At 40.6% G+C, this 69,887-nt stretch overlaps 11 protein-coding genes across 11 annotated transcripts; 8 read left to right on the top strand and 3 right to left on the bottom strand.

Annotated features, from left to right (window-relative positions):
- The first annotated feature begins 30,697 nt into the window (after window positions 1-30,697).
- K441DRAFT_707262 (uncharacterized protein) lies at window positions 30,698-33,016 on the top strand. Its single transcript, XM_067653714.1, has 2 exons — window positions 30,698-32,123; window positions 32,174-33,016. The coding sequence occupies exons 1-2, from the start codon at window positions 31,103-31,105 to the stop codon at window positions 32,650-32,652; spliced, it is 1,500 nt and encodes a 499-aa protein (XP_067500687.1). The 5' UTR covers window positions 30,698-31,102; the 3' UTR covers window positions 32,653-33,016.
- Window positions 33,017-34,079: 1,063 nt separating this feature from the next.
- On the top strand, window positions 34,080-36,956 carry K441DRAFT_641690 (NADH-quinone oxidoreductase; the record flags this gene model as incomplete). Its single annotated transcript, XM_067646662.1, has 5 exons — window positions 34,080-34,197; window positions 34,250-34,273; window positions 34,333-34,715; window positions 34,765-36,353; window positions 36,425-36,956. 5 exons carry the CDS (start codon window positions 34,080-34,082, stop codon window positions 36,549-36,551), a joined length of 2,241 nt encoding a protein of 746 aa, XP_067500686.1. The 3' UTR covers window positions 36,552-36,956.
- Window positions 36,869-38,742, bottom strand: K441DRAFT_698516 (TPT-domain-containing protein; the record flags this gene model as incomplete). The annotated part of the gene is made up of 2 exons (XM_067653071.1): window positions 36,869-38,326; window positions 38,383-38,742. 2 exons carry the CDS (start codon window positions 38,740-38,742, stop codon window positions 37,040-37,042), a joined length of 1,647 nt encoding a protein of 548 aa, XP_067500685.1. The 3' UTR covers window positions 36,869-37,039.
- A 374-nt stretch (window positions 38,743-39,116) lies between these two features.
- K441DRAFT_664811 (uncharacterized protein) lies at window positions 39,117-42,332 on the top strand. The gene is made up of 7 exons (XM_067649409.1): window positions 39,117-39,310; window positions 39,367-40,007; window positions 40,095-40,539; window positions 40,616-40,741; window positions 40,831-40,914; window positions 40,987-41,606; window positions 41,653-42,332. Exons 1-7 carry the CDS (start codon window positions 39,217-39,219, stop codon window positions 42,238-42,240), a joined length of 2,598 nt encoding a protein of 865 aa, XP_067500684.1. The 5' UTR covers window positions 39,117-39,216; the 3' UTR covers window positions 42,241-42,332.
- Window positions 42,333-42,864: 532 nt separating this feature from the next.
- Window positions 42,865-45,712, top strand: K441DRAFT_641686 (ARM repeat-containing protein; the record flags this gene model as incomplete). Its single annotated transcript, XM_067646660.1, has 8 exons — window positions 42,865-42,978; window positions 43,070-43,168; window positions 43,225-43,714; window positions 43,826-44,343; window positions 44,398-45,024; window positions 45,082-45,361; window positions 45,418-45,508; window positions 45,559-45,712. Coding segments are annotated over 8 exons (2,373 nt in total), but the record flags the coding sequence as incomplete, so codon positions are not given.
- Window positions 45,713-47,019: 1,307 nt separating this feature from the next.
- Window positions 47,020-50,416, top strand: K441DRAFT_664808 (root hair defective 3 GTP-binding protein). Its single transcript, XM_067649408.1, has 5 exons — window positions 47,020-47,248; window positions 47,326-47,775; window positions 47,822-49,126; window positions 49,182-49,621; window positions 49,691-50,416. The coding sequence occupies exons 1-5, from the start codon at window positions 47,082-47,084 to the stop codon at window positions 49,996-49,998; spliced, it is 2,670 nt and encodes an 889-aa protein (XP_067500682.1). The 5' UTR covers window positions 47,020-47,081; the 3' UTR covers window positions 49,999-50,416.
- A 54-nt stretch (window positions 50,417-50,470) lies between these two features.
- On the bottom strand, window positions 50,471-50,847 carry K441DRAFT_664807 (uncharacterized protein). Its single transcript, XM_067649407.1, has 2 exons — window positions 50,796-50,847; window positions 50,471-50,730 (listed from the first exon to the last, which is right to left on the bottom strand). Exons 1-2 carry the CDS (start codon window positions 50,833-50,835, stop codon window positions 50,603-50,605), a joined length of 168 nt encoding a protein of 55 aa, XP_067500681.1. The 5' UTR covers window positions 50,836-50,847; the 3' UTR covers window positions 50,471-50,602.
- Window positions 50,848-56,203: 5,356 nt separating this feature from the next.
- K441DRAFT_575310 (uncharacterized protein) lies at window positions 56,204-57,008 on the top strand (the record flags this gene model as incomplete). The annotated part of the gene is made up of 3 exons (XM_067644157.1): window positions 56,204-56,581; window positions 56,630-56,679; window positions 56,735-57,008. 3 exons carry the CDS (start codon window positions 56,204-56,206, stop codon window positions 57,006-57,008), a joined length of 702 nt encoding a protein of 233 aa, XP_067500680.1.
- A 1,842-nt stretch (window positions 57,009-58,850) lies between these two features.
- Window positions 58,851-59,537, top strand: K441DRAFT_730229 (uncharacterized protein). Its single transcript, XM_067654214.1, has one exon. It carries the CDS (start codon window positions 58,944-58,946, stop codon window positions 59,322-59,324), a length of 381 nt encoding a protein of 126 aa, XP_067500679.1. The 5' UTR covers window positions 58,851-58,943; the 3' UTR covers window positions 59,325-59,537.
- Window positions 59,538-59,603: 66 nt separating this feature from the next.
- Window positions 59,604-61,271, bottom strand: K441DRAFT_664803 (ras-related protein rab-like protein-11B). Its single transcript, XM_067649406.1, has 5 exons — window positions 61,109-61,271; window positions 61,037-61,049; window positions 60,590-60,979; window positions 60,438-60,518; window positions 59,604-60,135 (listed from the first exon to the last, which is right to left on the bottom strand). Exons 1-5 carry the CDS (start codon window positions 61,127-61,129, stop codon window positions 60,002-60,004), a joined length of 639 nt encoding a protein of 212 aa, XP_067500678.1. The 5' UTR covers window positions 61,130-61,271; the 3' UTR covers window positions 59,604-60,001.
- A 373-nt stretch (window positions 61,272-61,644) lies between these two features.
- On the top strand, window positions 61,645-65,393 carry K441DRAFT_679687 (uncharacterized protein; the record flags this gene model as incomplete). The annotated part of the gene is made up of 5 exons (XM_067651295.1): window positions 61,645-61,826; window positions 61,906-63,986; window positions 64,025-64,569; window positions 64,621-64,973; window positions 65,039-65,393. The coding sequence occupies 5 exons, from the start codon at window positions 61,645-61,647 to the stop codon at window positions 65,391-65,393; spliced, it is 3,516 nt and encodes a 1,171-aa protein (XP_067500677.1).
- Between the last annotated feature and the right edge of the window lie 4,494 nt (window positions 65,394-69,887).

Here is a 69,887-nt window from a genome sequence, read left to right as displayed (position 1 = left end):
AATATTAGTAGCCAAATATTTTATTAAGTACGTCTTTAAGCTACACGGACTTCCTAATTTAATAATATCTAACTATAGAAGCTAGTTCGTTTTAGACTTCTAGTAAGCTCTATATAAATAATTAAGTATTTAAATATAACTCTTAACCGTATTTTATCTAAAGATAGATAATTAAACTAAAATTGCGAACGTAATTATAGCATAATACCTATAAATATACTACTCCTACCTATAAGACGACTAGGAAAAATAGCTGCCTTTAGCTAAGTTTACTATAAATAATATAATAAACGTATTAATAGGCGTAACGCCGTTTTACGTAACCTATAAACAAAACCCTTAACTTAGATTTAAACTATAACCCGAAATTAATATAATAGGACCCACAATTAAACGGATTTAGTTAATTAACGCGTATAACTTCGCTAATTAAATAAAGTAGTTAATAGAACTATTATAAAGTAAATTAATATACACTTAAATAGTATAGAAATGGCATATAAATAAAGGATAAGCTCCTATATAGGACTTTAAAGAAGGTAATATAGTTTACCTAAATATACAAAACCTAAAGACTTAACGACCCTTAAAGAAACTTAATTAGAAGTTTACGGGCCTATACTAAGTTTTAAAAAAACTAAGCCTATACGCCTATAAGCTTAGACTACTAACTAAAATAAAAATACACCTAACGTTTTACGTAAGCTTACTATAACCTTTAAAAGGTAAACCTTTAACTTATAAAGTGCCGCCGCTACCCCCTATAATTATTAACAACGGTAACGGTTCTTACTTTATTAACTTAATTAATAATATATAATGGAAAACATAATCTAAACAATTTAAACTTCTTATTAAGTGGAAAGGATATAAAATATAAACCTAAAAAACCTATAACTAGATTAAGGCTAACGCGCCGTCCTTAGTAAAAGAATTTTATAAAGACTATTCTTCGCGGCCTACTCTAGCTAAATAGACATAATATAAAGGTAAACAATTGCCGCTTAATATAAATATATAAAAAACGATAATAAGAACTTAAAATATATTATAACGTTTATAATACGGTTATATAATATATAAGATATTAAGGAACTTTAACTAGCGGTTAAAGTTATCTAATTAGTTAAATTTGCCTTGCTAAGACCTACTATAAAGATATTAGTTTGGCTTACCGCCTTAACTAAGCTAATAGCAATTTTTTATACTGGGTATAGAAAATCCTAATTGGCCTACTTAATAATTAGAACTAGTAAAACCCTATACCGCCACTTAACGCAAAAATATAATACGTAATAAGTTATAAGTCTTAACTAAAATTAAATTATTTAGACCTTCGGCTAAAAGTGGGGGTACTATAACGGGACTAGCCTAGTTATAGTAGGAATGTCTTAGTAAAATACTTAACAGATAAATTCTAACGCTTTAACTAAATTCTGCTAAATTCTACTAGCTTAATTAACTTCTGCTAAATTCTGCTAGATTAATTAAATTCTACTAAAGTCCGTTAAAGACCGCGTGTATATATACGCACGCATTAACCACTAAGCCCCTAACTATTTAATTATACAATTCTCTTATTATTCCCCTTCTCTTCTTTACGTAACGTCTTGTTCTTAGCGAGAGCTATATACCCTTAGATTTAGATAGAATTTATATTATTCCTTTAAATCTTCCCTAAAGCCTCTTCGCGCCCTTACAGACTAAAGGTAAAGATTTAGTAACGGTTTTAGATATACCACAGATAAGATAATAGGGAAGACCCCATAAATTGAAACTATAAGGTTAAGTATAGGCATTAAAAATGGAAACGTTTTGCTATTATAATAGGGATCCTAAAACTCTATAAGGGGAAGACTATAGAATTTATAGGAGAACTACTAGGGATACTATCTAAAGAAGACGCTGTTTAAGAATAAGTAGTAGCAATATAAGAAAAGGTCTTAGGGATTTAGAGGGACCCCCTAAAGATAAAAGGAGAGTATTTAGTCTAGCACTAGAGATATATAGTAGAGTTAATAGTATAAAGAGGAGCAAAAGGACAGCCTATAAAGAATCGAAATTTTTAAAAAATTATAAAGCACCTATAGGAATACTACCCGTTTATTATATATGGGGATTATAATAGTATACTACCTTTATATAAATTATCACCAAAGCTTAGAATAAAGGTATCTTTAAAGTATAAAGTTAATTCCTAATAATAGGGTATCCTAGAGGCACCCAAGAAGCACTATATAAAGCTATTCTATAAGAAGAAGGAAAGAGCTAAATAATAACTTAAATACTAGCAGCAGTAACGGGAGCCTCCTCTTCTATCTTAACGTTATTATCGATGGTATTATCGGCTTCTCTATCCCTAGAAGCATTAGCACTTCCACTAACATTCTTCTTAGAACGATAGGTATTAGAAGGACTAGCATAGGCGGGAGACTAGTAAGGAGAACATTTATCTAAACATTTATTACTATTCTTAGTATCTTTGGGCTCTAAATTAGTATTTAAGTAGGGATCTAAAAGCTATTAGCTAATAGAATTAGTATAGTTCCTAAATATATTACTAGAGAAACTTACCTAGCTAAAAAGGCCCGCGTAAGAGTGTAAATGTTATTATTTATAAGGGTAAGCTGCTTATATATACGCTCTTAGACACTATATATCTAAGATTATTACGTCTCTATAGTAATAGAAACCCTTATTAAATTAAAGAGCCTATAAGTAAGGGTAGATACCTTTTATCCCTATCTATCGCTATTTAAATATAGGCGGAAATCCTAGATAGCGCGATAAAGCTTATAAGTCTTACGCGTATAGATAGCGGGGATCTAATATAATTAGTAAAATTTAGAATAGGATAAAATAGAAAATACTAGAATATAGGTCTTTTTCCTACTACGGCAATAAGAATACTTAGATTTGTTTTTACTAGAGTAAGGCATTTTATAGGCGTAGGATAGGTCTAGCGTAAACGCGTAAACGTAATAACGGTAGCACTTTAGAGAGATTACCGTAGGAGTAATAGAGGTGGTTTAGGGTGGCACTAAAATAACACCGCCGCCGGTTTAGGGACGCGTAGTATAACCTTAAGCTATTATAAGAGAATACTATAAGGAGTTAGTATTATTAATAGAGATAAAATAGGGATCCTATTACTTATAAATATATTATAAAAAGAGAATAAAGTAGTTATAAAAGAATAGCTAGAGATATAGAAGCTAAAAGCAGAGATATAGAGGAAATAGTCTGCTAAAAGATAAGATAAATAGTGTTATTTGTTACGGACACTTTAAATACAATGTTATAACTACTTAGGGAAGAGTCAGAAGAAGCTAGTTGGTTAATTTAGGCACGGTCTAGGATGGAACCGGTAGAACTATATAACGAGGAATAGTAGCTAAGGTTATATAATGTAATCTATATAATCTATATAATCTATAGGATCTATAATAAAGCAGATAGAGCACACGTATATTATATATAAGAAGGATTTTATAGGAGTACGGCTGTGTATTTAAGGACCCTTAGTCCCTACCTAGACAGTTCCTTCCTTATAGTAATTCTTAGGATATAATTAAAGTTAATCTATTAGGCAACTACTCCACTAATTGTTATTACGTTGTTAACTTTAATTTGCATTACCTATACACCTAGCCTAATAACAAGCCCATTATAGTTCTTGCTATAAGGTTCCGTTACACAATTACTATCTAGTTATAGTATTAAATACAGAAAGTTAAATAATATACCACTAAAAGCAGCCACCATAACGCCATTAACGGTAGTAACTACTTTAAGGTCAGGTGACACTAGTATGGCAGATACTAACTTATAGCAACCTGTAACGGTCGGATAGCTATAAGAAATAGTTAACTAGTTAACAGCTAACAATGCAGCAATAAAAAAAAGGGTTAATAGGATAGGAGCGGTAAGGATTAAGCTACTATTGATTAAAAGGTATTTAGGAGAAAGATTAAAGCTTTAAGGATTCCTTATGTAAATACACTTTAAAGTTATATAGGAAGGGGTAAAGCTACTAATACCTATAGATCGAATAGCCTATACGGGACTATTCCTATTAGGAAGAGCACTTAAGTAGTTTAAGCCTTACCTTACGGAAATATAGGTAAATGGAATAACAACCACTAATTAGGAGGTGTGGTTTATAGAGCGATTTATATAAATGTTTAGAGACCTAAAGGCAGTAACTATAGCGGAAAGAAAACTATAAGACATTATGCAATAAACCTTAGTAATTAAGTATATAATATAGTTCTAGACGCTAGTAATATAAGTAGAGTAGAATAATAAGGCGCTTATAGTATAGTATAAGTAAGGACTTAAGGCTAAAGTCTAGGACGTAATTATCCTAATAAAAGATACGGACACCCTATAGGATTTAATAGATTAGGTAATTAAGATTAATAATTAGATCTATTAGAGGGAACAGGCTAAGAAGAGCTATAATAGAGTTCTATAGTTGTATAAGACGCAAAGTACGTAATAACTAAAGCTAAATTAGAAACTATAGTATGGCGTAGAGCTAATAAACCTAAGCGGTACTAAAGGAGCCTATAAGAAATAGAGTAAAAAACTATAGAAACCTAGAGGTTAAGGATTTAGTAATTATAGGACTAAGGAATAGAGGCTAAACTAGGGATCTTAGTAGTAGAAGACGTTTAGGCGGACTCTATAGTAAAGTTAATAGTTTAAAGACGGAGCTTATATAAATTATAGAAAATAAGGTTATTTTATAAGGGATTATAAAAATGGTTAGAGTTACTATATAATAAAGGGAACTAGATTAGTAGCGGAAGATATATATATAGAGGGATAATAGTACGCTGCGAGGAACAAAAGAATATTTAATTAGAAGTTTCGCGTTTTGTTATAATAACGTATACTAGATTTATAAAGACGCTAAGTACGGCGTAAGCTATTAGCTATAGGAGCTAAAATCTATAAAGTATAGAGGAATTAATAAACTAGTTTATAGATCGGATATTAAGGATAATAAATTTAATAAAGGCGAAACATTTTATAACGATAAGGCAACAAAGGCGGCTTACTAGAAGCATATAGACCTTAGAGATATTATATAAGAAGTAGAGAATAATTCCACTATAAAATAGGGAACATTAGTAGGTATTAAGACCCCACTAAACATAATATCTATTGCTTTATAAGACGTAAGAGAAGTAGGACAGTAAACTACTTCGGCACTTAATAAAGGCAAAAGGCTAAAGGCTTAAGATTCTTACGATAAGATAAGAGACGACCAAGATTTTTAAGACAAAATAAGGTAGACCTAAGGACCTATAATGGACAGCAACCGATGGAGTAGGGTAGTAGCTTAGTTTAAGAATATATAAATAAGCTTGGGATAGAGTTTCCCATAGGTATAAGACTCTTAAAGTGAGATAAGTAAGATTTAAGACTCTTAAGATAAGATAAGAACACTAAATAAGCCTAGTTAGACTAAGGTAGGAGTAAAGCTTAAGTTAAAAGCGAGCTTAGGATTAAGAATCCTATGGAACCAAGACTTTAAGACATAAATAAGGACTATTAACGAGATTAAAGAATCTACGGTATAAATAGCAACTAGACTAGGAGGCAGATATATAGACCTAAAAGACTTATTAGGGGAATATAGTGTTTAGCCTAAAGATCGGAAGGCTAATACGAAGATTAAGAAGTAAGAAGACTTTAAGGATCCACTTATAAGACGCGAAAGAAAAGAAACTATAGAAGAATTTAGAGTAAGAATTACCATATAGTAAGAACAGAAACTAAATAAGAGATCTAGTATATTGGGACGTACTAAGGATAGAGCACCTATATAAAAAATCACTAATATGTGAGGGGATCTTGTAGACAGGGGGCTATAAGGACACGATTGGAACAAGATAGATTGGTGAGAGAGACGAATCCTTGAGGAGGTAAGGCCTCTGGGATCGTGGAGACTATATACTACGGGCACGTGCCTCCGGCACGTGACCGGCGACCATCCGAGGGGCGTCCGGGGGTTGTCCTGAGGGCAACCCGAGGTGTCCGCAATAATATCCCTTACAAATAGGCCTAGAATAGGCATACTAAAAGCTAAGTGGCTTACTAAATTAGAAAATAAAGAGGATTTAGGGATTCTAACTAGGTTCAAAGAACGATATATAAAAAGCTATTATAACGTAGTAATAAAAAGATACTTCCTTACGGACGAGCCGTATACACTCTAGTAGCTGTACTAAAAGTGGTATAGGCAAAGGCACAGTGATAAGTGGGAAGATTTCTATATATAGTTAGACGAAAAAGTTATCTAAAACCACCCAATTATAGAAAAGGCGATAAGTTATATTAAAGGAGCCTTAATTATAACGTTAAAAGATCTAGAGGAATAATTAAAGGACTAGAGGAGCGAGAGATGTATCTTAGTACCTACAAATAAAGTTATAACGTTTAGATTAATATAATAAAGGTTTAAACTTAAGGATAAAGACGAGCTAAAAGTTAACCTAAAGCACTAAGCGTATTATATATTAGTATAGATCGTATATATAGATAATATATATAGTATGCACCAAGTACTAAAGGATAAGTATTAGAAATACCCTATAAGAATATATTAGCTAGTAGAAGAACAGAAGTATTAAAACGCTAAGTATATATATAGCTAGCATCTAATAGAAGTTTAGGAGTTAGAAGACTTAATACTTTAGCTAGAAAAATTCCTTATAGAATAATACCTAAATAGATAATAGTAGTGGGAATGCCTAGAGAATATATATCTATAGTATATTAAAGATAAAAAGCAAACTAAGTATTAGCTAAAGTTAGACTAAGTATAAATAGGATTAAGTAGCTAATAGTTAGGAAAAGTAGAGGCCTACGGAACCTAAGGAAGCTAGTAGTAGAGCCTTAGACCCTTAAAGGAATTTAAGGATAATACTTAAATTTATAAGTTAAATGGTAAGATTAATAGTTTAAGGCATTAATAGATAGTAGAGCAATAAGGAACCATATCTCGCTAACAGCAGTTAAAAAAATAGGTTTACTATATAGGAAAAAGGAGCACCCTTACCTATTAGTTACAATTTTAGGAGATCTAATAAACTATAGAGGAGGGATTATTAATCTTAAAATAGGACCTATTTAGCTAACTATTAAAGGGAAATAAATTAAGATGTCTTTTAATATATTACTATTAGGGAATAATAAGGCAGTACTAGAAATGCCTTAGTTATAGGAATATAATTTAAAGATTAATTAGGTTATAGGTTAAGTTAATATTAAGAATACTTAATAACGCAAAATATAATAACAAGCTAAGTTAGTATAGTACTAGGTTAAAGCAATATACAAAAAGGCTAAGTAAGGCTTAAGTTATATACTAAAGAGATACTATAAGTATAGTAAGAAACTATAGTTACTAGAAAGTAAAAAGCTGTTAGAGTATATAGTATAGGACTATAAGATAAAATTAAAACTAGAAATAAGTTTAAAAATTTTTCTAATCTATAAGCTTACTAAAGAAGAAGGTAGAGCATTAAAGGAGTTTATTTAAGAAATTTTATAAAAGGGATATATTAGACTATTATAGTTATTAGCAGGTTATCTAGTACTATTTATACTAAAAAAGAATAGTAAACTAAGGCTATATATTAACTATAAATAGTTAAACAGCATTACTAGAAAGGATAGGTATCTTTTACCCTTAATTAGTAAAATTTAAGACAGGATAGGTAACGCGCAAATCTTTATAAAGATAGATCTAAGATAGGNNTACTATTAGATTAGGATTAAGGAAGGCGATAAATAAAAGGCAGCCTTTAGGTTAAAGGAAGGACTATATAAACTATTAGTTATATAATTNNGNCTTATAAACGCNCTAGNAANNTTNNANAAGCGNATTAANAATATATTAGNAGAANACTTANATNAATTTNTTATNGTATATCTTAATAATATTATTATCTACTTAATAACTAAGAAAGAATATAGGGAATACATTAAATGGGTTTTAAAGAGACTATAGGAAGAATAGATACTAGTAGCAATTAAGAAATATAAGTTCTTTACTAGAAAGACCGATTTTATTAAATTTATTATTAAACTAGGCCAACTTAGTATAGATCTAAAGAAGATTAAGGCTATAGTAAATTAGTAAGAACTAGAGAATATTATATAGTTAAGATCGTTTTTAGGGTTTTATAATTACTATAGGAGGTTTATAGTACAATAGTTAAAGGATATTAAACCATTTACGTAACTAATAAAGAAAGAAGAACTATAGACGTAGGGAGAGAAGTAATAAAAACTATTTAAAAAAGTTAAAGAGTTGTTTACCTAAGAGCCAGTTCTTAAGATCTATTAACTAAGGCTAAAGATAGCTGTAGAAATAGACGTATTAGACTATATATTAGGAGCATACTTTATATAGAAATATTAAGATAAATAGTATCTAGTGGCATATTATAGTTAAAAGATAACACTACTAGAGTTAAACTATAACATCTATAATAAGGAGTTATTAGGTATAGTTATAGTATTAAAAGAATAAAGAGTATTCTTATAAGGCATAGAGAAACTATTTATAGTTAAGATAGATTATAATAATTCATTGCTTAACGTCCGATTTGGATCCCTATTAGGCCCACGCAGACTACTCCTTATATACATATAGGGAGAAAACTCCATTTAAGAAAACCCTGTAATCCATCTCCCCGCCTTTTAGGACTCGCCTATAAGGCGCCTACGAGTTACCTATAGTGCTCCTACTACCTTACTTTTTAACCTTTTTAGGAACCACTGCTGCCGTAATAAGCCTACGGACGCGCTAGTATCGCAAACTTTACTCTACTACTGTAGAGTTATCAGGGGGCGCCCATTACTCGCCCCCCCCCCACCCTCTATTACTATTTCCCTTACAACCCAGAACTGGTTTAGTATATTTTAGCTAATAAGCCACTAGGTAACCGCCTTAAGGCCTTTTTATATTAAGAGCAGTGTATTATAGTTCTCTATGCTAGCTACTAAAAGTATTACTTCTTAGTTAGTACGTAAGGGGCATAANAGTATTACNTNTNTTAGTNTCTNTCTTNGCNAGCTATATTTATATCTTAGGCTACCTACTAGGACACCTACCTAGTAGAGCTAGTCTTTTAGTCCTATTATTCCTATTCTTAAGAGTATTACTATTATATTTTCTGCCTTTATTAGGCCTTCTTAGAGNCCTANAGTATTTACCCCCTATAGCGTTAACCATGCTACGGCTTAGGTTCTTCTTACCTTAGTTAACCTCTATACCTTTAACTCCTATATACCTCTTTAGCGTTAGTTTAACCAGTATTATATTACAGTAGATAGTTTCCTAGCGTTCTTTTATGCTCTACTTTAGCTCCTTTCTCTCTCTTACTATTATCTTTACTGGCCTCTTACGCGTCTCCCTTTCTCCTTTATGTGGGCCTGGGCCCTAAAGCAGTACTATTCTTCTTCTGCTTTCTTCACCTGTTTCTCCAATATATCTTCCCTACTTTAGGGTTATTAGTTTGTTCTCCTATAGGGCGCCCTAGGGTCCCTCCATAGTTTATTTAGGCATATCTTAATATACTTTATAACATTAGAGTTACGTTTATTTTAGGCCCTTTATATTACAGCGGCTTTAATATATAGTTGTAGGGGGGGAATATTAGCTTCCTTTTTAAGCAGTGCTGTAGCCGTTCGCTTATATCCGCCTAGAATACTCCAGAGGCAGGCTATTTAGACCTTTTAGAGTGGTTTAAGGAACGACTTAGGGGGGCCTTTCTTAGATTCTCCAATGGCCCAAATACTGGACCTATACGTTATAGTTGGCCGGACAACTGCTATATATAGTAGGCGTGACCTCTAGAAGCATGGGCCCCATATAGAATTAACGATCCTAGATAATGTGATGTACTATACTTAGCCCTTACGGGCCGCTTGCGCCGCATATACGCTCTACCAGAGCTTACTGTCTACCCATACTCCTAATACCCTTAGGCCCTAAACTGGTTGACCCCTAAAGCCTTAGATGCGGATTATGTGCTAAAGATCTGCAGATTAGTTGCGTTTTCTTGTAAAATAGATTAGCTGGTATTTCTCTAGTGAGAATTAGACTCTAAGATAGATTATAAGAACCTAATAGGATTCCTAATAATAAAGGAACTTAACTAAAAATAGGTTAGATGGGCAGAGATACTTATAGAATACTATTTTAAGATTTAATATACTAAGGGTATAGATAACATATAAGTAGATACTCTAAGTTGGAAAGCTAAACTATAAAGCGACGAAAAGCCATTAGGGGCTTTACTGCAAAAAGATATAGACGGATTAATTAGGTATAATTATCTAAAAATTATAATAACTTAGGAAGAACTAGATAAGGTCTATAAAATACTAAAGAGCTTTTAGGTATAAAGAATTCTAAAAGCATAGTTAGAAGAGCTATAAGTGGATATATATAAAGGTTGGGAAGCGATATACTTCCTAAAAAGTATAGCAGAGCACTTTATAGAGGATTTCTATAAGGGAATAACTTAAGGATATAATGGAGCTAGAGGCTTAGTGTTAAGACTTTAAGAGGAGTATATTATTAATGGAATTTAGGGCTTAGCGTAAAAAATTATAAAGAAATATCTAGATTATTAAAGGAATAAACTAATAAGGTATAAGCTATATAAAGGGCTATAACCTATTAAAACACTAGAGAGACTATAGGAGGTTATATTATAGGACTTTATTATTAAGTTACTAAAATTAAGAGACCCTATTACCGGATAAGATTATAATATAATTTTAGTAATAGTAGATAAGCTTATAAAGTGGGGATACTTTATAGCATATATAGAAGAAATCTTAGTAGAGAATGTTGCTAGAATCTATATTAAGGAAGTATTTATAAGATATAGAGCACTAAGTAAAATTATATTGGATAGAGATCTAAGATTTATAGTAGTATTTTAGGAGGTATTCTTAGTAGAGTAAGGAGTTAGAGTAGTAACTTCTACTATATATTACCCGCAGACAGACAGTTAAATAAAAAGATTAAATTAGATACTAGAATAGTATCTAAGGTACTATATTAATTATATACAGAATAATTAGGTATTATTACTACTAGTTATACAGTTTGCATATAATATAATACCTTAAGAAGGAATAGGCACATCGCTATTTAAGGCAAATTATAAGAATATTGTTATTACCATAATAAGTAAAAAAGATAAGTAGTACAGCTAAAGAAAGAATAAAGACGTTAATAAATCTTTATATAGACCTTATAGAATTAGTAAAGAAAGTATAAGAGAGAATAAAAAAGTACTATAATGCTAAGAGATTTAAGGGACTGGATCTTAAGGAGGGAGATAAAATATAGCTACTGTAACGGAACCTTGTAGCAAGAACTACAATAGGCTTATTAATGGGCTAGGTGTATAGGTAATGCAAGTTAAAGTTAATAAGTAATAATAACTAGTAGAGTGGTTACCTAATAGATTAACTCTAATTATATTCTAAGAATTACTATAAGGAAGGAACTATTTAGGTAGGGACTAAAGGTCCTTAAATACACAACCGTACTCTTATAAAATCCTTCTTATATATAATATACGTATACTCTATCTACTCTATTATAGATTACGCAGATTATATAGATTATACAAATCACCCCATATAACCTCAGTTACTATTCCTCGTTATATAGCTCTATCGGCTCTATCCTAGACTGTACCTAAATTAACTAACTAGCTTCTTCCGACTCCTCTTTAAGTAGTTATAATATTGTACTTAAAGCGTCCATAACACCATCTCCCTCCTCTTTATCTTCGTCCTTAAAGATTTAAAATATCTCTAAGTTATTTATTAGAGGTGTAATATCCATCTAATTAATTTAGTTAATATTATTGCTTATTATACCTAAAGCAATTTCTCTTTCTTTAATCGTCTGTTATACTCGCACTATCGCTATAATATTATCTCTTAGTGAGATTATACTGTCTCTGTGTTCTTGTTATTTAAGAAAGGGGTTAGTTTATATTGCGTTGGTAAATCTATCTTTGCGATAACTATCCTCTTGCTTAAAGTGCACTAAAGTAAATATTTGTTTATCCTATAACGTTTACTCTATCTCTAATGCTAAATATACGCGGCCTATTACTCTTAATAGTCGTCTAGTTCCCTAATTAATTTATCTTAGGGTTTTATATTTAATTTATTACTATACAGCTAGATAATAAACTATCTATTGCTTTGGCGGAACTATATTACTCTTATAATACTAAATAGGAGGCTGCCAACGCTTAGCAATGAGCCCTTAAGTCTTGTCTAGCTGCGTCCGCTTAATTAATCCGTCTTAAAAAGGTGCGTAAGAAGGTTTATTCTAAGGAGTAGAAACTTATAAAATAGGGTCTATAGGAACTTAGTAATAAAAGAACGGATTTTTCTCTAATAGAGAAGGAAATAGATCTAAGTAGTTCGGTAACTGCCCTTCTTAGGTCTCCCTTAGGTGACTTATTCTTTAGTAATCCTTTTTTATTAATACTACCTAACCTAATCTCTTCTAATACTCCTATACCTTTCCTATAGCGTTCTTTAAATTCTCTAGTAGTTCCTAAGTAGTCTTATTATAGCCTATCTACTTAACCTTATACTATGTTTTATTATTAATGTCCTTATAACTAACAATCTTTAAAACTTACTATTTATCCTCTTCCTATTCTCTATACGTGTCTACTTTATAAACTAGTAGCTTAACATTCCTGTATACTAGCTCTAGCATTATAATATACTATACAGGGTAGATCTTTATTTTAGCTAGTAGGTTTAACTTAAACGTAACTAATAAAATCCTTTATGTAATTTTAAAAGGTCCTAGTCTAATATAGTCTAACTTCTTACTTAGTTGTTAACTCTTAAAATTTTTATATAGTAGCTATACTTTATCTCCCTCCTTTAGACCTAGTCCCTTAGATCTCTTAACGTTATAGTACTTTTTTATTCTCTCTTATACTTTCTTTACTAATTCTATAAGGTTTATATAAAGATTTATTAACGTCTTTATTCTTTCTTTAGCTATACTACTTATTTTCTTTGCTTATTACAGTAATAATAATATTCTTAGCTTATATCTATAATTTGCCTTAAATAGTAATATACCTATCCCTTCTTAAGGTATTATATTATATGTAAACTATATAACTAGTAATAGCAATACCCAATTATTCTATATATAGTTAACGTAATATCTTAAATACTGCTCTAGTGTTTAATTTAGTCTTTCTATTTGGCCATCTCTCTATAGATAATATACGGTAAAAGTTACTGCTCTAACTCCTTGCTTCGCTAAGAATACCTCCCAAAATGCTGTTATAAATCTTAGATCTCTATCCAATATAATCTTACTTAGTGCTCTATATCTTATAAACACTTCTTTAATATAGATTCTAGCGATATCTTTTACTAATATTTCTTCTATACACGCTATAAAGTATCCCCACTTTATAAGCTTGTCTACTATTACTAAGATTATATTATAATCTTATCNNGTAATAGGATCTCTTAANTTTANNAACTTNATAATAAAGTCCTATAATATAACCTCCTATAGTCTCTCTAGTATTTTAATAGGTTATAGCCCTCTATATAGCTTATACCTTATTANTTTATTCCTTTAGTAATCTAAATACTCTTTAGTAACCCTTCTAGCTATCCTTTAGATTCTGTTAATAATATACTCCTCCTAGAGTCTTAATACTAAGCCCGTGGCCCTATTATGTCCCTAAGTTAATCCCTTATAGAATTCCTCTATAAACTACTCTGCTATACTTTTTAGGATATACTTTGCTTCTTAATTTTTATATATATCCGTCTATAGATCTTCTAGCTATATTTCTAGAATTCTTTACGCCTAAAAGCTTTCTAGTATCCTATAGACTCTTTCTAGTTCCTTAATTTCTTAAGTTACTGCAATTTTTAGATAATTGTACCTAATTAATTTATCTATATCCTTTTATAGTAAAGCCCCTAATAGCTTTTCATTATTTTATAGTTTAGCCTTTTAACTTAGAGCATCCGCTTTTATATTGTCTATACCCTTAGTATACTAAATCTTAAAATGGTATTCTATAAGTATCTCTACCCATCTAACCTGTCTTTAGTTAAGTTTCTTTATTATTAGAAATCCTATTAGGTTTTTATAATCTGTCTTAACTATAAATAGTTTTTTTATACCTTATAAGAATACTCTCTATTTCTTTAGTGCTATAACTATACCTAACAACTCCTTGTTATAAATGTTATAGTTTAACTCTAGTGGTGTTATCTTCCGACTATAATATACTACTAGGTGCCATCTATCTTAATATTTCTGTATAAAGTATATCCCTAGTATATAGTCTACTAACTTCTTACTTAGTTGTTAACTCTTAAAATTTTTATATAGTAGCTATACTTTATCTCCCTCCTTTAGACCTAGTCCCTTAGATCTCTTAACGTTATAGTACTTTTTTATTCTCTCTTATACTTTCTTTACTAATTCTATAAGGTTTATATAAAGATTTATTAACGTCTTTATTCTTTCTTTAGCTATACTACTTATTTTCTTTGCTTATTACAGTAATAATAATATTCTTAGCTTATATCTATAATTTGCCTTAAATAGTAATATACCTATCCCTTCTTAAGGTATTATATTATATGTAAACTATATAACTAGTAATAGCAATACCCAATTATTCTATATATAGTTAACGTAATATCTTAAATACTGCTCTAGTGTTTAATTTAGTCTTTCTATTTGGCCATCTCTCTATAGATAATATACGGTAAAAGTTACTGCTCTAACTCCTTGCTTCGCTAAGAATACCTCCCAAAATGCTGTTATAAATCTTAGATCTCTATCCAATATAATCTTACTTAGTGCTCTATATCTTATAAACACTTCTTTAATATAGATTCTAGCGATATCTTTTACTAATATTTCTTCTATACACGCTATAAAGTATCCCCACTTTATAAGCTTGTCTACTATTACTAAGATTATATTATAATCTTATCNNGTAATAGGATCTCTTAANTTTANNAACTTNATAATAAAGTCCTATAATATAACCTCCTATAGTCTCTCTAGTATTTTAATAGGTTATAGCCCTCTATATAGCTTATACCTTATTAATTTATTCCTTTAGTAATCTAAATACTCTTTAGTAACCCTTCTAGCTATCCTTTAGATTCTGTTAATAATATACTCCTCCTAGAGTCTTAATACTAAGCCCGTGGCCCTATTATGTCCCTAAGTTAATCCCTTATAGAATTCCTCTATAAACTACTCTGCTATACTTTTTAGGATATACTTTGCTTCTTAATTTTTATATATATCCGTCTATAGATCTTCTAGCTATATTTCTAGAATTCTTTACGCCTAAAAGCTTTCTAGTATCCTATAGACTCTTTCTAGTTCCTTAATTTCTTAAGTTACTGCAATTTTTAGATAATTGTACCTAATTAATTTATCTATATCCTTTTATAGTAAAGCCCCTAATAGCTTTTCATTATTTTATAGTTTAGCCTTTTAACTTAGAGCATCCGCTTTTATATTGTCTATACCCTTAGTATACTAAATCTTAAAATGGTATTCTATAAGTATCTCTACCCATCTAACCTGTCTTTAGTTAAGTTTCTTTATTATTAGAAATCCTATTAGGTTTTTATAATCTGTCTTAACTATAAATAGTTTTTTTATACCTTATAAGAATACTCTCTATTTCTTTAGTGCTATAACTATACCTAACAACTCCTTGTTATAAATGTTATAGTTTAACTCTAGTGGTGTTATCTTCCGACTATAATATACTACTAGGTGCCATCTATCTTAATATTTCTGTATAAAGTATATCCCTAGTATATAGTCTAATATATCTATTTTTATAACTATCTCTAGTCCTAGTTAATAGATCTTAAAAACTGGCTCCTAGGTAAATAACTCTTTATCTTTTTTAAAGAGTTCTCGCTATTCTTCCCCCTATGCCTATAATTCTTCTTTTTTTATTAATTATATAAATAGTTTAATATCCTTTAACTATTACGCTATAAACCTTCTATAGTAATTNNAAAACCNTANNAANNANNTTAACTNNNTNANNTTCTCTAGTTCNTACNAATTNACTATAGCCTTAATCTTCTTTAGATCTATACTAAGTTAGCCTAGTTTAATAATAAATTTAATGAAATCTATCTTCCTAGTAAAGAACTTATATTTCTTAATTACTACTAGTATCTACTCTTTTTATAGTCTCTTTAAAACCCATTTAATATGTTCCCTATATTCTTCCTTAGTTATTAAGTAGATAATAATATTATTAAGGTATACTATAATAAATTTATCTAAGTGTTCTCCTAATATATTGTTAATACGCTTCTAGAATATCGCTAGTATATTTATAAGCCCAAATTGCATAACTAATAGTTTATATAATCCTTCCTTTAACCTAAAGGCTGCCTTTTATTCGTCGCCTTCCTTAATTCTAATCTAATAGTACGCCTATCTCAGATCTATCTTTATAAAGATTTATATATTACCTATCCTATCTTAAATCTCGCTAATTAAGGGTAAAGGATACCTATCCTTTCTAATAATGCTGTTTAACTGTCTATAGTTGATATATAGCCTTAGTTTACTATTCTTTTTTAGTATAAACAGTACTGGATATCCTGCTAATAACTGCAATAGTCNNATGTATCCCTTTTATAAATTTTCTTAAATAAACTCTTTTAATGCTTTACCTTCTTCTTCGGTAAGCTTATAGATTAGAAAAAACTTTAGACTTATTCCTAGTTCTAATTTTATCTTATAGTCCTATACTATATACTCTAATAGCTTTTTACTTTCTAGTGACTATAGTTTCTTGCCATACTTATAGTATCTTTTTAGTATATAACTTAAGCCTCACTTAGTCTCTTTATATATCGCTCTAACTTAGTACTATACTAACTTAGCTTATTATTGCATCTTACGGCGTTAAGTATCCCTAATATTAACCTAACCTATAATCCAATTAATCTTTAAATTGTATTCCTGTAACTAAGGCATTCCTAATACTGCCTTATCCCTTCCTAATAGTAGGATATCAAAAGACATCTTAATTTGTCTTCCTTTAATGGTTATCTAAATAGGTCCTATTTTAAGGTTAATAATCCCTCCTCCGTAGGCTATTAGATCTCCTAAAATCGTAACTAATAGGTACGGTTGCTCCTTCTATCTATAAGGTAGCCCTATTCTCTTAACTACTGCTAGTAAGATATAGTTTTGCATTACTCTACTATCTATTAGCGCTTTAAACTACTAATCTTACTATTTAACTTATAAATTTAGGTGCCGTCCTTAAATTCCTTTAAGGGTCTAAGGCTCTACTACTAGCTCCCTCTAGTTCTATAGGCCTCTACTTTTCCTAACTATTAGCTGCTTAATCCTATCGCACTTAGCTTACTCTTTAGCCAATATCTAGTTCGCTTTTTATCTTTAATATACTATAGACACGTATTCTCTAGGTATTCCTACCACTATTATCTATCTAGGTATTCTTCCGTAAGGAATCTTCCTGGTTAAAGTATTAAATTTCCTTCCTCTTAGACTTCTACTGGATGCTAGCTATGTATATACTTGGTATTCCTATACTATTATTTACTTATTATCTAGTACATCCTTATAGGGTATTTCTAATTCTTTTCCTTCGGATTCTTATATATTTCGCATATATCGTCTATATATACAATTTATAATAGCGTGTAGTATACTAAGTGCTTTAAGTTAACTCTTGGCTCGTCTTTGTCCTTAAGTTTAAACCTTTATTATACTAATCTAAACGTTATAACTTTATTCGCAGGTACTAAGATACGCCTCTCGCTTCTCTAGTCCTCTAATTATTCCTTTAGATCCTTTAATGTTATAATTAAGGCTCCTTTAATATAACTTATGGCCTTTTCCGTAATTAGGTAGTCCTAAATAACTTTTTTATCCAACTATATATAGAAATCTTCCCACTTATTGTTATATCGCTGCCTATACTACTTTTAGTATAGCTATTAGAGTGTATACGGCTTATCTATAAGAAAGTATCTTCTTATTACTGTATTGTAATAGCCTTTTATATATTGTTCTTTGAACCTAGTTAGAATTCCTAAATCCTCTTTGTTTTCCAGTTCGGTAAGCCACTTAGCTTTAAGTATACCTACTCTTAGCCTATTAGTAATCCTTTGTACTAGTACTCTATCCCTTATACGTCCCAATATGCTAGATCTCTTATCTAGTTTCTATTCTTGCCATACAATAATTCTTTGCCTGAATTCTTCCATAGTTTCTTTTAGTTTGCGTCTTATAGATTAATCTTTAAAGTCTTCTTACTTCTTGATTTTGGTATCAACTTTTTAATCCTTAGGTCGAATACTGTGTCCTCCTAGTAAGTCTTCTAGGTCTATATACCTATCTCCTAGTCTAGTCGCTGTTTGCGCTATAGATTCCCTAATCTATAAAGAAGCCTCTTACCTCTTATTTATGGGTGCCCTAATTTATACTCCGAATTCTTAGCCCCTTAGATTCCTTAATCCCGAGCTTACTTCTAACTTAAGCTTAGCTCCAGCCTTAGTTTAACTAGGCTTGCTTAGTATTCTTATCTTATCTTAAGAATCTTATGCCCTTAGGAAACTTCGTTCTAAGCTTATTTATATATCACTAAACTAAGCCGTTGCTCTGCTCTATCGGTTATTATCTATTGTAGGTCCTTAAGCTTGCCTTATCTCGTTTTAAGAATCTTAGTTATCTCGTATCTCATTATAAGAATCTTAAGCCTTTAGCCTTTTGCCTTTATCAAGTGCCAAAGTGGCTCGCTGTCCTACTTCTTTTGCGTTTCGCAAAGCAATAGACATTGTATCTAGTGGGGTCTTAATCCCTACTAACGTTCCCTATTCTATAGTAGAATCGTCCTCTACTTCTAGTATAACATCTCTAATAGCTACGTATTCCTAGTAAACCGCCTTTATTGCCTTATTGTTACGGAATGCTTCGCCTTTATTAAATTTATTGTCTTTAATATCCGATCTGCGAGCTAGTTTGTTAGTTCCTTAATATTTTAATAAACTTAGCTCCTATAGCCAATAGCTTACGCCATACTTAGCGTTCTTATAAATTCAGTATACGTTATTATAACAAAACGTAAAACTTCTAATTAAACATTCCTTTGTTCCTCGCAGTATATTATTATCCCTCTATATATATATGTCGTCTACTAGTCTTATCCCTTTTACTATATAGTAACTCTGCCCACTTTTACAGTCTCTAACGTAATGACCCTATTTTCCGCAATTTATATAAGCTCTTTCTTTAAACCATTTCTTTTATTATAGAGTCCGCCTAAACGTCTTCTGCTACTAAGATCCCTAGTTTAGCCTCTGCTCCTTAAACCTCTAATTACTTAATCCTTATCCTCTGGGTTTCTATAGTTGTTTACTTTATCTCTTATAGGCTTCTTTTATACCACTTAGGTTTATTAGCTCTGCGCTATACTATAGTTTTTAACTTAGCTTTAGTCGTTACGTACTTTACGCCTTATATTGTAGTGGGGTAAAATGGCTTACGCCTAGTACCTTGGCATTTTCCTGTATATATCAGGCCTTCGGCTTCCCTCCTTCTTACACACCACGACCTACCGGAATACATTCTTTCCTTTCTTCTTACTGACTGCTTTCCTACTGATTGATTACGACTGACGACCGACCGACCGACCGACCGACCGACCGACAGACAGACAGCACTGTGACTTTCCTATCTGAGAGTGGTCGTACCCTCCCACAATATAACTATAAAACTCTATCCTAGCCTCTCTTAGCCTGTTCCCTTTAGTAGATCCAATTATTAATCTTAATTACTTAATCTATTAGTTCCCTTAGGGTATCCGCATCTTTTATTAGGATAATCACGTTCTAGACTTTAGCCTTAAGTCCTTACTTATACTATGCTATAAGCGCCCTATTATTCCACTCTACTTATATTGCTAACGTCTGGAACTGCGTTATATACTTAATTGCTAAGGTTTATTATATAAGGTCTTGGAGTTTTCTTTCCACTATAGTTACTGCCTCTAGGTCTCCGAATATCTATATAAGTCGCTCTATAAATCCGTTCTAGCCTAAGAATATAAACTATACCTCTTAGTTTATAGTCGTTATTCCATTTACCTAGATTTCCGTAAGGTAAGGCTTAAACCACTTAAGTGCTCTTCCTATTAAGAATAATCCCGTATACGCTATTTGATCCATAGGTATTACTAGCTTTACTCCCTCTTACATAACCTTAAAGTGCATTTACGTAAGGAATCCTTTAAGCTTTAACTTTTCTCCTAAGAATCTTTTAATTGATAGTAACTTAACCTTTACTACGCCTATCCTATTAATCCTATTTTCCAACGTCATGTTATTTTCTGTTAACTAGTTAACTATCTTTTATAGCTGCCTAACCGTTACAGGTTGTTATAAGTTAGTGTCTACTATATTAGTGTCATTACCTGACCTTAAAGTAGTTGCCGCCGTCAATAGCGTTGTGGTGGCTGCTTTTGGTGGCATATTGTTTAACTTTCTGTACTTAATACTGTAACTAGGTAGTAATTGTGTAACGGAACCTTATAGCAAGAACTACGATAGGCTCGTTAATAGGCTAGGTGTATAGGTGATGTAAGTTAAAGTTAATAAGTAATAATAACTGGTAGAGTGGTTGCCTAATAGATTAACTTTAATTGTATTCTAAGAATTACTACAAGGAAGGAACTATCTAGGTAGGGACTGAGGGTCCTTAAATACACAACCATACTCCTATAAAATCCTTCTTATACGTAATATACGTGTGCTCTATCTGCTCTGTTACAGATTACGCAGATCGTATAGATTATACAGATCACCCTACGTGACCTCAGTTACTATTCCTCGTCACATAGCTCTATCGGCTCTATCCTAGACCGTGCCTAAATTAACTAACTAGCTTCTTCCGACTCCTCTCCAAGTAGTCGCAACATCGTACTTAAAGCGTCCGTAATAGCTACTATATAAAAATTTTAAGAGTTAACAACTAAGTAAGAAATTAGACTATATTAAACTAGAACCTTTTAAAATTATATAAAGAATTCCACCGGTTACGTTTAAGTTAAACCTACTAGCTAAAATAAAAATCTATCCTATATAGTATATTGCGATACTAAAGCCAGTATATAGGAATGTTAAGCTACTAGTTTACAAAGCAGACACGTATAAAGGATAAGAAGAAGACAAATAGTAAGTTTTAAAGATTGTTAGTTATAAGGACATTAACAATAAAATATAGTACGAGGTTAAGTAAATAGGCTATACTAAAACTACCTAGAAACTACTAGAGAATCTAAAAAACGCTATAGGAAAGGTACAGGAGTATTAAAAGAAATTAGGTTAAGTAGTATTAATAAAAAAGAATTACTAAAGAATGAGTCGCCTAAGGGGGACCTAAGAAGAGTAGTGTTACGGCACTAGCAGAACTTAATAGAACCTTACACCGGCAAATTGCCACAGATTGCCGCATATTACGGTCACGTGACGCGAAGATCTTATAAAACATCGAACGGCGCTTCTTTTCTTCTCCTTTTCTTTCCTTAGCTTTAGATTCTTATTTATAGACAATCCAATCGTACAGGTTTGCGCGACCCTTTTACTGTACTTATATCTTAATTAACTAAGTCGCTAATATTATCTAAAGCTTACTCTACTCTTTCTTCCTAAGAAGGAACTTAAATATATCTATAAGAANANAGAATAGGANCCTAAGGANATTACTAGGACNATAAGGANAGGACCTAAAAGAAAAGAANANAACCNTAAGGAAAGGACCTATAAGACACGCATAGACTAGAACCCCTAAAGAAATTACTTAGAATTACCTAATACCCCTACTACTATGCCACAAACTATAGTAGTAGGTAAAGCAGCTGTAGGACCCTTAAATACTTTAGATAAAGAAATAATTAATGTTTTAACCCCCTAGGCGGAGCTTGCGGCTGCTAATACTAAAATTAAACAATTACGAGAGCTGCTTAAAGCTAGAGATACCCCTATATCTAATAATAAGTTATTATTAGACAACTAAAGACTTACTATAGTCCTTTAGGCCCTATCCTAGCGCCTTAGTAGATTTACTAAGGCCTATATAGTACTGAAGCGGTTAGTAAAGGTTGCGGACCCTTTACTACTTATAGACGGAACTGACCCTATATTTAATAATTAGAAGCTTTAATTATAGGATAAGCTTAAAGTTAATATAGACTACTTCCCTAACGCCTAAGCTAGAATGGCCTATATCTTTAGCCGTACTGGCGAAGACGCCTAGACGTATTTATGCCTGTAATATACTAAAGACTTAGTAGACCCTTTTATCTCTAAAGAAGAAATAATTAAATACTTATCTTCTATTTATAAAGACCCTTTTAAAGTATAGAACACTTGCCTTAGCTATAAAAGCCTAAATATAAAAATAACGGAGACCTTTTCGGCCTTCTAAACCCGCTTTTTATACCTGGCCAGATAGGCCTAGATCCCCTAAGAAGACCTACTACTAAACCTCTTTAATAAGCTTACCCTGGACCTATAGCGGGCCGTATTACTAGCTTATACTATAGTATAGACATTAAAGGAACTTATAGATTATTGCCTAGTTATTAACTAAGGCCTCCGTTAAATTAAGGTACGCGCTAATTAGCTAAAAACTAAAAACCTTATAAACCAGGCCGTAAGTACTATAAGTATAGCCTATAGTGCCCTAGTATAATCGGCAACTCCTATAGTTAACCTAGCAGTTAGCCGCGTAGCTACCTTTGTTGTGGGCCTGGTATATACCTAGCCTATATATAGTGACCCCTATATATAGGCCCTTAGCAATTAAGGAGCTTACTTCTTATATAGTTAAATAGGCCACCCTATAAGAAACTGCCTAATAAAGGTAAAGATAAATAAGGTCCTATTAATTTAGGAGGATAGTACGGAGCTAGAAAAAGAGGAACCCTAGAGGAAGACTCCTCTTTAGGGTTAAAAGGGATTAATATATTATATATTAATCTAGGTTAGCTAGTTAGTAGAAGAAGCTGCACTATCCCTTATACTTTATTTCGTAATAGATATTAAGTTTTAACCTTTGCTTTAGCTAACTTAGGAGTAAATACCTTTACCTTAATTAATATAAAGTGCGCTGCAAAACTAGCTAACTTTTTAAATATACCCCTTAAAGAACTGCCTAAACTAATCCCTATTTACGGTTATAATGGATAAATAGGGCTACCTATTATAACTATCTTGCGGATTTACCTCCACGTTAATAGATAAAGGTAGTATAACATCCCCTTTCTTATTATGGACTTAGGAAGCCATAATATAATCTTAAAAAGAAAATGGCTAGCCTATTTAGGCTTATAGCTTAAAGTATAGAGTAGACGGCTTATTTAGCCTAAAACTCTACCCTTAACCCCTTCCTTTATAAAAGAAATTAGTATTATAATAGAAAACCTTATACGGCCCTAGATTAATACTATTTACTAGGCCGATGCTATACGTAGAGACTAGGCCTTTAAGAAGGACGTATAGCTTAACCTATAACGGATCCGTATACTATACCGCCCTTAAGGCTACTTATATTACACTACCCGCACTAAAGACCTAGGAAGTCGGTAATAACCTAGCTAAGTTCCCTATAAAGAACCCTATAAAGCTATAAAGGAAAGCTAGGGATATTAGACGCTATACTAAACTAATAGATAGGAAGGATAATTTATAGAAAATGGAACGTAAGCTAAGGAAGACTATAAACCCTATACCGCAAACTACGGCCTAATAGATACTAAAGAAACCTATAGACCTCTTACCAGTTAATGTCTACTATATTAGCGCTATAGGATTCTACTAGAACCTAGTTTAGCCTAATACCGTTACCTTTATAACTAGCCTATATAAAATTAACCAAATAATTAAGGAAAAGAAAAGTAGGCTTATAGATAAAGAACTAGTGGAGTAAAAACTACCTAATTAATACCGGAAATTTAAGGACGTATTCTCTAAGGTAGTGTCTAATATGCTTTTACCTTACTGACTATATAACTATAAGATTAAGATCGAGTAAGATAAAGGAAATACCCTTAGCTTTAGCCCTCTCTACCTATAGTTTATTGCTAAATTATAGGCTATAAAGTAGTACCTTATTAATAACCTAAATAAGGGCTTTATTAAGCCTAGCTAAGCCCCTTTTAACTTACCTATTCTCTTTATTAAAAAGCTAAATAGAGGACTACGCTTCTATATTAACTACTATAAGCTAAATAATATAACCCGCAAGGACCACTACCTACTACCCTTACTTAATAAGGCTTTTACCTAAATAAGTAGAGCTAAGGTTTTTATAAAGCTTAATATCCGCTAGGCCTTTTACTAAATTAGGATAGACCCCGGGTCTAAGAATCTTACTATATTTTAGACCTATTACGGAACGTATAAATATAAGGTACTTCCTTTTAGACTAACTAATAGACTAGCTACGTACTAGCGGTATATAAATAATATACTCTTTAACTACCTTAACGACTTCTATACGGCCTATTTAGATAATATTATAATCTACTTAGAGAATAAACTAGAACATAAGGAGCACGTCTATAAAGTCCTATAATAGCTCCGCAAAGCTAGCCTTTAGGCTAATATTAAGAAGTTAGAATTTAGTATTAAGCGTATAAAGTACCTAGGTTTTATTATTAGTACGGACGGAATTAAGGCCGACCTAAAGAAAACAACTATAATTAACTAGTGGACGCCCCCATAGACCGTAAAGGGGGTATAATCGTTTTTAGGTTTCTATAACTTCTACTAACACTTTATTAAGAACTATAGTAGAATCGCCCGGCCTCTTAACCGCCTTACTAGGAAAGACTAGCNCTTTTACTTTNACGCTATATATATATAGGCCTTTAATAAGCTTAAAAAACGGCTAGTGTCGGCCCCCCTACTTCCCCACTTTAACCTAGAATGGCCCTTAATGCTAGAAACTAATGCCTTAGACAGCGTAATAGCTAGTGTTTTTTCCCAGAAGCAACCGGACGGAGAATAGCACCCTATTGTATACTATTTAAAGACTATAATAGATGCTAAACTAAACTACCATATCTATAATAAAGAAATGCTGGCTATTATCTCTAGCTTTTAGCACTAGCGTATATAGCTAGAGGGGACCCCTAAACCTATTAAAGTAGTGTTAGATTATAAGGCCCTAGAATACTTTATAAGCTACCTCTAAACCGTGACGGATATAATATAGTTATAATCCTAGTTAACTACTTTAGCAAGCGCCCGTTCTTAATTCCCTATTATAAGAATATTAATGCTAAAGAGGCAGCCTAACTATATATCTACTACGTCTACCGAATTTACGGACTACTAGACACTATTATATCTAACTATAAGCCGCAGTTTATATTAGCCTTTTAGAATAAGTTTACCTAAATCTTAGGTATTAAGCTAAAGCTTTCTATAGTATATTACCCCTAGATAAACGGTTAAACGGAGATTATAAATTAATACTTAGACTAGAGACTCTGGCCTTTTATTAACTACTTCTAGGATAACTAGGCTAAACTATTGCCCTTAATAGACTACGCCTAAGCGACCCTACCCTACGACTCTACCGGATTTGCCCCTATTTAACTAGAAATAGGTTACCTACCCTATATAAGCTTTAACTAGGAAAGACTAGAAGGGCCCTAGACTATACGCGAAAAACTATCTTATAAGGAAGCCTAGTAGTACGCTAAGCGCTTAAAAGAAGCTTAGAAAGTAGCCTATATAAATCTAAAAAAGGCCTAGAAATTAATAGAATAGTAGGTAAATAAGTATAGGCGCGAGCCTAACTTTACTATAGGCGATATAGTTTAGGTTATAATAAAGAACTAAAAGATAGAACGGCCTAGCTATAAGCTAGACTATAAAATAGCAGGACCGTATAAGATTCTTAATAAAGTAGGCAACTTGTATAAGGTTAAGCTCCTAGACTTAATTAAAGTTTACCCTATCTTCTTACTAGATAAGCTATAGAAAGCTATAAATAACCTATTACCTAGATAAAAGAATAAACCTCCCCTGCTAATTTAAGTTAATGGCGATAATAAATAGGAAATTAAAGAAATACTAGCCTGTAAACTTATAAAGGGAACGTTAAAGTATTATATTAGTTAGAAAGGATATAACCTAGACCCTACTTAGTACCCTATATAGAACCTTATAGGTAGTTCCTATAATCTTTAAAAGTTTTATAGCCGTTACCCTAATAAACCTAGACCGCTAAAGTACCTAGACAAGTAAATAGAATACTAGTATAATAAAGATAATAAGCTACTAGAAGAATATAAGGATAAAAACGCCTTAGAAATTTCTTAGTTATATAAGGTGTTAAGATATCTAGGAACTTTAACCGGCGGTTAAAGTTATTTAATTAGTTAGATTCTCTTACTAAGACTTTTAGCAACAAAGCCTAAGGGTAGGCTTTTTTAGAGGGGGGGGTAATGTTACGGCACTAGTAGAACTTGGCAGAACCTTACACTGGCAAGTTACCACAGATTGCCGTATATTGCGGTTATGTAACGCGAAGATCTTATAAAATATCGAACGGCGCTTCTCTTCTTCTCCTTTCCTTTCCCTAGCTTTAGATTCTCGTTTACAGACAATCCAATCGTACAGGCTTGCGCGACCCTTTTGCCGTGCTTATATCTCGATTGACTAAGTCGCTAACAAGTAGTTGTCGAGCTACTTGGATTTATTTCCTTCTCTATTAGAGGAGAATCTATTCTTTTATTACTAAGTTCCTATAAACCTTATTCCATAAGTTTCTACTCCTTAAAACGTACCTTCTTACGCACCTTCTTAAGACGGATTAACTGAGCGGACGCCGTGAGATAAGACTTAAGGGCCCATTACTGAGCATTAGTAGCCTCTTATTCAGCATCCTAAGAACGGCGTAGTTCCGCCAGAGTAATAGATAGTTTATTATCTAGCTACGTAGCAGTAGATTAAATATAAGACCCTAAAACAAATTAATTAGGGAACTAGATAACTATTAAGAGTAATAGGTTATATATATTTAGTATTAGAGACGGAGCAAATGTTATAGAACGAACAAATATTTACTTTAGTGTACTTTAAGTAAGAGGACGGTTATCGCGAAGATAGGTTCGCCAACGTAATATAAACTAACCCCTTTTTCGAACAGCGAGAATATAAAGATGGTATAATCTCACTAAGAGATAGTATTGTAGCAATAGTGCGAGCACGACAAGCAGTTAAAGAAGAAATTGCTTTAGGTATAATAAGCAATAATATTAACTAAATTAATTAGACGGATATTATACCTCTAGTAAACAACTTAAAGATATTTTAAATCTTTAAGAATAAAAATAAAGAGGAGGGAGATAGTATTACGGATACTTTAAGTATAATATTATAACTACTTAGGGAAGAGTTGGAAGAAGTTAGTTAGTTAATTTAGGTATAGTCTAGAATGGAATCGGTAGAACTATATAATAAGGAATAGTAGCTAAGGTTATATAATATAATCTGTATAATCTATAGGATCTATAATAGAGCAGATAGAGTATATATATATTATATATAAGAAGGATTTTATAGGAGTATGGTTGTGTATTTAAGGACCCTTAGTCCCTACCTAGATAGTTCCTTTCTTATAGTAATTCTCAGAATACAATTAGAGTTAATCTATTAGGCAACCACTCCACTAATTATTATTATATTATTGACTTTAATTTGCATTACCTACACACCTAGCCTAATAACGAGCCTATTGTAGTTCTTGCTACAAGGTTCCGTTACATTATTAATAAAAAGACGTATAAGAGGCGACAGCTTATAAACTAGAAGAAAATTAAAATAAAGATATTATTATTAGAACCTATTTTAGGTAAATAGGGATAGTAGCTTATAAACACGTTATATAGGATAACCTCTAGATTAACTTATAACAAACTTTTATAATAAGAAAGGTAAATCCTATCTAATTTTTTTTTTTTTTTTAGTTTTATTATAAAGGCATTATAAGGAGCTATAGTAGAAGAAGAATAGAGGAACTGAGGATAAAGTAAGGTTCTATACTAGTAAAGGACTAGCTATAAGCCGCATTATAGAGTACCTTTTTACTAAGAATTTTCCCTAGTGGTTTTAGCTAGAACTCTATAAAAGCTTAGTAGAGGTAAAGTCTTAGAGGACTAAGACCCTTAAAGGGGAGGCAATTATAACAGAATTCCCTAAAAAGTACATATTAGATAAGATAAAAGGAGGTCTTATCTATGTTTTATCTACATTTTAGAAGATATAGTTAGATAAATAAAGGGTAAAGGGTTTTACTAGCGTCTTAAAAGGATTATATAGGGAGCTAGTTCTCCTCTAAAGAAGAACTGGCAATTAGTCTCTAAATAGAAGAGGTTAGAAAGCATTTATCCTTTATTTATAAAGATCGTTCTACCTTAACTTATCTTCTACTTACCTATAACTCTTATTCTATACTGTTAATTAGATAATTATACGTTCTGGTTAGACTGGCCTCTTACAGTCTAGTAGGAGTTATTTAGAAGTTTATACAATCTATAAAAGATTATAGTAAGGTTATTTTTTGGTAAAGTAGTAGGGAGGATTTCTAAAGCCTATACGTTATATAGCATTACTAAGTCTAAGCCTAAGTTTTTTATACTTATACTAGCATACGCAATTCTAAAACAATATTTATATTGCTTTAGTAGTTAGACCAGGCTTTTTATACTTATATTTTAATATAGAGAATTATTAAAGTCTTTAGGATTATTAAATAGTTAGACTCCGATAGCTGTGCAGTATATATCTTTGTTTAAGAAGTCATCAGTAATAACTTCAGCAGCTCTATGAGAACTGGGCTAACATCCCACAAACCTTCTAGAAGGACTACGGTACATCCTACTTTGTTTCTCAAAGGTTGTCGGAAGATCTTCAGACACTGATCGCGAACACCAATTGAGTAGCAATCTCTACCTGAAGTAAACCTTGAAACTACAAATAGAAAGCTTATGGTTATGTTGAGCTCATCATACCTGGACGTGACATCTCGAATCCATGTCCAGGCTTTGTTAATGGCTCATACAAATGATTTATTATACAGCTGTTCGATCGTTCTCCCTATTGAACAATGTGCCTTTTAGGCCCGTTGGCGCCGTGGAGGAAAGCTGAGGCTCTAAGGCGTCACATTCGTTGGCATCATTAGTGGACGGAAACGACCAAATTGTGGAAATATTTCACACAGTTGATTAATATATGATCAGCTCTTTTATACTAGATTCTTACTGTAATGAAGACATGCACGATCGTTTGAAGTGGTAAGGATTGGATATTATCACGATCTTGGGTTTTGATCGGAGGGGGGTACTACGTTTCTAAGGCTTTGGCGTGCTACTAATGCTGCGGCTGCGTCATTTTCGGCCGTGGTGCTGGCAGCTTCGTGGAGGAATGTTGGGGATGGAATACAACCGAACTGGGATGCCGAACCGAAAGTGCATGGACGGTACCATTGACTGGGGGAAAATGCGTTGTAATTCAACCGAGGCGCCTTTAAGCGTGCCTGTTGCGGAATAGCTCGATATATTGAAGGGCGGGCAAATGGTGATTTCTGCATTTGTTGTCGCCTGCGTCGCTTTGATGCCCGGTGCCCTGTGGAGTCGGGAGTGGCTTTGCTGATCGATGGGGGTTCCACATTTCTTAGCGAACGGGTCATGGGGCGTGCCGTCCTTGGCGCAGATGACAGAATAGACGGCTTACTCAAGTCGATGATACTTTCACATGCTATATATGCTGGGATTGCTCAGGTACCAGACTGAGGAAGAAGCGATATGCGAGTCCAGCAGCGTCGAGGTAGAGGGGAGATTCACGTGTAATTTCCCCCATGGAAAAGAAATGTCGGGTTGCGCTAAGACTTTATGCACACCCAACAAAACAACCTCGGGCCCAACGAATTGTTGTTCCGGACTATTTTAGCGGACACGATCTACGTCCCTGCAGAAGCCCAGTCCGACCGAGATCTGATTGCGGGTCCCCAAAGGCGTCCCGTCAGCTTTTTCAACCAGCTCACCCACTCCCCCACTGCCTATTAGAGGCCTGGGATCGGGCAGCCCCTGCGACACAGTCGCGCCTTCACATGCATCAGTAAATGCAACCATCCAGCACGCCAGCATCAAAGTGCATGTTCGTCTGTTCCACGTCCGAGTATGATCAGTGGACCGCGTGATATGAAAGCGTCAATCTAGCGGTCTGCTTGGATAGGTCAAGCGCCAAGGCGAGCGGACGTGTGCGATCTTCGACAGCAAAAAAGTTGCCCCGGTGGAGAGGATCTTTCAAGAGCTGAAATTTTCAGGCTAACGGGGACGCAAAGGCGGCGACCTCTCACCACATGCAGGGCTTAGAAGAGCACTCAACTGCTTTCCAGCGCTGTAAATCGTTGATAGCGGAGGCCAATGGATGGAGGGGGGAAAGTGGCAGCGAGCTGAAAGGCCGTCCTCTTTTTATATACAAATGCATTCGTCTCTAGATGACGGAGCCTGCTGGGGCGGTTGCCGTAATCTAGCCTGTTGCCCCTGGGAGACCCCTTCTCGAATACCTTCCGCGCCTCGCTAAACTCGGTCCAACTTTTAGACTAGGGACTTGATAAATTTCTGGACACCGCCATGCCATCTTTTAAATCTCCGCCTTGCCCTTTCCGCTCTTGTCCCCCTTTGTGTTTCTCGTTGTCCTGGTCGACTACATTCTCTAGGTCTAGGAGTTGTGTAGTCATCTGTCATTCGGGTTAGAGTTGGACTCATTTTTACTGCTTCCCAACACATCAGTAACCGATACCCAACAAACCTCAGACAGAGTCTGACCGACGATTGCTTTCTCGACTTCTATTTCTCTGCAACCAGTGCCCCACGCGCACCATTGACAGCTTTCCATCAATTGTTCAACCAGAAAATCTTCTCGAACCGTCAATATGGCCACGACTGCTCGAGCCCAAAACCCTGTCCTACGGAGGACAATAACTTCCGACTCGAGCCCTGCGTCGTCCGCGAACTCTGTGTCCGCTTCTCCTTCAGACTCTCCAGCTCAGTCTCCCTCGGCAACTTCATTATCCTCGCTCGGATCCGTCGATGAAATTGAGATGAAGAATTCCCGCGGAGTGCTTTTGGACACATACGGCAACGAGTTCCAAATTCCAGATTTCACCATCAAGCAGATTCGGGACGCAATCCCAGACCACTGCTTCGAACGCTCCGGTGTCCGTGGTCTTGGATATGTTGCCCGCGACATGGCCTTTCTTGCAACCACCTTTTATATTTTCAGCACCTTTGTAACTCCAGAGACGATACCATCGATGCCAATTCGAGCTAGCTTGTGGGCATTGTACACGTTTGTACAGGGGCTTTTCGGCACGGGATTATGGGTTCTCGCCCACGAGTGTGGTCATCAGTCTTTCTCGCCGTCGAAGACGCTCAATGACACCGTTGGTTGGATCTGCCATTCGGCTTTGCTAGTGCCATACTTCTCATGGAAGATTTCCCATGGCAAGCATCACAAGGCCACTGGTAATATGGAGCGTGATATGGTCTTTGTGCCGAAGACTCGGGAGGAATTCAGCTCTCGTGTCGGCCGTTTCGTTCATGAGCTTACTGAGTTAACGGAGGATACTCCAATCGCCACTGCTATAGACATGGTTAGCCAACAGCTTGCAGGCTGGCCTATGTATATTTTCACCAACGTTACCGGTCACAATTTCCACGACCGTCAGGCTGAAGGGAAGGGCAAGGGGAAAGCAAATGGCTTTTTTGGTGGTGTTAACCATTTCATACCATCAAGCCCTCTGTACGAGAAGAAGGATGAGCATCTGATCCTTTTGAGCGATCTTGGCCTCGGGATTACTCTGAGCATTCTTTTCCTAGTTGGAAAGGCCTACGGCTGGGTAAACTTACTCGTGTGGTACGGTATCCCGTATTTGTGGGTGAACCACTGGCTAGGCAAGATTGTCCTGCAACAGCACCATCTCCAGTGAGCTAATAAATTTCAGTTGCCATCACGTACCTTCAGCACACTGACCCTACTCTTCCTCACTATGATGCGCATACCTGGACCTTCACTCGCGGCGCTGCTGCAACAATCGATCGCGAATTCGGTTTCATCGGTCGTACACTCCTCCACGGAATCATCGAAACCCATGTCCTCCATCACTATGTCTCTACAATTCCCTTCTACCATGCTGATGAGGCTACTGAGGCCATTAAACCAGTCATGGGTCAGCACTACCGCGCCAACACTGAGAATGGGTCGCTAGGATTCCTGCAGAGTATGTGGACCAGCGCCCGCATGTGCCACTGGGTTGAGCCTAGCGAAGGTGCCCAAGGAGAGGGAGAGGGTGTGTTCTTCTTCCGCAACAGGAACGGACTCGGTGTACCACCACAGAAGCTGGCGGCGCCAGTGGCCAAGCCGATCGCCGGTACGGGGGCAAAGATGAATGTGATTGTCGGTTCCGAAAGCGATAATGAGTAAATATACGCTGCAGGGAATGAGTTATGATGAATCTGTTAGGGCATGTAATGGATGTATTCGAGATCCGATCGTTGTATTCTCGGTTGGAGTTAAGACGGTTGCTGTTGGTTTATAACGGAAACTTTCTCCGTTCATCTTCTCCCCCTTTCTTTAACTTTTTTGAAAGCCTTCGGGTGTGCATTGGGAGCAACCGAAAAGCGCATTATCCATCTGTTTTTTCTTGAAAATTGCCATCTGACCGGCTTAGAGTAGACCGATATATCCCTGTCCTAAATACGGTATAGCTAGTCGATATCTTTAGATAGCTCTGAAGGTTTTACATAGAACTCAATATCATTTAAGAACAATCCGCTTCATTCGAAGGACTTTATTTGGAACAAGACAATGATGATGTTCTTATCATGATATTCCTAATTGGAGAGGGGTGTGTGGGAACAGATATGCACTGCCTTGTGCGACTTCGGACAGATGATGTCGGGAAACACTCATGTCTCACGCAACCACTCGTCGAGTCTTTTGCCGCATTCATAACAGCTCTAACTTCATATGGTTTTATTCATCCCACAGTGGCAATATGCTCTTGTTGAGGTATTGATATCATAAGCTCAACGGTGTTCAAAGAAGGCCTAATTGAAGAGTGTATAGTGGGAACAAATAGATGCTCCAGTGATAATTTCAACTAGACTGAGTTTGGTTTGCTTGGGACTTTCGAAGAGCATGGTCTGAATACAATTAGATGACTGAGGATAGGATATCTCTCAAGGAGGTAGGGTTAGTAAGGATGCGTCGTAGGTTTCAATGGAATGAAGAACGTTTGCAGAGACCTGCGATGTCGAATCAATAATGGCATTTCCACCAAGCGCACAAAGCTTGCCTCAAGCAGTCGTTTTCGTCTAACAGGCGCTCGTGTCTAATGCTAGAAGAGTTTCGAATCATTTAGAGCTCCTATGCATCTTACCAGCAAACTTAGCCATCAATTTTAAGAAGGTCCAAGGAAGAGTGAATACGCGGTGTCCTTGGCCCACAACATAACAAAACGAAAGGCAAAGTATCGTCGCACTAGTGCACCAATTTAATCTACTGCTTTTACTTAATATAGAAATGTAGCGGCCGTCGGTAAGGAACAGGACTTCATCGGAAACCCTAAGTCCGCTCCAGCTACGGCGCCCAGTGAGTTGCACTCTGGAACACGTAGCAGAGGAAGGTAAGGTAGATGGTAACACAGAATAGCGTCGTCCAAACCTTCCCACAATAAGATGTGTTCGTAAAATGAGTTGAAGAAGAGAAAAGAGAAGCTCGCGAGTAGAATTATTTTGGCATCCGGATTATTTCCGCGCTAGCACCGAAGCGGTGCGAGGGCGAAACTCCAACAACCTGAGGACGTCAATGCTGTTTTGATATCGCTATCGTCACTACACACCGCTGAGATGCTGCGGCAACAACTGCTCCGGGCGCTGAGGAAGCCGAACAGGCTTGCGAGCCTCAATGGCAGCCGGACCTTCGCATCCACGACCTCGAGGCCGGCCGAGGTGGAGCTTACAATAGGTTCGTTTGACTGCTGAATTGAGGCTTGAGGCCCTGCTAACCAGCTTGGTAGATGGAAAAAAAGTATCGATCGAAGGTATGGCGAGTCTTGAGGATTAATAAGGATGATAACTACCGTTCTAACGACTCTGGTAGCTGGTTCTGCCCTGATCCAAGCATGCGAGAAAGCCGGAAGCACAGTCCCGCGATACTGCTACCATGAGAAATTGATGATAGCCGGAAACTGCCGTATGTGCTTAGTGGAAGTGGAAAGGGCACCAAAGCCTGTGGCATCCTGTGCCTGGCCCGTACAGCCCGGCATGGTTGTCAAGACAGATTCTCCGCTCGTCCACAAGGCCCGAGAGGGCGTCATGGAGTTCCTCCTTGCCAACCACCCTCTCGACTGCCCTATCTGCGACCAAGGTGGCGAGTGTGACTTGCAGGATCAATCAATGCGATACGGAGCGGATCGAGGAAGGTTTCACGAAATTGGCGGCAAGCGAGCGGTTGAGGACAAGAACATGGGGCCTCTAATCAAGGTAAACAGTAACGCTACAGTATCGGTAAATGCGGACTGACACTATATAGACATCAATGAACAGGTGTATTCACTGCACGCGATGTGTCCGGTTCGCCAACGACGTTGCGGGAGCTCCTGAGCTTGGATCTACAGGACGCGGCAACGACTTGCAAATCGGAACCTATCTCGAGACCGCCTTGGATACTGAGATGTCTGGCAATGTTATCGACCTCTGCCCTGTTGGTGCGTTGACTTCTAAACCATACGCCTTCAAAGCACGCCCCTGGGAACTATATCACTCGGAATCAATAGATGTGCTAGATGGGTTAGGATCGAATATCAGGGTAGATGCAAGGGGTATCCAGGTCATGAGGATTCTACCCCGTCTGAATGATGATATTAATGAGGAATGGATCAACGATAAGTCCCGCTTCGCTTGTGATGCTCTCAGCACACAGAGGCTGGTCAATCCGCTCATTCGCCGGGATGACACCTTCCAGCCTGCTTCCTGGGAACAAGCACTCGTCGAAATTGGTAATGCATACCAAAGAATAGCTCCCAAGGGCGATGAGTTCAAGGCTATTGCTGGTCAATTGGTGGAAACAGAGGCGTTGGTGGCGATGAAGGATCTTGCCAACAAGTTAGGCTCGGAGAACCTAGCCCTAGATCAACCACGAGGAAGCGAACCTGTTGCTCACGGTATCGACGTCCGCGCAAACTATACCTTCAACTCGAAGATCTACGGTGTTGAACAGGCTGATGCTATCCTCCTGGTCGGTACTAACCCCCGACACGAAGCCGCCGTCCTCAATGCTAGGATCAGGAAGCAGTGGCTACGGTCAGACCTAGAGGTCGGCCTCGTCGGTGAGGACTTCGAGAGCACTTTCGATTATGAGAAGCTTGGGTCTACTACAGCGGATCTAAAGGAGGCCCTTGCAGGTCCATTTGGAAAGAAACTACAGGCTGCCAAAAAGCCCATGATCATTATAGGCAGCGGAGCCGTCGAGCACCCCGACGCCAAAGCCATCTACGAGGTTATTAGCAGCTTCATTGATAAGCATAAGTCAAACTTCATCACACCAGAGTGGAACGGCTATAACGTACTCCAGCGAGCTGCTTCCCGTGCTGGTGCGTACGAGGTCGGCTTCACGGTCCCATCACAAGCCGTCGCCGAAACCAAGCCCAAGTTCATCTGGCTGCTTGGTGCTGACGAGACTAACGAGGCTGAGATCCCGAAGGATGCCTTCGTCGTTTACCAGGGCCACCACGGTGACCGGGGTGCTCAGATCGCAGATGTTGTCCTCCCAGGTGCTGCCTATACCGAGAAATCCGTTACCTACGTCAACACCGAGGGCCGTGTACAGATGACCCGCAACGCCGTCTCTCTCCCTGGCGCCGCAAGGGAAGACTGGAAGATCATCCGTGCTGCTAGCGAGTATCTAGGTGCAGAACTACCGTACGACGATGTTGAGGCACTCCGGGACCGCATGGAGGAGATCTCGCCAGCCCTGCGGCGTTACGATGTCGTTGAGTCGACAAGCATGCCTCAATTGAGCAAGGTACAACTGGTTGATCAAAACAAGGGCACGAAACCAACGAACGAACCGCTGAAGAAGGTTATTGAAAACTTTTTCTTTACCGACTCGATCTCAAGGAAGTATGTTATCCCAAATTTCCCCCAATCTCCGCTAGAGACGTGGTGCGCTTTAGGTGCTAACTTTTACGCAGTTCCCCAACAATGGCGCGCTGCTCCGCGGCCAAGGCTGCAAAGAACCCCGAGACCAACTTCCTGGCGCCCGGCGAACCTAACCCGCAGGTTGGCTATGGACCGCCCCAGTCTGCTGCCACTGCGTAGAGCGAGTGCTTGGTGGGAGTTTGTACAGTTCTTGGGCGTCTCATCACATGTATATAGGTCTAGCTTTTTCTTGAAGTCGCCCGTTTGCCAAATTAGTTTGTGGGGTAATAGTATAGAAAAATATGATTGTACAGATTTCCTTAGCAATGCCCTTGGAGACTTCATTTAGGCCTTTGAGTCACTAACGTGACCTAGCTTACACAAGAACACAAGAGACAGCCTGGCGCTTTAACAACAGCTTTTATTCAGACGTCCCAAGGCACCAGCCCCGAGCTCTAGCAGTTCTATCCCATGCCAATCCCATACACATGTGCAGACATACCACTCGTCCCATCAATCTCTCCCCTCTTATCCTATTCCCTGCAACACATGCACCCAAATCCAGCGTCATTATCCCCCCCCCCCAACGCCATTAAAATGCCATAAGTCTAGTAAAGGATATTTGCTAGAATACAAGAATGCGGAATGCAAGAGAGGCCCGGACCCAATTATGTTACAGCGACCCGCATCCCCGGCGCGCAGCCGACGTCGGCTACGCGCCACGTATCCTCCTGCTTCGTGCCCGGCGGCAGCCAGCGGCCGTTGCTGGCGCCGCGCGGGTAGCTGCCGAGGCCAGCGGCGTCGTTGCGCTTCCCGTGGGCGGAGCCGTTCGCCACGGCGTAGGGGCCTGGCGGGTCCGCGGAGATCGTCTGCGGCGAGGCGGAGAAGGGCGGCAGGGACTTGGTGTCGGTGGCGAGGGGTAGCAGGGTGCCTTGCTGCCGTGATTGCAGCAGCCGCGCTCGTCGGTTGGCTTTTGTGGCGTCGCTGGTTCGGTCGTAGAGGTAGAGGCCGAGGAAAGTCAGGACGATGCCGAAGCCCTGGATGCGCGTCATGCGGTTGCCGAACCAGACAATGGCGAAGGCGATGACGAAGACGCGCTTGATGAGACTAGCGACGGAGTAGGTGACGGGCGAGATCACGGAGAGTAGTACGAAGGCGACGATATTCTGGCCGAAGTGGAAGGTGCCGTTAAAGACGAATTCGAGGGCTAGTCGGCCGTGGTCGAGCGAGCCTGGCCTGTTGGAAAGGTCGACGGAGGCGTCTTGCAGGAAGTCGGAGAGCAGGTGGAAGCCTTCGGACCAGAACCACAGCGGGAAAGTGAAAATGAAGGCGAGGCCGGAAGAGTAGCATAGCAGGTTAAGCTTATCGGGCTTGGTGAATCGATTGGGTGGCATGCCTTCAGCTTCAGCGTCGGCTGCTTCATCGAAGATTTTCTTGGAGACTATGTTTTGGGTCACGAAGAGGATCGCGCTACCGAAGGCGCAGAGGAGGCCCATGAAGTTTGCGGAGAAGTCTGCNGAGCATGCCATTATTACGCCCAAGGTGAGAGGGATCAGAGAGAGATAGGTAGGGATAGAGTAGTGGACGCGGAAAAAGACCCGGTAGGCAAGGACGGTCAGGAGCGGGGACAGCCCCTTGATAGTATGTACAAGGGAGACTGGAATGCGAGACATGGCGTCGGAGCTGAGAATATGCCCACCGATTTGGAAGAGGGTTAGTGGAAGGGTGGTCATGATTAGATCCCTAGTTGGAGGTCTGATTCCGTATTTAAGCGCTGGGATTGCAGTCTTAAGGCGAGGATATCGTTGAGCCACAGCCGCCAGGAATATACACCAAGAGGATACAAAGGCGAATTGGACGAGTGTGAGCGTGACGGGTTTTGGGAGTGCCGTGAGGATAGCTTTAGAAGAGGTATTGGAGAGGATGGAAGTCATGTACCAAACGCCGCAGAGAAGCTATTGGTCGATCAGCAATCGTCCCTGATATCAGAGGGTAATTCTTTCCGGCATACAATTATGCTAGGAGATATAGGGGCCCTCAACGCATCCGCAATCTCATGCGCATTAGCACTGACGCTGGCTCTTCTGGTCCTGATTGTCCGAAATGCTTCACTTAGACTCTTTTGTCGCCCATGCCTGGAGGCCGGAGCCTGAGCGCTGCCATTCGCCCAACCGGATTTCCCATCCTTCCGCGGCTGCCACCTATCTGAAGGAGCAATCCCATTGCTTTTGGGTGTAAGATTTGGGCTCGGTGATCGAGAGGAGCTCTGTCCGTATGGTTCCTCCTCGTGTGTCGGTAGGTGGTCAAGCTGAAATGGCGGAAATTTGTAGGTGACGTTTGAATTCGGCGACAATGGAGAGGCGGCCGCCATTCGGGAAGCGGCTTGAGGGTGCCTTAGAGCCGTTCAAGCCATGGATAATGGAAGAGAAGGGGTATAAAGGTGGCCAAAAGCAAACGATTCTGGCTGGTTGCACGGAATTGTTACACGCGTAAAGAACGGAGTAGCGCAAGCTCAGTCAACCAAGCCGGCCAACAGCGCAGGAGTAATGTAAAACGTTTTGTTGAGGGGGAGTCGAGGGTGGAGTGAGAGTGTTGCCAGATCTCTTGGTAGCTTTGAGATTATTACCCGCGTTCGTAACACTCTGCACAAATGCGGCTTAAGCGCTGTTTTTCAGGTGCTGACGTGATGTCGTATGACAGTTATGCTTGTTCTGACGACTTAGCATTGCGACTACCTTAGATATGATGCTGCATCCCTCGTAAAATGCCCCACGGGAGATATTATTGGCTTTGCTACTTGTATCTTTTTGTTTTTTTTGTAGATGCTCTTCACCATGAGCCAGCAATGATCCCCTTAGGGGCCCAGGAGGACATTCAGCACCCCCTCGCATTCAGCTCAACCTGGCAGATCTTAGGACCGTTTCAGATTGGCACAAGAGGCATGGTCAATTAGATTTTTTTACATTTATATTAGCACCTGCTGATCGTTTTCTAGAAGCGACGTGGGGTTCAGATCCCCTAGACTTCTTCGGCGGGTTCCGAAAGCTAGAATACGAAAAGTATGCACGATATCGAAGTTCCATTGGCACAAATGGAACTGTGAAATGGTCTTTGCTTGAAGCAGATGCTATCGAAATTCATACATCTGGAGCAAGTGCTTCTTTAAACTTGAATTTTCCCCAAGTCAATTGGGCATTACTCCAGAGCGTATATGGATGGGCAGCCTTACAGTATCAGGCTTGGGCGCGAGGAGAAATCTTCGTTTCCGCTGATAGGGCTCAAACTGTGATTATATACACTGATCATGTCCTTGAGTTCTGGATTGACGATTCCCACTATTTTGGAGGTGACTTTTATGCCTTTCGCAGAGCTCCCCTGGTCATCACCCTCGAACCGGGGTCCCACAGAATCGATTTACGTCTTGTGAGGGATGTGCGAGCTATGGGTGGAGTTGGTGAACCTAGCATCAATGCCAAGCTTGACGCGAGATTAGCGTCAGGTCCGTTAGAACTAGCTAAGGATGGTATTCTAATGGCGGATGTAGTAAACGGAACACTAGCAAGTGAATGGGCTTCTGTTATCGTTCGAAATAGCGATTCTAGAGCCATTGAGATCTTAGGCATAGAGTGTTCCGACGTGAGTTTTATCCTTTTCATCAAATTTAAGCTATGTAAAGCCAAGGGAGTAACTGTCACAATATTCCTATAAGCTAATGAAAGTCAGGAATCGACTAGTATCGATTTCCAGAATGCTGACAAATTCATCGTGTCTGCCGGCCAGACACGGCCAATACCATTTCGTGTTTTTTTGCGTAGACTCCATTCATTCATCAAAATCGATATCCAGTACAAGCCAAACAATATTGCAGGGAACGCATCCACCTTAACCGTCTCCCAAGCGTTTACCAAACGTTCGATTTATCACCCCCACAAGATAACATTCCTTCATCCAGGAGGGATTATCTCATATGCAATTCTCCGGCCCCCTTCAGAAAATGCTACTTGCCATTCGAAACAGAATAATTCACTCCCAGTACTCCTCCAACTTCATGGTGCTGGGCTTGAGGCGGATAGCGACCTCGTTACTCATGCCTTAGATCCTTTACCAGATCTTTGTGCTTGGGTGCTTTTCCCAACCGGAGTTACATCGTGGAGTGGTGATGACTGGCGTAAGGAGCAACCTGCATCTTTTTTTTTAATTACCCTTATGGTCAGGCGTTGATACTGACAATAAGCTTACTGTAGATAATTGGGGGTTCGCCGATGTGGAGGCTGCCGTAGCTGCAGTTCCGCACTGGATCAAAGCCGTACAATGGAGGAGTGCTAATTTGGATGTTGACCGGTGGCTTATTAGTGGGCATTCGAACGGAGGTTAGTTTACGCTGGTACTTTTCCAATGGCGCCAGTTCTCATATTCCACCACTTAATTTTCGGTAATGCGGAGTGCTAACTGCAAACAGGTCAAGGTACTTGGTATGCTCTTACACATAAGCCGGATCGAATCATAGGTGCCGCCCCAGTGTCGGGCTATACATCCATTCAGAGTAAGAGCGTCTTTGCCAGCCCCCTTGTGTCTCTTACTTCAACTCAATGGCGATGCCCACATAATGTGACAGACTACGTACCTTACGAACTATGGCAACCAATGGACCCATGTCAATCTACAATTCTTAGTTCGTCGATGAATAGCTACCGCCACGAGCTTCTTGTAGAGAACTGTAAGGGTATTCGCATTTTACAGCAGCATGGTGGAGATGATGACAACGTGCCGCCATATCATTCAAGACTCATGAGCCAGCTTCTGTATCAAGCTAATTCAAGCTCTGAATACTTCGAGCTCGATGGCGAGGGCCACTGGTTTGATGGCGTTATGACTACCAAGCATCTTCGGGAGTTCTACGAGGAACAGGTCCAACGCACTACAAACCTGGCGGAGGCATTGGAGGTATTCAGCATAGTGGTCGCTAATCCTGGGGACATGGGGTTCAAAGGTGGCATTAGAGTGACCCAACTCGAGATTCCCGGTCAGTATGGCAGGATTGAGGTCTCTTTCAACAGCGTCAGTGGTGCTTACACTTTAAAAACATCAAACGTATTGAGTTTCGAGGTGCAATCGAGCTTGATGCGCTTCCCATCTATTTTAATCGACCAGGCCGACGTAGAAGTAACGTTGGGCTCATTAAAGCCACTTCCTAGGCACACTGTGTTCTGGAAGGCTCCTAAAATTGGATGGCGAGTATGTGATCTTCTCTACATGTGCTTTCTCCTACTAATATAAATAGGTGGGTGGTGTGGCTGAGCTTAGTGCCTTCCACCGTCGCGGTCGCCAACTCGGAGCTCTAGATTCCATAATGCGTACGAAAGGTCGCTTTTCAATCCGCCATCACAACGACGATACTTCAGACATTGCGTTACAAATCTCTCGCAACCTCTTGCAATATTTCTCGGCCGACTCCGCGATCAAAAACTCGGCACTGAATGGAGACTACGGTTCAGGAAATGTTTTCACTGTTGCTATTGGCAAAGATGTACACCCTGGCCTGAATTCAAACCATCCCATTCATATCCAAGGGTCAAGTTTAGACATTCGAGATAGTGAAGGTCATCTCAGAAGATACGAAAGTAGTAACGGCCTGGCAGCTATCTTCCTACGGCCACTAGAGGACGAAAAACTCGAGCTTGTTGTGTGGGGAGTAGACAAAGATAGCCTCACACTTGCTGCACGTCTAGTTCCAATGTTAACAGGAGTTGGGCAACCGGATTTTGTAGTACTGAGTGGAAGCTGTCGGTGGAAAGGGGCAGGTGGAGCAGTTGCGATGGGCTTTTTGGATTATTCGTGGAATGTGACGAAGACATCATTCTTCGTGTGAAATCGCATGGCTATTTGTGGTAGAGTCGAAGATGTAAAACGGGAATAACCCGAGGAAGTCGTTTGGTGAATCGTGAAAGAAATCGTCTCGCGTCACACTGCGATGTATAAAACTGACCCGCCCGCTTCTTCTCTCCAACCACCCACCACTTTCCTTTGGCCCACCTTCCATCTTTTTACTATCTTTGCTTTGCGACTTCCTCTAATTTTGAATTTACAGCTACATACAGTCGGAGCGGTGTCCGATAATCGCCGTGGGTCGACGGCAGGAGGCTTCTACAACTTTGGTCAACCTTTCATCCACTTCACACCCCTGCCAGCTCTTTCCAACTTTGACGGCGGCAACTTCTTGGACTGCCAAACCGATAATCCTGATTATATTTGTTCATTTTGTATTGCCTTCTTTCTTCCTTGTACCACTTCATCTGCATTAGCAATCTACCAACGTTGCCTCGACTCATTGAACAGCTCATCAAGTCAGGCCAAGGACGCGTGCACATTTCGACTGCTCACTGCTCACATCTTAGAACAACATCTCAAATTCCTTTCAATCTCGTCAGCTCACAAGCAACGGAACGCTTATCTTCCACATATTTCACCAATTCTCTTGTGAAAGTGCATTAACATGAGCGTCAACATATCTTGTGACGGCTCACCAACCCCTCGAAAGAACTCGTCTCGCTTTTCAGTTCATGAGGGCTTGACTATCGACACTTCGCTAGAGATGTTAGGCACTGCAGTATGCTACAACCCCAACCTTCTCGTTCTCGTGTCATATCACGCATTTAACCCTTTTTTCTAAATTAACTTCCGGTTCACAGGGCATCAAGCGTACTAACTCCACTTTGAATGAGAGGCCATTGGCATTAAAGACGTCAAAGCTCAGCAACCAGCAGTCACGCACTGTAAGCTGCAAGGCCTCTTTTAAGGTCAGGGACATTCATTCACTTCCTCTGCATTGACACATCACTGACCGATCTGGAAGCAGAAGGTCGAGCCCACTTCAGTCCCCCTTGATACCACGGAATCCCTCATGGACAACCTTATGGCGCGTCTATCAGAACAATCAGCTTTACTGGACAAACAAAAGAAGGCTTTGGCATCCACAGACAACGACAACACGAACTTGAATCTGCCATCTAGAGATTACGACACCTCTTCCAGCGGATCAATCCAAATTACACCAGCCAGTGACAAGTTTGTCACCACACCAACAACCGACCCAGACATGTCAGTTACTACGCCTGACGCGGCCAAAATGCTCCGGCTTAGAAAAGAGCTTGAAGCTGCAAAGAACAAGATTGCCTGTATGGATCGAGAGCTGCATGCTACTCGCATCACCAAGTCCACACTCGACCAAGCCATGGGTACTCCATCTGAAGTTGATTATACCCACTATAAGGGCGATGTAACCGAGCAGACCATTAGCAAACTTCAGAATGCCTTGAACGCCTCTACTCGGTCCAACGCCGGCCGTCAAGACAACTGGCCCTTGCAAGAAGATGCTCGTTCGGAAACCAGCGAAGCCCTCTCTAAGGACGCATTCAACCGTGGTCAGGGTCTTTGGGGCAACGGGATGAGACAAGGCTTTGCACTCAACGCCACCGCTCCTGTTAATCAGCAGTATCCGGCGCCAATGAACGATTGGAATAACAACTCTGCTCGCCCTTTCTACAATGGCAACATGAATGTGGGCATGAATCCCCAAGCTTTTGCTCCGGCTCAGACGCAGCAGGGCCCTTCATCCGGCCACTCTCATGTTGGCAATTTCCGTGGGAACACTCAGTTCTTGAACGAGCCTGCGCATTTCCCACTGGACCAAGGCTTGCGTAGAGGTATAAACCTTCCTAGTCGGCCGGGTTCGTCCTTTGAGCCTCGTTACGATCAATGGGGTTCGTACCCGGCTAGCATTGCCTCTGCAGATGGAGCGGGAGGCTTAAGTCCAACTCTAGCACCTTTGACATTCCCTTCGCTGGGCATGTACACGCAGGCCAATCCAATCACGTACCAGCCCCGTCCTATTGGGAGCATGGGAACTCATCTGTCTCCTGAAGCAGCCGAGTTTAGTGTAGACGCGATGACGCCGACACCGTGGAATACTCAGGTGAATCAGGACTCTTTATTAGCTAACGCTCTAACTAAACTCAATCTCGATCAGCCGATTTCTGAATCTGGTGTTACTTATGTTGCTCATGTCGAACCGATGAATTATCGTCGCCTCCTTGACCGCAACATGAACTGCAATTGGAAGTACATTGTGGATAAGATTGTCTGCAACAACGACCAACAGGCGTCTATATTTCTACAGCAGAAGCTGAAGGTTGGCACTACTGAACAAAAGTTCGAAATTGTTGAGGCAATCATTGCCCAAGCCTACCTCCTGATGGTCAACCGCTTTGGCAACTTTCTCGTCCAGCGTTGCTTTGAGCATGGGACCCCGGAACAGGTCATCGCTATTGCAAATGCTATTCGTGGAAACACTCTCGCTCTCAGCATGGATGCATTTGGATGTCATGTTATCCAGAAAGCATTTGATGCTGTGCCTGAAGAATACAAAGCAATCATGGTTCATGAACTTCTCCGTCGCATCCCAGAGACAGTTATTCACCGCTATGCATGCCACGTCTGGCAGAAGCTCTTTGAGCTGCGCTGGAGTGACTCTCCTCCACAGATCATGAAATATGTCAATGAGGCCCTCCGTGGTATGTGGCATGAAGTGGCGTTGGGTGAGACCGGGAGTTTAGTCGTCCAAAACATCTTCGAAAACTGTCTCGAAGAAGACAAGGTTTGTTGCTTTCTTGTGTCTCTTGGCCAGTCCAACTAATCTAATCCCGTTTTCTAGCGTCCCTGCATCAACGAGGTTCTTGCTAGCATTGATGTCATCTCTCACGGTCAATTTGGCAACTGGTGTATCCAACATATCTGCGAGCATGGTGCTCCAGCTGATCGTAGCCGTGCTATTGGCCATATTCTCCGCTTTGCTACCGAGTACAGTATGGATCAATACGCCTCCAAAGTCATTGAGAAATGCCTCAAGATTGGCGGCAATGAGTTCCTTGACCGCTACCTTGAACGGGTCTGCGAAGGCCGCCCTGATCGTCCTCGCATGCCACTCATCGACAGTAAGACTAATGAAGATCGCCCTAGAATTGTAGCCAATATGCTAACAATTGAGCAGTTGCCGGTGATCAGTTTGGTAATTACCTTGTTCAATATGTCTTGACTCACTGCGGTTCTCAACATCGCGAAGTTGTTGCAATGCATATTCGGTAAGTCTCCCTCACGATGTTATGAGGCTGTGGCTAATGAGACTGCGTAGCAAGCACATGGTTTCTCTTCGTGGCTCTAAGTACGGCTCTCGTGTTGCTATGCTTTGTTGCAACCCTGCCTTTGCTACGAGACCTGGCCCTCCGGCAGGCATGCAGCTCAACCGCTACAACAACAACACCTCTAGCCGTGGCGCCTACGGAGCTACTTTCCGCTAAAGCCGCGATAAAAAGTCTAGCTCTAAAACTCTTTGTTTACCCGTTTGGCAACACACTCGTTCCGATCTTTCCGGTGTACCAGTCATTGATATGTACCACTTAAAATCTCATGTCAAAAATGCTTACGCCAAATTTGTTCTTAGCCATCCCTTCTTTCTCGGGAGGTCGTCTTGGTGTACGAATTAGGCCTCCGCCTTGATACATATCTACTGATCGATCGGTTAGCTACTTCATCTCAGCGCTTGGGATATCGCGTAAAAGCCTATAATTCTACTGGTTGCAATGTTTGGGTTGGTACATATCTTCCTGGAAAATACCTTTACCCTCTGGCATAAAATCATATTCCCTTTGTGTCTTAATGGCATCTCTCTTCACCAACTCAAAAGCCTTCTTCTATACTATCTTCTAAGCACCGGGCTGAGGGCTCTCGCTCTCGGGCGTCTGGATTTCGAGGGAGGATCTGGTGGCTTCATATAGCTGTTACCCTATGGCTTCATGGTCCACAAGATTTCCGGTAGCTCCATTCATCTTTGCTTTTGGCGGTATATATCTTAAATGGTCTATGGTTTCCTCTTGGTTTGTAGCACAGTAATGGCAAAAATGGGGTCACGGGCACGGTAATGCGATGGAGAGCTGAACGGATGGCTTTATTTGTTTCTTTGCCGGATTCTCTTACAGGCAAAACTCCTTAGTACAATATGGGTTTTGGCGCCAAATGTATCGTAATACCAATGGTATTGTTATATCAAAAGTCATGTGTAAGGTGAATAAGCAGTAAAACTTTAATAAAAGTGGATCTTAAAGCCTAAGGGGTATAGATTTCCCTCCTTATGGGCCAGATATACCCCTTCCCATACAACTAGTTATACTGATATTGATGGTAGAGCTTAACGGTATCGTCAAAAGTCAGATTATCGTTAGTTACACCAAAAATGGCTTGATTAGGACGTGTAGATCATAATACCAAATGTATCGTTATATACCCGATATCGTATTAAGGAGTTTTGCCTGTACTAAAGCATGGATAAGAATAGTCTGGATGTAAGTCCCTCGCTGAATTCATGCTATCCTGACTCGTGCTTTGTGAATGCTCTCAACGTGCTCGTGCATCAACTTAAACACACACCTCAGCGTGATCGTGCTAGACAGCGGATGCCTAAAAGCTTTAGTTGAGTAAGTGCAGAAGGAGCCAGGGGGCACATGGGATAGGGATGTCTCTCAACATACGGAGGAATGACCATGATGGCTTTCTTAAGCGAGGTCTAGACAACGAATGAACGCCTCGCCGCGTGACATCAACGTCGACCTCCCGTTCACAAATTATTTTATTAGCCAGCTCCCTCGGAGTGGTTCCACCATGGCGTCTACACTCCACGTCAACGGGGACCGACGGCCCAGCAACGCTAAACATCCTTCCGCTCCTTCGCTGATGATGAACAGCCATTTCGCTCCCGTTGGGGAGTCTCCCAGTAGGGAGCAGTACGAGCATGGCATCCAAGTCATTGATGAGGACAAGCAGTTCAAGTGAGTACTCCGGAAGTCCCCTGATACAGTCCGAATGCTGTAGGCAAGTTGGACGCTGATTTGAGGGTATGATACAGCGAGAATCTCTCAACATATCTCAACATCGAGAAAATTATACCGGCGGGCTTCAACTACCACCTCATCTCCGTCTTCGGGTCCCAGTCGACGGGGAAATCCACGTTGCTCAACTACCTCTTCGGCACTGAGTTTGGCGTCATGTCCGAGCAAGAGCGGCGGCAGACCACTAAGGGAATATGGATGAGCAAAAATAAGCGGGAAGGGGCTGATAAGGAGGCGAAAGGCATGGCTGAGAACATCTTGGTCATGGATGTGGAGGGTACTGACGGACGGGAAAGAGGAGAGGACCAGGATTTTGAGAGGAAGAGCGCGCTGTTTGCGCTGGCGACAAGTGAGGTGCTTATTATTAATATTTGGGAACATCAAGTTGGCTTGTACCAAGGTGCGAATATGGGGCTTCTCAAGACGGTTTTTGAGGTCAACTTGCAGCTTTTCATTAAGGACAGCAAGTAAGTAAGTTCTTTTTCTGGTTGGAAAATACTAATGCTGGCGCAGAACTATCCCGAAATCACTCCTTTTCTTCGTCATTCGAGACCACATAGGAACGACGCCCCTATCAAACCTCCGTAACACACTCCTCCAAGATTTATCAAGAATATGGTCAACACTCTCCAAGCCCCCTGGCCTAGAGAACTCACGGATAGAAGATTATTTTGACTTCGCTTTTGTTGCACTCCCTCATAAAATCTTACAGCCGGAGCGGTTTAAGGAAGAGGTGGAGAATCTGGCCACGCGCTTCCGGGAAGGATACAAAGATCCAAAGAAGAATGGCTTACTTGACGAGGAATCGCTACCGGTCTTCCTACCGCAGTACCACCGAAGGATCCCTGCCGATGGGTTTGCGGTGTATGCGGAGGGCGTGTGGGATCAGATTGTCAATAATAAAGATCTAGATCTACCAACTCAACAAGAGCTTCTTGCGCAGTTCCGCTGTGACGAAATCTCTCGGGAAGTCCTGATCGCTTTCGACGAAACTATCACTCCTCTCGAGGATAAACAAGCAGAAGGCATCAGGATTGGAAAACCAACAGTACTAGCAGGGCTAGGTGGTGCTATGAACCAAGCCCGAGTAGCAGTTTTGCGGGACTTTGAGACTAATGCCAGCCGGTATCACAAAGGCGTCTACACCCGGAAGCGAGCAGAGCTAGAAAGCAAAGTAGACTCGAGACTAAAAACCCTCTTTCAGAAACAACTCAGCGCGGCGCATAAATCCGGAGCCGATACCTTCAGCGATTCCGTCAGCGCTGCTATCAAATTGGGGCAGAAGAAAGGCGCAACGTATGACTTCGCCCAGATTGTTGAGTCGGAGAAGACAAAGGCATTGGAAAAGTTCGAGGAAGATGCAAAAGCTGTCTTAGTTGAAGGCGCTCCCTGGAGTACCTATGAGCAGGAACTGAACCTTTACCAGAAAGATTTAGAGGAAGCCTCGTCTCGACTTCGTAAGGAAGAAATGCGCCGTCTCGCCACTAGAGTCGAAAGATGGGTCCGATCACGGCTCGGCGAATCTGTGGGTTTAGAATTCAACAAGCTGGGCTCCGGTCGTGGTGGATCTGGCGCTCCGGAGCATGGAGAGAAGCCACCGACGGAAAAAGATCTGTGGGATCGGATATGGAATGTCTTCACCGAAACTGTCGAAGGTGCCGAACGCAGGTTTACAGATCGAGCGCGTAGCTTTGACGCAAGTCCGGAAGAGGTCGAAGTGGGCTTGTGGAGGTTACGGAGAAAATCTTGGGGGGTGTTGCATGCCAAGATCGAGGAGGAGGTAATGGAAGGGAACATTTTGCTCAAGCTACGGGAGAAGTACGTTTCCTTTAATGATGATGATATGGGACTACATACTGACCACTTAATACAGTTTCGAAGACAAATTCCGATATGACGAGCACGGTGTTCCCAGGATATGGCGCCCGACCGATGACATCGAAGGCACATATACCAAAGCGCGCGAGTCTACGATTACACTCATTCCGCTCCTCTCTCGCTTCAAGTTATCAAGTACATCGGCTTCGCCTCCACTAGATGCTTGGATTGGCAGTCCGCCCCAGTCTGTGTCACCCGCTGATGAGGAAGATCTCGCTCCCATCGGCGGTGTTGATGAAGATGATGGCAGGAGTCTAGAGGAGGAGATGACTGTATTGAGCGAAGCTAAGCAGCAAGATCTCCTTATGCGATTCAAGAAGACGGCAGATGGCGTTTATGTTGAAGCAAAGCGCAGCGCGATTGGAGGCATGACCCAAGTGCCATTATATTTCTACGGTTTGTTACTTGCGCTTGGATGGAACGAGATCATGACCGGTAGGTTTATTTCCCATATTTAGCTATTCTAGCTACTCTTTCAATACTTCATATACTAACTTTAGTAAGTTCTCCGAAACCCCGTCTACTTTATTTTCCTCATCCTTGTCGCTATCGGCGCATATGTCACCTATACCCTCAATCTCTGGAGTCCCATGGCCCGCATGGCAAACGCCGCAAGCCAGCAAGCACTCGAAGTCGGCAAAGAACGTCTCCGAGAATTCCTCGAGTCTTCGGACACCGGACGCCAGGCCATGGCTATGTCGGGTCGGTCCGGCGGGCGGGAAAGGGACTACGATGAGATCAGCATGGAGACGCTGAACGGCGATGGGAAGAAGAAGCGGCGAGAGGACGAGGACGACCTTGATGACATATGAGCGTTGCAGATCCTTCGTGGGGGGGTAGCGGAGATTGGCATTGCTATTGTACTGGTTGGGTGGTTTTGGCCGGTTTTGTCCGCGGCAAGACGCGTGTAATTACGTGCCTGTGTTGGTTCAATCGCCTTCTGGGTAGTTTCTTGGGCCCTCGTGTCCTGAGAGAAGATGCCTCGTGTATTAATTAGTTCTTGTATTTGTGATTGTGTTCTGGTGGGCCACTATGGGTAATTTGGTACTTCGGAATTCACTTCGCTGTTCAATATAAGGATGCCTTGAAGCTTTCGTCCAGGGGTTTATATATTGGTGCTTGGCTGGCTCTAGGACTATTTGAGCGAATATCAAAGTCAAAAATGTACTGGGCTCAGGATAGACACGTGAATTCTTGCTTAAGCGGCAAGTTGGACCCAAGACGTCATTGAGAAGCCAGTTAATGATACAAACGAAAAAAAAGTTCACAAAGTAATCATATATTGTCGCAAATGTTTACCCGTTACTTTCCAGTCACAGCTGCCGCAGGTTGGCCGCTTGGTGTAATTGGGGCTCCAGTATGGGCTGTAGGTATTGCCATCACCCAGTTGGTTGTATGAACGGTAATCGGGCGCTTCTACCGGTTCGCAAATGTCGATGGAGCGGTCCGCGATAGCTGCTCTCTCAGCGAGATTTGCTTTTGCATATCAGAAACCCCTGCCACGTAGTATACGACGATGATTACTAGTGTTTCCGCTGAAGTTTCTGCTTAAGTTTCCCGGGTTAATGTTAATTCCACCAGCGAAAGGATCTTCTGGGGCACCACTGACGCAGCGGGTATACCTGCGTCGGCGCATGCAATACATACATTACAGGTGCTCGTGGAACTTGACGAGGAACTTGGCGAGGATGGGGAGGCCATACTCGTACTAGTAGTCGATGGGCCTGCCGTTGGTGGCGGACCGTCGTTGATGGCAGCACTGTGTCAGAAGCAGCTATTTCGTGTCAGCGCCCATGAACAATTTATGAGGTTCAATTTATTATGCCGCAGCTATTGCTATAGCAATCTACGCAGCTGCTTCTACTATAGGACTAACTATAGTAGTGGCAGCCACTGTCGCTGCAGTTTGAAGTGGTTCGATCAGGCTCGAGATAAATGCAAAAATTTGGCTTCTAGTGTCATCGACACTATTCTCAGCATTTGGGCGGCTTAAATACAATATGTTAGAGACGACGCAGAAAACCATTCTGGGAAAGTGTGTACCTTGTAAGGCAGTGCTAATTGCGTCTTCAACCGTTCGAGCAGCCGTTTTGTCCATCGAATTCGCCAAAAGGGTTGGGGCGGCCTTTGACACAATAGCAACTTGAGCTGTCGTAACGGCGACTCGACCGTGAAGCGTTGGCGGATTTGGGACTCTGTTTGTAGTACTACTTGATAGTGCAGTGGCTGTGACTGTGACTATAGCTCCTGAAGTCGTCGCACTTGGTCCTACAAATTCCCCAGTAGCTGTAAATATCTGAGAACTAGTTAGTGATTCGGTCAAATTTGATGATTATTCTTCCAAACTACTTGCGGGCATGGTAGATGAAGGAACATGGCGGCTTCCACCCGAGTATGTGGGAGGTGGAATTATCGCAGCCCAAGCTTGAGGCGCTTGTTGATGCAGGCGCTGCAGTACAAGTTGTTGAAGGCACTATGTTAACTATCGGGCTAATAGCATAACAGCTAGCTAAGATGGTCATGCATGAGATTCCCCCAGGAGAGAGCCCTTGGCAAAATATTGTAGAACCAAGCAAAGTTCCGAGAAAATTAGCATGTTCTCTAACAATGCGAATGCCGTGAGGACACTTACGAAGCAGTGGTTGACGGGGGTACAGATGGAGTTATGGCTGGAGGGAAGGATGTTGAGGCCTAGGTTAATGAAGGCGGTACCATAGCTAGGTCAAGAATATGACATTCGGAGAGGGCCAGCACACGATCTATTACAAGTTCCAGATCGGTGGCAGTGCTGTGGCAGTATCATGGTTTTCATTACAGGATCGCCTAGCATATACTTACCTGGCCGATGACTACTGCCCAGTCGGGCGTTGTCAACATTGGATAGAGAGTAGTAGGCACGACAGGTTTCCTAACGAGGTCCACGTTTCGGCTTAGGCGGTTGCCTTGTGGTCGTGTAAGGCAGAGAGAAGTCGATCATGGTTGAAGCAAGCATACGACGCCTCGGTCCGGGACTCGTTCGTCATTAATTGAATTGAAGGCGAGATCGAATCCACTCGTTCTGGTTAGAGAAACAAATAAGTGGACGTCGTGTTTGTTACAGCTGATCAACCCTAGAGCAGTATTGTGGTTTGCAAAAGTGTTGCGAAAATCAAATTAAGCGAGCCACGCACACACAACATCGACTTTTAGTGAGTTTACCATACAAATCGTATGCCTGCCACGCCTGCACGTATTAGTTTTACTTCCAAAATAGTGAGGTTTTATATTTATATTATATCATCTATCTAGGTCAATTTTTAAGTGTTGTAGGCGCCATGGTAGCCCACAAGAGCCTCCGGAAACGAGCCGCCAGTCAATCTACACAAGGTTCTCAACTAATCAAGCGGAATACTATTACTCAACCTGTTTATGTGGGCCTACGTACAGTTCTAGCGCGCTACCCGCCTCCGCAGCCCAAGGACGTTAAGGAAGAAGAAGAGGAGGAGGAGGAGAAGGAGAAGGAGGAGGTAGAGTTAGAGTCGCAGGAGTCGGATAAGGACTTAGATAAGGAAGACGATGAGGATAAGAATGCAGAGCTAGTTAATCCAACTATTAAGCGGGAGCCTTGTGAGCCTTTAGAGGAAGAGGAAGGCTTTTAAATAGCTAGTAGGCGTATAGTTCGTCCAACTAGAGGAGCTACAAAAGCTCTTGCAGCTGCTAGAGTCGCCTAATCTGCCAAGGCCACTAAAGTCTCTAAGTTAAATCGGCGTACTTAGAAGCCTACTAGGCGTTTGAGCTAGAACAGTTCGAATCTAAAGTTGACATCTAGGAAGAAGCCCAAAGCTGTTAAGCCTTTAAGGCCTCTGCCGAGACGTAAAAATACACCCAATTAAGTTATTAGCGTAGATTTAAGCTCGCCAACTCCCTTAGAGCCCGATATAGTATGGATATACTATATGGCAATTTGGAAAGCTCGAGTAGTAGAGGTAGACCTTGCTTTAACTTCCACGCAGCGTATTGTAGGTAGAGAGCTTCTTACTAAAATCGACTGCTAGGTTAATAAAGTTAAAGCTAATCATCCAAGCAGATCCTTTAAGGATAAGTACTCTATTAGGGCGGCCGCTTCCTACGATCGTATAATAGCTCGCGATATTGTCCCACAAGATATCTATACCAAAGTACACGTCTACGAGCTTAATAATATTATAAGGACCTAGCATATAAATAAGAAGAAAGGACTACGTATAGAAGCAGTAGTTATATTAACTAAGACGCCTTTACCTGCTCTAAAATACACCTCTCTTTATACTTCTAGTATTACCTTACCAGCCAGTACGCAGATAAGCGCGCATCTATTAAATATTCTTAACCTAGGTATATCCAATACACCTAAGAAGAAGAAGGGCAATATAAGTACAACTGTTGCCTAATATCTTGCCTTACCTAAAAGCATCTTAGCAGAGGTCCTTTTAGGTAATCTAGCTCCTTTAGTAGCCTTCCAATAGCCTTATACCGTAAAAATATGCACCAATAGTAGGGGAACCTACTAGGTAAATGGGAACCCAGAGCTTCCTTATTTTCACCACCCGGTTAATTACCTTACGATAAGGGCGTGGGGCAATTAAATTAAGGATAGTAAAGCTACCGAGGAAGAACCTTCTACTGCTATTACCGTCCGTCTTTTAGTTAAGAATGGAGCTGCGGGGGGGGTAGGGAGAGGGGGGGGGTGGCGGGCGCACGGCCCGGGAGGATATTTTCAATTAGGAGTCAATTATGGCTATTATCCTACCCAAGGCCAATATGCCCCCCCCCCTATAGGATCCCCCCTTAACTACTATACCAACACCGGAGGATAACAGAACTTATTTCAAATACCTTAGCAACCACCTCAACCACCTCCGGTAGCTCTAGCTTTAGTAGGTACCCCACTACCGCCAGCGCCGCCAACTAGTCCTATTACTAGTAACTCCAATTCTAAGGAAAGGCTTTACGAATTCTTTAACTAGGTAAGAAAACGGCCTAGCTAGATAACACTAAAGCTTTAAACTAAACTAGAATCTATTCTTAATATACTTATTAAGAACTTCTATAACTTAAAGGCCTTACGTATAGGGATAAGCGAGTAGGTATGGGAGGAGAAGTTAGGCCTCGCAGTAGGTCTCCTACTACGACTAAGGCGTGAACTTAAGACGTTTCAAGTAATACAAAAGGGATAGTAAGTTATTAATTTCTATATACCCAGCACTAAATTACAAAAGATTGCGTCCCTAACTAGTTCTCTACTAGGTAGCTAGCCCGCCAAAAGTATCCTTCTGCTGAGTGACGTAACCCTATACACTATATACTAAACTGCAGGAATGTACTAAAGCTTTAATAGTCCTTAATTGTATTAGAGTTTAATTAAATCCACGCCTTTAGATCGTGAAAAGAAAGCTCAATTAGGTTAAACTCTGGGCAATAGGGAGGAAGATATTCGATATAGATTTGGGCGGCCGCACAGAGGTTTATAAATTCCTATAATTACTAGTTAGAATATATAGCTCTATTATATACGCAATCATTCCCTTATCTAGCTTTTATGTATTAAAGCGTTATCTAATACTAAGATTATATGGCCAGGAATACAATATAGTAGAACTGTAGATTTAATCCAGGCGTTAAATATTTTAGCAGTTATTAAGCCCTACCAAATAAGAGTCCCAGGGAGATAGCCGTTAACTATATAGGCAGGAAGAATACTCCAACGTTCTAACCGCTTAATTAATGTAGTATTAATCGCAGGAACGTTTACAGGGCTTTAGCCAAACTTCCTATACCCGGTCCTCTCATTGGCGCCTAATTCGTTAATAAATATAAGGCGATTAATGTCCCATATACACTGGCGTCCTTTCTATGCAGCACGTAGGTCCTTAGAGCGCTCCTGTGCTCTCCTTTATACTACCTTTCTACTCCACCTATTACATCGGAGAGTTCGCTAAATTAATAAGAAGGATGCTATAATATTATAATCGTCCTATAGAAACCAGGCCATTTCGTTAAGGAAGGCAGTTGGGCGGTCCTCTAGATAAGCAATAAGGGCCTATATAAAATATTAGCACTCAACACTATAACATCATATATCACGGACTTTCTCATATGCCTTATCTATAGCTCTCAGCCGCCCAATCTTAAGATTAGGGGGGGGGGTATGCCTCCCCATAGAGGTCAAAATTAAGCTGGATTCGGTATATAGTCAAAAGGTGTAACTTTGTAGCTACTGCAATACACTTAATAGACCAATTAAATAGAAAAGCTACCAGAATTTGATGAAGCTGCCATTGAGGGATTCGTTTTGGCATAAAAGGCAAATATAAGTGTATCAGGCGTGGCAGGCATACGATTTGTATGGTAAACTCACCAAAAGTCGATGTTGTGTGTGCAAACCACAATAAAGCATTTTAGCGCCATCGGCTCCTGTCCAACACCATTTCTGGGTTCCTGCACAACCTGTAACTTCGCGATAAGGCGACATCCTATCAAGTTCCACTCTTCTATGACTAGCCATGCTCGAATGGGGATTAGCCAATAGGCTAGCTTCTCCATGAGGTAAGTTATAGCCCTCCTTCTGTAGACATGGGAAAGACGCAACAGCCACGATATACTTCCTATTCTTGAGAGATTAGCAGGCCAAGTATTTCGACTGCAACCTACTTATTGTAGGGTCTAATAAGGCATGACCTTATACAAACATCATGTTGCTACAGTACAGCGCGAAAATCACCTTAGTAGAAACACCAGGCGTTTTGTTCCAGTAGGCAGACATCTTAATGGGTCCAGCAACAAGCTCAGCCGCACCAGCCTTAGTTTTATGTGTTCAGCTCCGATTGGTTCTAAAGATAGGAGCCCTGCAACTGCCTTACTTCCACTCGAAATTCTTATTATCCCAACGGATTCGATCCTAAACACTTTAGGTCATCCTCGCCTTATACTTCTTTACTTCTAGTACAGCTTTCCTCGCCAGACCTTGGCTGTAAACCGTACTGTAAAACTTTCGCCGTGATGTCGTTTGGATTTTCGGTCGGAGATTTCCTCGCGGCGGGGGAGCTAGCATGGAAACTCTATCAAAAGTGTTATAAGGTTGCCAGGGAAGCTCCTAAAGAGTTCCAGCTACTTCTGGGAGAAATTTCGACCCTCTCCAACTCCCTTAAGATACTCCAAGAAGACGCCCTAGACCCCGACTCTGTTCTAGTACAGGCGGGAGAGGACCGAGTTAGGATGGTGAAAGAGATGGTGTCTCGTATCGAGATCACTTTGACGCAGTTAGAGAAGGTAGCTATGAAGTACGATATACTTAGACCTAGCTCGAAAGGTAAAAAAATATGGACGAAGGTCAAGTGGTCGTTTGAGTTTACTAGCTTGGATTCGCTGAGAAACAAGGTGCTAACAAATTACCCCCCGGAATCTTCGAGTGCTCATGCTAGTTAGTTAGTCCGCCACAATACGGAGATGAACCTGCTCTTGACGTGTGTCGGCAAGTATGTTTCTTTTCGAACCTTCCATGTGATTTTATGCTAATCGATACAATTACAGCTCCTCGTTGAAGCGCATCGAGTCATCCACTATGGCTCTAGAAACTGATATTACAGAGATCAAGAGCTATATCCAGGCCTCTTCTCAAAACTCAAAAAATCAATCTTCTGTGCCGCCGTCAGTCTCGGTGGTGGATAATGTGACATTCAGGGCCTCTTTGAGTGCCGCTTTAATGAAGAATGCGGAAGTCCTACAGCCCTGGGGCACCATAGGGGCAGACCAATGGATTCAAGCAGGAAGATGGTGGTTACTCAAAGTATGTCCGAGTTCTTGATTGATTGAAGTCGATTTTACCGCTCATGNGTCGAACAGTCCCAAATGGAACTCTACACGCCACCTGTTTCCGATCAATGTGTGCCCGTATCAGCCTATGCCAATTTGATCAAGGCGTCGTGGATACTGATCGACATTATCGCCGGCCATCCACAACTACCATTCTTTACTTCCAGTACGCACTTCGAAGTGCAGCTTTTATCAGCAGTTGGTCACCCTTCGAGAAGTGTATACCCAACATTTTTGGAAAGTCTGACTCGAGTTTCAAGGAACTTAAAAAAGAGTTCAAAAGAATCAGAGACTTGCATCTTACGGTTCCCGGTATTGATATCCAGGATAAAAATCTACGGATATGGGAGACACAAACTAGGGGACTCATTCTACAACCAGGAAAAGGATCACACAAATCAGGCAGCGCTCGAACATATACCGACTTTTGGACAGTTGGAGAGGAGCAAATATTTTTTCAAAAGTTATTTTCCCCATTGCTTCGAGGATGTTCAAGTATTAACAATTTTAGATTTGCCTTGCATTGGCGGAAGGCCCGGAAAGAGCCACTGCCATGCATGATCCTATTCTTGGTTCATGAGACTACGAATGTAGCTAGATTAGTCGCCCAGGATCAGAACGGGTCTACTCTAGCTGAAGCCGTCGGTAGGTCAAACCACACCTGCATATAGCAGCTATGGAATTAATATGTATCTAGTTCAACCCCAGGTAGATGCTCACGTAAAAGGCAGTTCTGTGTTAATAGAGGACGAGAATATCACATTTACAACCGGCACAGGTACAGCACCAACTCAAACGCAAGACCTCGCTCTGCTAGGGAATTAGGGTTAATGTCGGATAGATGCAAAAAAGCTTTGCGCAATTTTCGAGGCAGCAAAGTTATATTTCCTTAACCGTGGCCACGCTCACGTAAATATTGACGATCTTAAAGGGTATATTTTAATGGTTGCAGTGAAAAATAAGTGTCAGGATGGGATACTGTCGCTACCAGAGAATCCCAACTCGAAAACCAAGTCCTCTGGAACGAATAGCACCGAAAGCGCACTGGTAGTAGCTTCAACCTTGGCCTCTCAGCCCATAAGTCAGTTGAATGACGGACCGCACAACAATCCTCAGCATGACTGGAGCGAAACACCACTTTTCTGGTGGGCTGTTCAATGTGGGCATGAGGCTGTGGTGCAACTGCTGTTAGTGGATCATAGAGTCAATATACGGGAGAAGTTTGATGGTTTTTGGTTTCCCGACTGTGATATTCAACATTTTAGACAGGGAATTTCAAGAGAACCTAAGAGGGCGCTCGATTATGCGGCCTACAGTGGGTGTGAGGGAGTTGTGCGGGTACTTGTAAAAAATGGGGCAGACATTCAGGCAGAGGGTGATAAATGGACAGCATTTTACTATGCAGCCTACTATGGACAAGAGGCAGTAGTACAGCTTCTGCTTGAACAGGGCGCAAATATTGAGGCAAAGGACAGGAATGGAGAGACAGCGTTTCACCATGCAGCCTCCTGTGGACGAGAGGCAGTAGTACGGCTTCTGCTTGAACAGGGCGCAAATATTGAAGCGAAGGGCAGGAATGGAGGGACAGCGCTTCACCGTGCAGCCTTCTGTGGATGAGAAGCAGTAGGACGGCTTCTGCTTGAACAGGGCGCAAATATTGAGGCAAAGGACAAAATAGGACGGACAGCGCTGGACGTAGCGACTGGTAAAGATTTTGATTGGGTGCTTGAGGCCAAAATCAAGCAGTGATATTATATCTTTAATTTTCTCTCAACGCTCTAAAATAGCTTCATATGTATACAAAGAGTGCAAAACCTTTCCGTGCCTATAATTGCAGTATGACCTGAATATCTTTTAGATATTTGATAGTTCTCGGATTACCACCTCAATAGTTTCACCATCCTTTAATCAAAGCTATCTCTATCAGATGGAACTCATACGCAGTCTAAAGCCCTGTCTCCCCCCCTTCCTCCCTTCTCCGAACCACTACTCATGCTCAGTATCCAGTACCAACGCCGCGTATTGTAGCTCTCCAGCTCCACTCAACCCTCGAAGCCGCCCCGCAAGTTCTGAGCGCCGACTTACCACCTGCTCATTCCTAGTTCGGCATATGCAGGCGCCGGCTGTGGTCGAGGGCATACTACTGCATAGGATTCTGCATCGAGTGGAAGCCGACTCTGGGAATGCGAGGGCATGGGTGGGAGATGTGCGTGATGCCGTGGAGACAGAGGGAGTGAGTAATGGTGAAGTGACCTTGATGGAATTCGTCTGGGGTGATATCGCTAGGAAGAGTCATGGGGTTTATTAATGCTATGCATACGTTTCGGAGGGATGGACAGAGAGACGGAGAAATCGGAGGAAATGGGATGGAAGGAGTTAGAGAGGGAGTTGCGGTGGTGTTTAGGAAAATTTGGAGAAGGAAGATGGGAGGATGCATCGGAGACGTATCTGAGGCATGGGAAAAGGCAAAGAAGATCGGCGAGGAAATGGTGAGTTGGGAGAAGGGTTGGAGGGCGCCCTGAACTGTTTTGTAACAATTCTGAAACGACCGGGCTGATGGGTATGCCTATTAGCGATTTCAATGGTCGTCAGAATAAGGATATAGCGAAAGAGTAAAAGGCCTTAAGCTGCTCATTGTATTATGATTGTACAGCCAAGGAAAATTATCACCACAGAAACCCTGCATGCAAGACCCCTAACCGCCCACCCATCTTAAAAAGGCAAAGCAAACACCTAAAGGTGATTGAAAACATATAAAAATCTCTCCAGAATCTCTGATACGCCGACAATCGTATGAAGACATTGCATGACAGTGACCGTTTGTGAGAGTGAGAGAGTACGAGGTTGGAAAAACCATGTAACATGCAAGCTACGCCGTCGCTCTCATATTCGTACCACTGATAAATCATTTCCGGAACGCGGCACAAACATACCGAGGGATGAGGAGAACTAGAAGGCAAATCCTTGACGTGACGAGAAGACTTTCTAACAGCAATTGCCCTTTTTCGCCTCTGTGTCGGCCGATTTGCTGATTTCGAGTACTTTACGCTCACCACCCAAGACATTCTGCCCTCCTTCGCCTTGGTCGAGCGCTTTGCTTGAGACGATGCGATAAATTTCTAATTTGAAATATGTCAGCTGACTTTTCCAACAGAATAGTATGGAGTATCGATTCTTTGCCAGACTAGACACGGGGATTCGTAAACTGAAACAATCAAAAAGAGGGCCGAGCTTTTATATGATACGGCTTGCTAATATTTTTGTCTCTTGTTTCTTTGTTGCTCACGAATGCTGGTTTCGTTCGAGACGGGTTGCTCAATTTTAGGCAATGATATTTCTTTCATAACCCCAAGCAATCCATACGTTCTTCATCTGGGATATAACTCGCGCAGATACTATGGAAGGGAGGAGGTTAACGTACCAGTCAGAATGTTCTGGAATGCTAGCTCAACGTTGCTGGCGTCCAACGCTGAGGTTTCAATAAAAGAGAGGTTGTTTTCGCCTAGATTGATACCAATTAACTTGGCTTCTACAATGCAAGATGTATAGTATCCAATGTATGCTAAGACATACTTGCAAACTGCTTTGCCTCCTCCGTGGGAACTGCCCTTAGATGCCTCAAATCACTTTTGTTTCCGACTAGCATAATGACGATGTTTGAATCGGCATGGTCTCGGAGTTCTTTCAGCCACCGTGTAACGTTCTCATAGGTCTGGTGTTTGCTAATATCGTAGACTAGCAGAGCTCCTACAGCGCCTCGGTAGTATGCGGAGGTGATGGCCCGATAGCGCTCTTGGCCTGCGGTATCCCAGATTTGCGCCTTGATGGTTTTGGCATCGACCTGGATTGAACGAGTGGCGAACTCAACGCCGATGGTGGACTTGGAGTCGAGGTTGAACTCGTTACGAGTGAAACGGCTTAAAAGGTTGGATTTACCAACACCAGAGTCTCCAATAAGTACGACTGTTCGTAGATATGTAAGTAAGATTTATCTAGGCGAGTAGGAAGGTCTGTTTGCACCTTTGAATAAGAACTACAAGGCGGCGGTGGTCAGTATTAGATCAGGCTATTCGATGAGTTGCTTGAGCTCACATCATATTCATCGTTTGCCATAGTTGTGGTGGACGAGAGGTAGGGTGACTAGGTACAGTGTGGAAGGCGTAGTAGATTAGGACGTTTTAGGTCAGTCCCGAAAGTCTGTCAGACAGAGGAGGGAGGAAAAGCTGCAGGAGGGGAGGGCTGTTGGTGGAAAAGGTGCAAGGGGCGTATTTGGATGCCTCGTTGGTGGCCGAGACGTGGGATAAAGCAGCTGGTGTTCGGAATCGAGAGGTCACGTGTCAGAAGACGTGCACCTCGACTTTATCGTTATGAATAAACAAGCACTCGATGCGGCAGAAATATCTTGCGCCTACCTCGGCATCTTCAAGTCTCATAGGCGATGACGGGCAACTGGTCACATCACCATTGGATGTGCTGCAAAACAATTCGTATGCTTTGAGCGAAGGGTGAACCGACCTACCACGCAAACCGTTTGAAACTATCGCTTCGTCGATTTCTGCAGTTTCAATAATAAAACTTCAAACAGACAGCATCACACTGACCAGTCATCGTCGTTTCTGATAATCGCAATGGCTACACCCAAACAAAATACAACTCTTCCGGATGATATCGACTCTGATTCCGTATCTATCACCTCTACAGTGGCTAGTGAGCCGCAAGAGGAATATGAGGTAGAAGCGATTTTAGCAGAAGAGGAAGGTGATGATGGGATAAATTATCTTATAAAATGGGAAGGATATCCTCTGCACAGGTGATTATGCCGCGCTTCCGCTCTGAGATTGGACGCTCTTGACGTAGAGAATTATGCGAATTGATGTTAACTAGATTAGATGTACATGGGAGCCTGAGTCCAATCTATACAACAAATCCATATTTCAAGACTGGACTGAACGGAAGATGCGCATCTCGAGAGGTCATGCCAAGTCCATTAAGAATTTCGACCAGTTTAACCAGAAGAACATACAGGAGTTTGAGGATGCTGTAGTGGAATTTGAGGAAGCCAAAGAGCAGAGGAAAAAGAAGCGACGAGTGAAAAGGATCAAACTGGGCCTGCCTGTCGCCCCAGAAAACGAGGAATCGGACAACGATCAGGAAATGAGCGAAGCAGATGGCGAAGCCGAGGGTGAAGCCGACGATACTGACGATGATATACCTCTCGTGCGAAGGCAGAGAAAAAGGGTCACTCGTGATCTGCCACGACTCATTACCGATGATGAGGAACTGAATGAGACTTCCATGATTGTTGAAGAGACAAGACATGCCTCTCCGGAGCCATTATCGGAGGATTCTTTGATGGAGGAACTAATACAAAAGTCGTCTAAGGCAATTTCACGACCGACAAAGCTACTTGGCAGTCAGAATCAGACAGATATTCCAAAAGAGCGCTCTACCAAGGCCGACAACTTATCGAGAAAGCCAAACGATACAACTGCTCGCGCAGTAGAGAGCGTTTCTAGACAAATTAACCGTCGACCTGAATCACCAGATATTACTCCGTTGCAACGAGCTCCCCCCCGCTCTATTACCAATGCTTCTGCTTCTGCTCATGTTACGAGTAGTGGTGTATCTGGATCAAAAACGGGCAAGACTACGATTACAACGATGAAAAGAACGGGAATTACCATGAATATGAGCAAAATTCCTGGGCCAAAAAGGCAATGGACAACGGGGTCTGGCGCCTTTAAGACTCTAAAAATGATTCGAAGGGCTGAATTGCGTGGGCGCAATGAGCGGGCACCAGACCCTGAAGACTTGGAGTTTGTAGATACAATTTCAGGTTCAGCTAGCAGAAAGAACTCCGGTGCAATGACCGAGTCAAACAACCCTTCAGCATCCAAGCGCGGCACACGACAAGCAGTTGATGAAGCAGAAGGACTGGGTGCGTCGAATCTGGGGCAATTCAATCCTTACAGTCTTCGATACTTTGAAGGTTCTCATAAAGAAGATAATGCGCGTGGATTTGATGATGCTAGCGCAACGCCTGATGCTGCTCTTGAGTCTATATCTGTGGCAGTCGAAAATTCAGACAAAGTCCCAATGACTTGTTTTAACTGGAAAAACGGTAGCTGCCAGTACAATGCCCAGCAATGTTGTTTCCTGCATCATTTAACGGATCTTACTTGTCCAGCTGATGGTACTATACCTCCAAAGTTCCTACGACCTCCATTGACCTGCAATTTCTGGTTTTTCCAGGGTTGTAACAAAACTGAAGCTGAATGCAAGTATGCACACTGGAATACAGGCCTTGTCGCTCAACTCTATAATAAACCACCAGTATCTGTGGACAAGTCAATAGTCCCACCTCATTCTCAGGCTGAATCAAGGGACCAAGATGTTGACCAGCCAACCTCCACCACATCGTTTGACAAGGACGTGACCTGCTATTATTGGCATAAGGGACATTGCTGGAAGTCCGAATCCGAGTGCATGTTTGCTCACCGCCACACAGGACAAGTTGCATCTCGTCGAGGTACTTTCAAGGTTCCAAATATTCCGCCCTCGGATTTTCAAGACAATCAAACGTCTAAATCAGTGCGACAACCGCCAGCTCAAGATATAGCCAAAATACTACAAAAGCCGGTCTCCCCTCCGCCTCCGTTACCTCCCCCGCCTCCACCACCCTTACCCGTTACGAATACAATTGCTCCCCAAGCTCATCCTTTCACTTTTGCAATAAGCCCATCCATACCTACTGGAGAACGCCAAGACTCAGTCATACCAGATGCGATCAAAGCTTTGTTGGTGCTCCCGGGAGAAAATGGTCAAGATAGTCACGAGATAGAAGTTCAATTGACCGGGTTTGATTATACTACCAGGGGAAAACTTCGCTCTTTGGTGGGTAGTGCTCCTCGCTTTGAAGTGAAAAATACATGTCATCCCAATGACTGGAAGGAAATCTGTGATCAAGCAAGTGAGCTAGTTCCGAGTTCCGTGGCTACAACTAACAAGAGCAGGATTTGCTTTCAAGCACCCTCACGATTGGCGACATCGTCCCGGTTTCTTCATCTTCCACCGAGCTCGAAGCGTACACTCAGTACCTTCGAATGGACTCAAGTGGAGGTGTCATTTATTACAATCAAGCCATTATGGTTATATATCCTGCTCAACAAGAATCGTGGAACTTTCTTAATGCTATCGCTCATCCAAACTCGCAACAAGCTCATTTACGCAAGTTACGTATTCATATTCGGAGCTCAGTTTCATCCCCAACCACCAACAACGCCCCAGCGCTCATGCCCGACGATGAGTCTTCAATTAAAGACATGAAAGCTATGCTGCGCGTGAACCTCGGCATTGAGCCCGACCGACTGTTTGAATGGCCTGAACAGTCGCTTGAGAGAAGAGCCTTCTTGATGTTTGACCCCGAGGAGCACAGAGAAGAACTCGAGTTAGTAACAAGGTTCTTACAGCTGGAGCGGGTGAAAATCTACCACAGTGGTGTGCCTGGTTCTTGGGAATACTTTCGCAAACACTGCCGTAGTGGAGTCATAATTGTGAGTTAGTGACTGCATGAATAACAACATTCATTTTAATGCTTTATTTAGCTTCATCCAGACGTATATCATTATTGGGAAATTCCTAATCTGAGGTATTTTCTTGGTCATTCGATAAACTTCTTTCAACTCGGGTGTGATCTATGGGCCAACTCTGAGGGCTTAGAGTACACCTGCGCCCGGCTATTCCCTTCTGGAAGTGTCATATTTATAACAGATGACGTATTTGTACATCAACCAGGGCTTGCATTTGCCCTTGTAAAGAATTTTGTGAAGGAGAAATTTGAGATTGTACCACAGGGCTCAAGGACTTGGAAGCTCGCAGCTCGGCCAGGACTCGTGCCGTGGATTTTGAGGCTTGCGGAGGATTACCAAGATGTTATAATGGAAGGCCGGGAGAGAGAGTAAGCCTGCTTTGAAGAAATCTCAGCATCGCTGGTTGAGAGAAACTAACACTTTCATGATCTAGTCGGATTAGGCTCTACGAGAAATTGAGTGAACTCGTCCCACCTGAACTACAAGACCCTATGGATCCACCGAATCCCTCTAAAGACTCGTCTCTTGTTTCTGCGTCTCCTAAAGAGTTGCCGCATTACCATGCTCTTTGGGAGCAAGACGAGCGAAGAGCAACCGATTTCTTGGTGAAATGGTTTGCGGGATGGGCCTGCACCCAGGCCACAAAATACAGACGGTTCGTTGTGGTCCATCCTATGAATAAGCCGGAATGGACTGATCGGTACAACCACATTCTGGATGTAGCTACGCCCGAGGAGTGCATTCGGTTATACCTTGAGCCTAAGAATAAAAAAATAAGTGCATCGTAGATATGGAGGAAAAGTTCTTAGCCGCTATGGTATCCTGTTAAGTAGTAGCGCTGTTTGGTGTTCATGGAAGATTATAGCTATGATACCCTTCCTATGACTAACCTCCAGGTCTCTGTTTTGAGGAGGAGTTATGTTAGTCAATGTAATAATAAATCGGCCACCGGAGTCAGTCTAGCATGCTTGCAGCTAGTCATTTAGACCTGTGAAAATGCCTGATGGAGTCAAGCTAGTACGAAGTGGGGAATGTCACGCGAGAAGCGAGGCTCCGGGCTTGCAGCGGGATGACGAATAGGGCTTGACCCGGCCGACTTTTGAGAAAGGAAATCTCCTACGCTACGTCAAACATGGCAGTTGGTCTAATGGCCAGGTCGGCCCGGTATATATCTAACTCTGAGTTTTCTGCCCAGCTTCTACTCTCCTTTCATAAATAATTGACGCCTCATCTAAAGTGAAGTCGCGGTACATTGCATACAGTAGCATACAGAAATCGATGTCCTGCGTTTTGCACACACAGACTTTCTGCGCACGGACCTTAGCGCCAAGGCAAGTTGGCATTTTATCGCAATACCGGCCCGAGGTGGCGCAGCCATATCCCTTCGTGCGGCAAAAGTCACTTTTCGTATTGGGCGCCTTTGGCGCTTTTGTTTGGGTTAGAATGCTATAGGCACCCTAGCTAGCGCGATTTTATTAGCAATCCCCACTAAAACACGTCGATATTGCGATGCCGACGAAATATTGTAGAAGGCTACCACTAAAAACACCAATATATATTTGAGGAAGTTGAGCAAGAAGCCGTGATATATGACGCCATGTCTGTAGATTTCTGCCCTTCTTCTGTCAACCAGCTGCTGATTATATAGGAAAATCTTCCATTAAAGTCCACTAAATTACTGCCAGGCTGCATAAGGACAACATTTTGCTAATAATTTAAGGATTAAATAGACGGCGATGATATTAAAGCTTTTTAATTAACTACACCAAATATTATACAGGCTTCCTAGCCACTTCGCTGCTGTTCACCAAGTGTCAATGAGGCGCCAGAGCACCCCTGACGCCGAGTAACCGCACTGACTAGAGGCTTCAACACCAAGCCATATACGGTATGAAGCCTCTAGATAGGCTTATGGGCGTGCATATACGAAAAGTGCAAGAAACGGTTGCCACACAAAGGGATCAATAGTATGTCCACAGTTACGTTTGTATTTATCTCGGTCCCAGACGATCAACCAATCATAAGCTGCTTACATAACAGATTAATCATCTTATGTTGTTGTCGTCTGGTACACGGTTCGGAAATTTGTTAGTCCCTCGCGCCAATTTATATGTAACATTCTTATACAAACTCGCGCGCCATACTAAATTATTTAGCTATTAATCAACAACGAACTAACGCCTTTATAAATAATCGGCCAACGTTATGTTCTAGAACTTTATAGGGCGATTTTAATGCTACCAAAATTATTGCGAACGGCCTGGTGGGTTACTACTACATTTTGCCTTAAATAAGCGAATCTTCCCTTTAAAAGCTCTGCTTAAAACTCTACTACTATTAATTAATAATAAACTAACGCCTTTATAGATTAATCGGCCAACGTTATATTCTAGAGCTTTATAAGGCAATTCTAACGCTACCAAAATTATTATAAACGGCGTTATTGGTTACTGCTACATTTTACCTTAAATATTACTACTAAAATAGTAAATATTTAGCTAGAGCTATTAACTATTACCAATCCTTAATATTTATAGTTAGATAAATACCTAAATAGCTAATGTATTTGTATCTAGGACTAAACTCTGGGCCTTATTACCTGCTTTATTGCTCTTCCGCTGCCTGCATAAAACGCCTGCACGAAAGCCTGCACGAAAGCCTGCACGAGGCCTGCACGAAGCCTGCACGGACGTCTGCACGAACGCCTGCACGAATACAAACTCTATATAAAAGCTCTGCACAAGGCTCTGCACGAGGCTCTGCTTAAAGCTCCGGTCGAAGCTCTGGTCGGAAGCTCTGGTCGAAGCTCTTGGTCGAAGCTCTTGGGTCGAAGCTCTGGTCGAAGCCTCTGGTCGGCAAGGCTCTGGTCGAAGCTCTGGTCGAAGCTCTGGTCGAAGCTCTTGGCGAAGCTCTGGTCGAAGCTCTGGTCGAACTCTGGTCGAAGCTCTGGTCGAAGCTCTGGTCGAAGCTCTTGCGCTCGAAGCTCTGGTCTGAAGCTCTCGGTCGAAGCTCTGGGTCGAAGCTCTGGGTCGAAGCTCTTGCTCGAATCTCTACTCAAAGCTCTTGGCTCGAACTCTGCAGAGGCCCTGCTCGAACTCTGCTCTGAGAGCTCTGCCAAGCTCTGCACGAGGCTCTACTCGAAGCTCTGCACGAGCCCTGCTCGAAGCTCTGCTTCGAAGCTCTGCTCCGAGGCTCCGCTCGAAGCTCCTTGAGGCTCCGGCTCGAGAGCTTCTGCTTCGAGGGTCTGCTCGAAGCTCTGCTCAAAGCTCCACTTAAAGCTCTGCTCGGAAGCTCTGCTCGAAGCTCTGCCCGAAACCCTATATAGAGCCCTAAAGCTCTACTATACACGGCAGCACTAAATGTATTAGGAAGGTTCTTATAATTGGCCATATAACTACCTATACAATTTAATTGTTATATAATTATACTATATTTTAGGTGTAATAGCTTCAACTTATTAAATAGCTATATAAATGTGATATAACTAGCACTATAGTGAAACGACCTAAATATAAAGTAATAACCCTAGGAAACTGACTACCAAGTTATATATAATGGCTTAAAAGCTAATTATAGTATTTAATGGTTAATACTAGATATGACTATATAGAATCATGCTTAGTCTTATACCTAGTAAAACAGCTATTAGACTCTATAAAAATTTGATAAGATATTTAATTAAACGTATTGCGAATACCGTTAGGGTCTATATACTATGTCTATTATAGGTCTATAAAATATAACAAGCGGAAACTATATAGCTAGAGCCAAAAAATACCTCTTACTTCAATACTATTATGATAGTCTAAATAACCTCTTTTCTAATTAGTAACTATTAAGTCATAAGTAGGTGTCTCCTTAAGGCGCTATAGAAAAGGTATCTTAATATATACTCCTAAGTCTATCTAGTAGGTATATAGCTAGGCCTAGGTACTATTTCTAATATACTATATAGGTATTTAAATAGAATATATAACTAGCAGTTTATAAGGATAATAGTATAGAAGGCTAGTAGTAAGTTTAGTAATAAGGAGGTAGATATAAAATAGGGGTTATAGGGATTTAATATATATTATATATACTACCGTCTATATTATTATCTATAGCTCTATAGCCTATAAGCCTAATAGGGCTATTACTTTTTTTATTACTTTTTTATTTTCTAAAAAAGGAATATTAGTATAATAGTATTATAGCGCGTTACCTACTATACTCTACTATGCCTATAATATTCTACTATGCCTATAATATTCTACTATATTCTATAATACCTATAGTATTTATCCTCCTTTTTTTTAAAGTACTGTTTAGCTTTTTCTTTTAACTTAAGCTAGCTCTCTAGCTAGTAAGAGGTATAGTAGGAGGTTTATCTATATAAGCTAATNTATAACTACCTTAGTAGCCTTTAGGTTAGCTAGGAGCTCTCTATATAAGAATATTTTAGTATAGTAATATATTTCCGCTTAGCCGGTAGTATATTTAGGGTAGAATACTACTATATATATTATTAGTTATTAGTTATAGCTAGAGTAAGTAGGCTAGAGTAGGTACCCTAATACTTTTTAATAGCAAAGATATCTATTAGGCTTTATATATTTAGTTCTAAGTAGCATATTAATTATACTCTTTACTTTAATAAGCCTTATATAGCATTTAAACCCTATTTTACTTTATAGCTTAGCCTAGGCTATTATATAGTAAGTAAGTATACTTTAGTATTTTTTCTACTCCTTTTCTTATTACTTTTTAAATATTTNTTATACTCTAGCCCTTCTACTCCTTCTATAATATATTATAGATAGTATAACGGCTCNAACTATCGAACAAATGTCTCNANAGAGACTTGAACGAATGCTTGCAAGATCAAGCGAACGAATGCTGTATTACGAAGATATTAAGCTAAGGAGNAAGAGAAGGNGGTGAGGCCACGTCTATATACACATGCCAAGTCTTAAGCGAACCCCTGACTAGGTGACGCGCTCCAGCGCCGTCACAGATAGGTCTATTAGCTATATATATATATATCCCTANAATAGTAATTACTATCCTTTTAAGCTTATCCTATTTAGTAGGCTATATTAATAGCTTTATTTTAGGCTNAAGCTAGTAGGCTATTATAGACTATATAGTATTATATTCCCTCTTAATATATTCTCTTTATATAGACTATAGCTAGCTCCTTTAAGTATATCTAGAGCGGCGGAAACTCTATCTTATACTTAAGTACTACTATTAGTATTAATTTATATACTTTATAATAGTGCAAAGGCATAAGTTCTATA

This window comes from Cenococcum geophilum (assembly GCF_001692895.1).
Source record: "Cenococcum geophilum 1.58 unplaced genomic scaffold K441scaffold_40, whole genome shotgun sequence".
In the NCBI taxonomy this organism is placed as follows: domain Eukaryota; kingdom Fungi; phylum Ascomycota; class Dothideomycetes; order Gloniales; family Gloniaceae; genus Cenococcum; species Cenococcum geophilum.
Note: the sequence above shows the minus strand (reverse complement) of the source record. Positions and strands in the feature narration are given on the sequence as shown.

Excerpts from the sequence above, each read along its gene's own strand:
- K441DRAFT_707262 (XM_067653714.1), top strand. The coding sequence starts at position 31,103 with ATGGCCACGACTGCTCGAGCCCAAAACCCTGTCCTACGGAGGACAATA. Across the intron at positions 32,124-32,173 it reads GTGGGTGAACCACTGGCTAG|TTGCCATCACGTACCTTCAG; the intron begins GCAAGATTGTCC and ends AATAAATTTCAG.
- K441DRAFT_664811 (XM_067649409.1), top strand. The coding sequence starts at position 39,217 with ATGATCCCCTTAGGGGCCCAGGAGGACATTCAGCACCCCCTCGCATTC. Across the intron at positions 40,742-40,830 it reads TAGTGGGCATTCGAACGGAG|GTCAAGGTACTTGGTATGCT; the intron begins GTTAGTTTACGC and ends AACTGCAAACAG. Across the intron at positions 41,607-41,652 it reads CTCCTAAAATTGGATGGCGA|GTGGGTGGTGTGGCTGAGCT; the intron begins GTATGTGATCTT and ends TAATATAAATAG.
- K441DRAFT_664808 (XM_067649408.1), top strand. The coding sequence starts at position 47,082 with ATGGCGTCTACACTCCACGTCAACGGGGACCGACGGCCCAGCAACGCT. Across the intron at positions 47,249-47,325 it reads GATGAGGACAAGCAGTTCAA|CGAGAATCTCTCAACATATC; the intron begins GTGAGTACTCCG and ends GGTATGATACAG. Across the intron at positions 47,776-47,821 it reads CTTTTCATTAAGGACAGCAA|AACTATCCCGAAATCACTCC; the intron begins GTAAGTAAGTTC and ends ATGCTGGCGCAG.
- K441DRAFT_664807 (XM_067649407.1), bottom strand. The coding sequence starts at position 50,835 with ATGTATGTATTGCATGCGCCGACGCAGGTATACCCGCTGC. Across the intron at positions 50,731-50,795 it reads GACGCAGGTATACCCGCTGC|AAACTTCAGCGGAAACACTA; the intron begins GTCAGTGGTGCC and ends AAACTTAAGCAG.
- K441DRAFT_730229 (XM_067654214.1), top strand. The coding sequence starts at position 58,944 with ATGGAACTCATACGCAGTCTAAAGCCCTGTCTCCCCCCCTTCCTCCCT.
- K441DRAFT_664803 (XM_067649406.1), bottom strand. The coding sequence starts at position 61,129 with ATGGCAAACGATGAATATGAT. Across the intron at positions 60,519-60,589 it reads GGAGGCAAAGCAGTTTGCAA|GCGAAAACAACCTCTCTTTT; the intron begins GTATGTCTTAGC and ends GTATCAATCTAG. Across the intron at positions 60,136-60,437 it reads ATTCCAGAACATTCTGACTG|AAATTTATCGCATCGTCTCA; the intron begins GTACGTTAACCT and ends ATTTCAAATTAG.